Raw genomic sequence first — 60,144 nt, 5'->3', positions numbered from 1 at the left:
GCAATGGCAATAGTGGAGGAGGCCCTCTGTCCTAAACTATTACAGCAGTGCCGTGAGGAGGGCAAGTTACAGCCCCATGTTACAGTTGAGAAAGCCTGGGCTCAGAGAGGCAGAGTGACCTGCCTGGAGCCACCCAGCAAGGAAGGGGCAACACAAAACATTTTATCCACGCCTCTTAAGTCTGTAGAGTTGGCCTTATTGCCCACTTCACAGATGAAGCAATAGTCTCAGAGAAGAGCTGCTCAGTCGGTAACAGGTGGATTTAAGTCTTGATTACACGATGATGGGAACACGGGGTTACCACTGCTTCCGGGAGCTCGACTCCTAGTCAGCCGCCGTCTTATAAATGACACGCCCCGAGAAGGTATGCCGAGAGGGAGCTGAGGGTCCCATGGTGGCGCCCGGCACTTTGCAAGCACTCATTAAACGTTGGCTTTTTTCATTTCTGACTCCTTCCGTAAAGTTTAAAAGTTGGACGGAAAACGCGAGGGATCAAAACCCAAGGAGTGAACTTACACAACGAAACACGAATCTCTATCCCTCTTCCCTGTCCTTCCTCCTGCACTAGTTGCCATTCTTTGTGATGAAATGTCCTAGGTCTGCAAGTAGTCTTCTACGACTTGGAGCCTGAGGGGACCTCTATGACGGGGACGGAGACGCTGTCCCGGCCGAGGCCTGGGCGGGATGTCTTCTACGGTGAAGACGCCTCCCGCAGACCCGGCCTTTGCTGTCCCGCCTCAGGGCCCCTCCTGGAACGTGCTACCACTATCTGGGCTTCTCTATCTTAGTGGCCATTCAAACCTCATTCCTCCCGGAAGTCTTATCTCCGTGCACAGAGCACTGGTCATCTTGGCCTCTCCCAAGCTGCAATTTATATTCCGGGAGCGGTTACTGGGTCCACCTCAATCTCATACACACACCCCTGCAACCGCCTATTTAACCTAACTCAGTCCTAGCACCGGACAGTTTGTCTCCTCATTTCCCCGTATCTCCAGCACTTCGCACATAGATCTTACTACTTTGGGACGGATGCATACACAGCCTGGGGCTGTGTCTTTTGGAGGGGGCAGGTGTTGTTTCCTCTCCAACACTAGCGTTCAGGACAGGACGGCTGCAGCATATCTTATCTGGCTCTATCCCCAGGGTCTAGGACACTGTCTTGGTAAATAGCGAATCAACATTCTTTAAAAGCCTGCATTTCCTGGGCCTGTTCACACGTTGAATCAAGTAACTCCCCAAATATTCTGACGTGGAGAAGGTTTTCCTGCTGGAGGATCAGGAGACCAAGCCCTTTAGTGCGCGGCAAATGAGGTGAGCCCACCTTCTCCCCGAATGGCCCCTGTGGGCCTGTTCCGGACCCTCTGCCAGAAGTCACTCTGGATGTGGGAGGCTCCCAGGTGCTTGAGAACGGGACCAACCTGCTGGTGACTTCCTGCAAACTGTCCTTTCAGGTGCCTTTAAAATCCTCGGGGACATCCGTGACCCCCCCCTTCCCTGCCCGTACTCGCCCCTCAGCACAGCCCGCTCCAGCCAGAGCCCCTACCTGTAGCACTGTATCCCCATCACTCTGGGATCACTGTGGTGTGTCTGTCAGGAAATGACCAGGGCAGGGCACTCACCACCGGACTCAGTTTTGTCGTGGATCTGACTCAGCTCCAGGGGCGGGCGGCACATGAGCGGAGCTTTGCTGTTGGAGCGGGGTGGCTGGGGCGACGCGAGAAGTCTCAGGCTGAATTCTGCGCCGTGGACCGTCACCTATCGGCAAGGAGGTCCTCAGCGGCTACGCAGCCTGCTCGGTGAGCACAGTGGACTCCATCCCTGTCCTTTTAGGTGTCATAACAGGCGCTGACTCGGTCCGAAGCAGAAGCGACGGTATTCAAGGGTCCGGATCCGTACAACCTTCGACTCGGGATCAGGTCACCGCGCCCTCGCCCAGCTGCCTGACCCCGAGGCCACGTGGTCCTTTAAGACCAGAGCCCATGGAGTCTCGTGCTCTGTCCGTGGGAGAGGAGAGGCCCGTGGGCGGCACCCAACACGCTTGGGGCACCGCTGTCTGAGCCAGGCCAGGCGCTTTGCCCATCCGTTTCGCTAATGAGCGGATCCTCCGCTGCTGGGATGGCTTCACACCGCGGAGGCATTGGAGGACGAGCCTCTGGAGTGTGGGCTTCTGGGGAAAGTCTGCCCGCCTCCAGGCAGCTGCCCTCCAAGCACGGTCCCCGGGATCTTTACAGAAGGTCTGTGAGGTCAGCATTATTTCCACGATGTAAAACATCGTTCGCTGTTTTCACTCTCATCTTCTCACAAGTGCACAGCGGAATTCTCCAGAAGTTTCATGCACGGTGCTGCGGCGGGCTGAACGAAGCAGCAGACACGAGAATCCAGCTGCCTTCCGCTAAATTAAGCCAGGCTTTAAAGACATTTGCAAACATGTGAAACAACGCCACTCTTCTCACTAAATGTTTACGTCTTTAAAAATAGTATTTTCCATAGAAATATGTGCACTAAGCTAGCACATAGCGGGTTTATTGTTATAATTGTTTAAAACATATTTTTAAAATAGCTATTGGGGGTCATGTGCAGCTTTAACTTCTAATACGATAAATATTAATAATCTGTATTACCAAAGTTTGGGTCCTCAAATTTTAAGAATAGTCTTGAGACCAAAATGTCTGAGCATCATTACTGTATGGTTCAGCGAGCCTTTTCTGTTTGGGCCGGATGGGAAAGAGTTCAGGCTTTGCTGGCCCCACAGCCACGGCCTCTGGTACATCTACTCCCCTCTACTGTGGATGCGGCCACCAAACACATGGGCTTGGCGGTGTTCCAGCAAGACATTACTTAGCGACACTGCGACTCCAATTTATATAATTGAAGTCTCACAAAGTGTTACCGATTTTTATGCACTTGTTGATTTTATACACTTTTAAAAGTGTAAGTGTGAAAGCAATTCCGTAACTCCTTAGCTTAGAGGAGGCCGTGGGCCAGAGCTCACCCGTGGCCTGTAGTTTTCCAGGCCCCGCTTTCCTGACACAGGGCCCCCGAAACCTTTGCAACTTCGTGAGGGATAGGAGCGTCCTTTGTTCTAATGAGCTGACCCCGGGTGGGCTCCTGGAGGGGTCTGGTCGAAAGAAAAGTCCAGCCATGATCAGAAGTTTCGAATTTCCACCCCCTGCCCATCCTCTTGAGAAGAGAGAGGCTGGAAGCAGTTAGTAATTGATCATGCCTACATGATGAAACCTCCGTAAGAGTCGCACACGCGTGAGGTTTGGGGAGCTTCCGGGTTGGTGAACACGCCCATGCGCCGGGGGGGGGGCGGGTGACACACCCCAAGTCCACAGGGACGGAAGCTCCTGTGCCCGGGACCCTCCCAGACCCCGCCCTCTGTATCTCTGCGCCTGGCTGTTCACCTGCGCCCTTCGGCGCACCCCTTAATACACCGGTGAAAAGAGTTTCCCTGAGCTCGGGGGCCACTCTGGCAAATGAACCGGACCCAAGGAGGGGAATGTGGGCAGGTCGTGTTGGCAGCTGACTGTCAGAGGCAGGAGGGACTACCTGCACCCAGTGCTGTCATGGGGACAGTCTTACAGGACTGAGCCCTTGGTCCTCGGGATGTGACAGCTCCGGAAAGATGGCGTCAGAATCGAGTTAAGCGGTAGGACACCCAGCTGGTGCTGCAGAGAGTTGCCTGTCGTGGGGAAAACCCCCCATCTGGGCCATGGGGGGCGGGAAGCAAGAGCAGACTACTTAGGGCCTGAGGCACCGTGGTCAGAGCGCTGGCTTTTACTCCAAGGGACAGGTGTCGCTGGCTGTTCTGAGCAGAGGACGGTGTATTTGTCTCCTGCTTTAACAGGACCCCTAAGGCAGGACGCGGACTGTGAGGGGCAGGGGGGAGGCAGGGAGACCAGCGTGCGCGCTATTGCCCTGGTTCTGCCCAGAGAGGACTCTGGCTTAGACCTGGGAAGGCGGGGAGTATCTGCCTGTAGCTCAACCTCAGAAAACAGAGTTGACCCTCAGGTCTTCTGACCTGGGCACCCGGGAGACTGGAGCTGCATTTCACGGAGAGGAAGGCTGAGTGAGGGAGCTGGTTCCCGCTCGTCATCGCTCACACGTAGAAAGAGGTGACAAGCACAGAAGACACGTTAAGTTTCGATGTATTTTTTCTGACTATTGAACTGTAAAGAATTACCAAGATGCCAAAGAGTCTTCCCAATGGTCACCTTTGAGGGCGGTGCAGCGCTCCATTTGATTCTTTACCCTGAATCACGACCATTCCCTCGTTAATCATTAAGACTGCTTTTCTTTCAATTAACGATATTATAGACAACCCTATAATGAGTATCTTTGCGCCGACGGATCTTTGTGGGGTTTTTCGAGGGACTGATTCTCAGGAACGGATTTACGTACGAGGTGAAAGAGTGAAGACACAGAAGTCTTGAGACACACTGAACTGTTTCCAGAAAGGTGGTGGCGGTACAGTATTTGGGAGCCAGCCAGAACTCAGAGTGTAGCCATTCCACCACCAATTAGAACATAGAGGACATGAGCATTTTATCCATACTTTCTAATAAAAGGGCCAAAGACGTTTCTAACTTTTAAAAATTTTGCATGTACTTGATTATGGTTAAGGTTGGTTAAAAGTTTCTTGGTTTCTTTGGCTGTGAAAGGATTGTTCGGGTCCCTTGCCCATTTATTTACTAAAGTTCTAATATTTAGGAAAACAAATTAGGGAAACTCTACTGAAAAAAATTTGCATTCCTTTTGTAAAAAAGCAAAAAGAAGCATTTAGCATTATGAATAAATATAATGTATTTTGCTGATTTATTAATTTAAAGGCCACCACCTTGATTAAAACCATTTTGTAGAGTACAGCACCCCTGGACGGGGTAGTGCTGTAGTCACAAACAAGGACACACCTTCCAGATCCTTCTCCTGAGTGGCAAGCATACCTTGGTCCCAACACGCCTTGCTGATGGCACGTCTGGGCGCTCCCAAGTGCCAGCACAGGACAAAGGGGCTTGTCCAGGGGACACTGGCCCGCATGTTGGAGGAATGCCAGAACGTCTATGAGCAGTCTGGAACCTGTGGCCCATTGAGGGAGGGGCTCCCAGATGACGTCTCTCCAGCTGCTCGGGAAGCAGGGAGCACCTTGCCATGGGGGCTGCACCGGGAGACCTCTGAGGGCTGTTTCAGTCTGAGAACCTAAGCTTGTGAGGATTCAACGCTTTCCTGCCTCCCAGTCTTTGCTGGCACCGGTCCGTCCGGACCCCATCTCAGGCTGCTGACATCTTACCTCCTCAAGGACTGCCTTAAACACCATCTCCAAGACGGGATCTTCCCCAGCCAGCCCCACCCTGTCCAAACCCCTTCAAGCACCTGTCACTGAATTTCTGTGTTTCTCCCTCACTAGACTTGGAGGGTAGGCCTGGGCGTATTCATTACTCGTCCTCACCCAGCACTTGATAGGACTTCTCTTGGGAAGCCGTTGTTGAACTGCATGGCCCCTCACAGAAACCTAGCAGTTAGGAGAACTGTCTCAGTAATCAGGCGTCCAGTGTAATGCCACCATCACTGCTACTCGCTGTGCCTCGGTTTCCTCACGGGGTTGATGTGAAGATTGGATATGGACTGGAGAAAGTCCTCCAATCTTTGTCTCAAAGTCACTGAGCAGCTGGATGTGCTGTTTTCTGTTCCAGAAGCAAAGCCATGAGAGATCCTCTCTGGGCTTGAGGAAGATCTTCTCAAAGACACGGAGCAGGAGAGAATGCCATAAGGTCCCCAGGAGCAGGGAGGTGGGAACCAAGTGCTGGCGCTGGGGTGGGGGGTGGGGGTCCTGAGTAGGGAGAGGGATAGGTGGGCAGGTAGTGGGTGCTTCCCAAAGGAACCAACATCCGAGCTGTCTTAACAAGTGGCTGGAATTTCAGCAGGTGGAAATGGGGGCAAAAGGGCAGTCGGACAGTCAGAATGACATGAGCGTGGGGCAAGTAAACCATGGGAAGCATTTGGGGGCTGGCCAGCAGTCCTACTTGGCTGGTGCTCCAGGACAGTGGGGCTGGAAGGAGTGGCGGGACACTATGGCTGAAAATAGCGGTGAGAGGTGACTGCGAGGGGGAGCCAGGGGTCGGGGAGCCAGGCTGGTCCCTGGATGCAGCTGTGCTTGAGGGCGGACTGTGGGGAGGAAGGGTGGTCAGGTCGCACCTGAGGGGCGGGGGGCAGGGCAGGGTGGGGACGGAGGCGAGGGTCTGTGAACTCTTCAGGGCAGGACTGCCAGGTCAGAGGACAGGAAGGGCCGGAGGGAGGTTGGCGAAATCCCTCTGCCCTGACCAGGCCACAGACGTAGCTGCAGATTATTTTATCCCCGAGGCCTTTGGCGTCATTCCCGCCCCCCCGCCCCGATTCATCAGCTCTCTGGGCGCGGGGGCGGCTCCCCTCCGGACTGAGCCCTGGCAGGGCAGGGAGGGGAGGTCTCGTGTAAGTCACCCCGGCCGCGGCCCCCCCGCAAAGTGAGGCGAGGGCGGCCAAGAGGGGCCGGTTCCGGCATGATGGGCTGGAGCCGGGTCCCCGGGTTCGCCTCGCGGACCTCCTGGCGCCGCCGCTTCCCGGCGCGTCCCCGCGAGGCCCGGAGCGCGCGGGCGGGCTGAGCGCAGGCCCGCAACACCCGCGCGTTGGACAGGACCGCGGCGGCGGCCGTGCAGCCGTCTGCGCTCACTACAGACCATCGGACCCCCGGGTCCGTGGATTACCCGTCGATGAAGCCGGCACACAATAAGCATTTGTGGAACGAGTGAGCCGTCCCATCTACCTGCACGAGACTGCAAACTCCGCGAGAGAAGCTGTAGCTTGAGCCTGCGAGTCTCGGGGAGGCGCGGGCGCCCGCAGCAGGGAGCCCACCGCCCACCCAGACCTGGACGCCGGCAGTCGGAGGCTCAGACCCCCAACGGATTCCGACACCGGCAGCCGCGAGGAGAGGGTGGGGCCTTCCTGGAGACGCGTGCTGGGTGGCTTCCGGGTCGCGCCTCCGCGCGTCACCGCGAGGTCAGCCAGGCGATTGGCCAGCGGAGCCGGCGGGGGGCGGGCCGGGGGCCGGGGGGCGTGGTCACTCGGGGGCGGGGCCCCGGGCCGTATTGCGCGGTTGCGCACTGCTGCCGCTGCTGTCGTCGCGGCGCGAGGAGGGTCGCGATGGCTGGTCCCGCGTGGATCTCCAAGGTGAGCGCCGGGCGGGCCGGTGTGCGGCGGCGGGCGGCGGGCCGGGCGGGAACGGTGCGGGCGCCGGGGCCGCGGACGGTGCGGGCAGCCTTGCGCCCGGACGGTCGCACCTGAGGCGGGGCCGGCCAAGGTCACGGCGGGGCCCGAGTGCCCCCACGAGCGCCGCGCCGGGGCCGGGCTGGGCCTGGCATCGAGCCCGGGGAGGCTCGAGCGCGGCCGGCGGGGCCGGGGTGTGGGCGCGGGGCTCGCGGGAGCACGCGGTGCTCCCTTCGGAGGGCACGGGGCCCCTGTACGCGGGAGTCCCCGTCCGAGCCCCCCGCCGCTGATGTTGGGGAGAAAGCCGCGACCTCGAGAGCTGTGGTGCCCTTGGCAGCTCGGGGCCGGGGCCGGGGCCGGGGCCGGGGCCGGGGCCGGGGCCGGGGCCGGAGCCGGAGCCGGAACCGGGAGGGGCTTCAGGGGCTCCCCGCAGTTCCCCGGTTCCCCGGCGGAGCCAGCCTGCGTCTGCGGATGCTGCCGCTCAAGGTCACGCGGGAGTCGGTGTCGGAGCTGCGGGCGGCCCCAGGGGCCTCGCTGCCTCGTTCCCCGCCGCCTACACCAGAGTCTTAGGTTCGAATTCGGGCCGTGCCACTGATTGGCTGTATGACCTTGAGCAGATGACTTAACGCCCCTGGTCGTGTGTGCACCCATCTGTGAAACACCTATGCTTGCTCCCCGAGTTGTGGAGGTTAAATGGTGTGAAAGCAGCAGCACACAGATCTGAAGCTTTCAGCTCGCCCTCCCGAGCAGACGGCGGTTCTGCTTGGTTAGCCTCTTCAGACCTGGGCTTGTGTGTGATGGTGACTGTTAGGCCACACTTGCTCCAGAAGGTGGAGTGGCTTTCGTGCCCCTGTCGCCCCACTTACCACCTGATTCCTGTTTGGTGGGTTCACCACGCCTTCAGACGGTAGACTGAGCAGCCCACCTGGTGAGGGATGTGCGGGTAAGTGCGCTTTGCCCAGAGTGTGGGGCCCAGCGTGATAGAAGATGTTCCCCTCTGACGTCGACTGGCTGTGAGGCCTTTGACCTCTGTGCGGCCAGGTTCTCCCCTTGGGGGTTGGACCGATGCCCCGGGATGTGGGAGACGCTGAGCTAGGGCAGCTTCAATCAGAGCAGTTCCTTTATTGGTTCCATTCAAGGTTTTATTTGAAAAAAGTGATTTCAACTTAAATTGTTTTTTTTTCCCTAAAACCTCAATTTTGAGAAAATACTAGGTTTCTAAAGACCTTTCTGGTTCTAACATGCTATGATTACAACAAGCCAGTTTCCTGCAGCAGACACTTACTGAGAGAGTACCAGCCATGCGCCCCGCACTGTATTTGTATGTCTGAGTTGGGCAGGAAGGTGACAGGAGGTGAGGGGCTGTGACAGGAGAAGGACCGGAGGTCCCGGCCTCAGCCTCCTTATCTGCAAAGGGCCACTGACACCTCTCTCTCCAGGTTCTGTAGAAACTAACATGTAGATTGTAAAGTACAAGCCAGCCTGTGCTCGAAAAAATCTTGCTTAGAGTTCTGGGTCATTTTAATGACTTGGACGAATCGTGCCTTATTGTAAGATCACATAGGACAGATGACAGACGCCGACCCGACTGGTTGCAAGTATTAGAGGCGTTTGCGGGGTGAGAACTTGGCCGACAGAGAGGTGATTGAAGCAGGCTTTTGTTTTTCCAAAAAATATTCATTGAGCACCTACTGTGAGCCCCCAGCTGCCCTGGGCCCTGGGGATCCCAAGGTGCTTGTGGATTCACATCTGAAGCTGGGTCTTGGTCACGGAGACGGGGGCCTGTTCCGGATGGATGTCCTTCCCCTCTTTCTGGGGTGGGGAGGGGGGGGGAGGGGAAGCACTCGGGCAGATCTGTCTTCCAGCAGCCATCTGTCCGCGGGTGAATCATGTTCCAGGATTAACATTTTTGCCAGTGGTTTTGGCATCGAGTGCTCTTTGGATCTGGCCCCATCTTGTATTTTCAGTGCAGACAGATGACCGTGGACGCCAGTTGGGAGAATACCGCTCGTTCATACCTTCTTGGCTGTTGGTTGGCATCTCGTTAGTAGATGCCAGTATCACAGCAAAGGTTCGGGCCTCCTGGGAAGTGACCCCAAAAGGAAACACTAAGACAGGACGTAACAGATGTGTCTTCGCTTATGTATCCAGCGTGAAAAAAAGTTAGCTTGAAAACTTCTAACGGCTTTTGGTAGCTTTGGTTGATGTACTCAATTTCTTTGATGGTATTCTGTTTATGCTAACGTAGTAGGACTTTGTCCCAGTGTTCAGTGACTGAGTTATTAAAGTTCAAAATCACCTTTTAAAGTTTCTGTTTCTGGTGTCTAAGAGTGTTACATGGAAAACAGTACACCAGTGGTACCATCTTGGGCTAGTGGGGTTGGTAGGTGACTTTTTTTTGTGTCCCTTTCCCGGCAATTAACAGTAATGACCATGTTACCTGTGTTGTGAGAAAAAATAAGTAACTTATTTAAAATCTTCATTCTGTATGACCCAAGTATCAAGTCAACTTTGTTAGATTTTTTTTGTTATTGTAAAGACTAAATACTAAATATTCATGGGAGAAGAATAGGAATAATGTGTAATTAAAGGAGCACTGGACTGGGAGTCAGGAGACCTGAATTCTGGTCTCTGGTCACTCTGTGGCCTTAGGCAAATCCTGACCCTTTAGACACCAATGTCTCCACCTGTGTGATGAGTGACTGGGCTCTGGAGTTTTTAAGGACTCCTCCAGCTCTAAAATTAGTGATAGATTATGTGGTACCCCCACCTTGAAGCAGTAGTTGAGAATGTTGACATAAAACCTTCCAGATCATCTGAAAAAAATCCAGTGTTTGAGTTAAAAAGGTATATAGTCTCATTCCACCTTGAACACTTTTTGACAACTCATATGCATCAAATCCACGTTGAAAGTATTCAGTACTTAAATTTTCAAAGCGAAGGTAAACTGAACAGTTAGGTTTTCAGATCTGAGGTGGCTTGTCACATTGAGCTAATACATGAGAAGACCACTCCTCAGAAGTTCCTGAATATATGCGTGCAAACTTGTAACATTGTCAGCCCTCGGAAATGGCCTGGTCTGTGCCTCTCGCTCCGAGTGGTTTAGTTCTGTGAGTGACGTTTCTTTGTTGATGTTGGCGTAGGTCTCTCGGCTGCTGGGGGCGCTGCACAACCAGAAACAGGTGACCCGAGGGTTCGCTGGTGGTGTGAGTACGATTACATCTTTCGTTTTTTCCTTTTAGAAGTTTCTCAAGAAAGATGCTCTAACATGTTTATCATACAGTCTCTTGTCTCTGTTTACTTCAAATTAAGGAAAATTCGCCATACTTCTCCTGGATATTTAAATCACTGGCTCACACGCACGAATGCATCAGGTCACTTGCACATTTAAAAGAATTACATCACAGCTGGCTTCGTAAGCCTGTCACGTTAGTATCTTAAAGGAGTCTTGTTAAAAATTGAAATGGCCCTTGAACCTGTTACTTTATTTCACAATCTCATTTTTGTAAGACACGTTTTTTTTCAAAACTAGTGCAAGTTGAGAGAAAATTGTTGAGAAGCTTCAAAACCTGCTTTGCGTCTTTATTTTGTGGGCTTCCCTGAACACGGTAGATGGCCCACTAACGAGGAGCAGCTCACACATCTGTGAGCCCCGTGGGCTCACGCTCCCCTCCTCGGCCTTCAGAGAGGATCGTGTTAGTGGATCATCTATTTCTCATTAAATCTGCCGCTTTTAGAATCCCCGGCGTTAGAACTCGGCGCTTTAAAGGCTGATACCGCGTTTTTAGAGCCTTCTAAGACTGTGGGTCAGTGAGTTCCTATTTGGTTTTATTTTGCCCCTTGCTACAGAATCTGATTTGGATTTCACAATTCCTGTACTCCCATATCACGTCTTACTCTGTGAGGGTGCATCGGGTCCTCGTACCTTTTCGCTCCGGTCGCTCTCTGGTCCGTGGAAGAGACGTGGATTTCTTCTGGTGGCCTGGTGACACTTATTATTACATGTTGGGAGAACAGGAACAAGAAGCCAGAAGGTTCTTTTGGCTCTGCATGTGCAAAAGACACAGAATGAGGCTTGCACTCCTAGCTCACGGACAGCCAAGCTGGCATTTCAAACGTTTTCTGAAAGCTAGTGAGAAGATCATTGCTCTCTGCTATTATTTATTTTCAGGCCGTCCACGTGTAAAAAATATTAGCCTGGTGGGGAGGGGTTTATATTTGAAAGAAACAAGAAGAGGAACTAAGTGTTTAGAAGATTTCTTCAGTAACACAGAAAAATTGAGAAACTGTCCACGCGCTCAGTGAGTTGCAGTGGAAGGGCAGAAGAGCAGGGAAACTCGAATCAATGATTTGAAACAAGGTAGCACAGACGACTAGACCTGGAACAGACCGGGGACCGTCGCCCGGGCCAGACCCCCAGGCAAGAGAAAGGCCCCACCTAATGACATGTAGGGTCTCCAAACAGGGAGAGAGGGTCTGAATATTACCTTAAGTCGTTGAAGCCCTGTCATCATTTCCCTTTACGCGTTTTTATTTCTGTGTTTGAAATGCCGGCTTGATTGTTTGAAGCCTTTGAAATAAACCACCGGTGTCACATTATAGACACTCGTGTCCTTCCGCGTCTAACTCAGACTTTGCCGGTATGAGCACGTGTACTGTTCTGACAGGTGACAGGCAAGCTGCGCTGAGCTCAGTTAGGTGACATTTGTCCTCGAGGAGCCGGCTTCACAGAGGAGCTCAGAGAAGCGGGGATCCCCTTGTGACTGGAGGTCTGATTTTCTCTGAGTTCCGAAACAGACCCCAGCAGTGTTCTGGAAATGTGTCTGAAGTGTTTTTAAGACTGAGCAAACTGTGTGAGAAACCTAACTTTCCAGGATCCCAGTGGAGAGGAGAGCGGTTGCCTTCCTGAGAAACTCTCTGAATTTCAGCGAGAGAACATGGTTGAAATTTTTGTTCTCTCTGCTTTCACAGACTTGAATTAATTGGGCTCTTTGTAGCTTGTCTGGAAAAAAAATACGAATTAGGAGGTCTACTCTGTGATTTATTTTTGTTTTCTGTAGAGCATCACCTCAGTTTTTTTAAAGCCTCCGAACTCAGGTAAAGAGTACAATCGAGTCTCTTGACTTTTGCCTCCATTCCGGTGAGCTCTTGGGAGGCACCCCTATTTTCTTGAAGGCCTTTGGGTCTTCTTGAGACACCCCCCCCCGGCCCCCGTAAGCCGATTTCTTTGTCGGGGATACTCTTTTCCAGACCGCCAAAAATTGATTCTTCCTGTCTTCTCTGGCGATCTCTTACGCTCAGGTTCAGACGGTAACTTTAATTCCCGGGGATGGCATCGGCCCAGAGATCTCGGCGGCCGTTATGAAGATTTTTGATGCTGCCAAGGTAAGCGCGCTTGAAAACGACCTTTGGTAATGCTCGCAGAAAACTTGTCTTAGCCGGCCGGAGTCCGTGGCCTCGGGATCAACCGTCCCATCTGGCGACGCGGGAAGGCGTGTGGCCATCGCCACGACACCGACGTCAGCAGCATTCGTGCTGGGGACGGCAAGCCCGTGCGCCGGCTCCGCCGTCCGCCAAGAGGCCGGTGTCGAGCGGCCGTGCGCGTGGGTCCCTGAGCCCTGCCAGGTCACCTGTCTCCTCAGTATGTGCCCTCCCGCCGAGAAGAATAGAACCGATTTTGCAAAACACTGTGTAGGAGATTTTCAGAGATGAAAACAAATTTCTGATGTGGTGTCACCATCCAGCATGAGGTCTGATTATTCTAGCAGCCCAGCCTTCCGCGCAGGTAGATATTTTAAAATGCTTTCGTTCGGGGGTAGGGGACGTTGGGCTTTATTTGACACGATGCTCAGTTAGGGCAGTTACAGCTGCCAGGTGCCGTCACGTGCAGGGGGAGGACGGGGGCAGGTCTGAACCGTCCATACCCTGCTCCCCGAAGCACGCCCCTCACAGAGGAGATGGAGCTCGCCTGGTGGCGGAGTCCCCAAGGAACTGCACGGTTCCCCCATTTGCTGTGTGCGGTCCAAGCCAGTGGCGAGGCGCACACGAGCCCAGGAACGTGTCTAACTTTAGAGCACCGTCACCACCCGAAAGAAACCCTGGGCTCATTAGCAGTCACTGCCCATCCCCCACCGTCCGCCCCCTCCCCTCCCACGGCCGGCCCCAGGTGGCTACCCGGCTGCTTTCTGTCCCTACATGTGCCTCTTCTGGACATTTCGCAGGAATAGAATCTCATGCCGTCTTCTGTTGGCTTCCTTCACTCAGCACAAGGACCGCTAGGTTCGTCCGCGTGTCGGGACCGTGTCGTGTTTCCGCGGACCATGTTTCTCAGCTCCTTGCGATATTCTAATTTTAGCCGCGTTAAGAGTAGTGAAAACACATAAGTGGGCAGGTGTCAGTGAGGTGTGGACCGGACAGGGCAGCGCGGAGAATGACCTCTCTTCCCGCGTGTCAGGAACTTTCCGGACCTTTATTGTACGTTTCCACCGGCTGCACCGGCAGGTGAAGCAGTTTGTAACCAGTGTCGTGTGAGTCCCACTCTGCAGCTTCCTGTGCTCTGTGCCACCTCTAGGCGCCCATTCAGTGGGAGGAGCGGAATGTCACCGCCATCCAGGGACCCGGAGGAAAGTGGATGATCCCTCCAGAAGCCAAAGAGTCCATGGATAAGAACAAGATGGGCTTGAAAGGTAGTGGATCCGATGGCGACTGTGGCTTTCTGCTACAGCGGTTACATTTTTGAAAGTTTATGCATGTAAGCGAAATACGGCCTGACCGTGTTCAAGTGAAGCCACCCTTTTTGAAGCAATTTACTTATTACTTCCTTTTCCAAATTTTTTTGCCGGAGTACAGCCGACACAACACGATACTGGTTTCAGGCGCGCATCGTAGTGACGCCTTCTCCACGTTATGTTGTCACCACACGAAGCAACTTACAGTGACATGCCGCGGTTTTCATCTGGGGACGTATTTCTCCCCAGTAAAAACACGAAGGTGTTACTGGCCAGTGTCAAATGAAAGTATGTGTTTATCTTCACCTGGATTTATCTTGTGCATACTTCTCATGTTTTCGGTGCTATTCTAATTAGCATGCGCTTCAGGTCATGGTTCAAAACACTGGCGTGTGCCAGACGCCCGTTCGGCCCAGGCTTTCAGTCCAGACAGATCCAAGTTGCGATCTCTTGTCTGCCACTGACCGCCGGGAGGCTCCGGCAGGTTTCTTTCTCTTGGTTGTGGTTTTCCTGCTCACTTTTAACTGACAGCAAGGGCGATGTCACCTCCCGGATGGTGGCGAGGGTCACACACTGGAGCCTGGTCCTCCACCAGCGGGTGCACAGTGATGTTCCCGAAAGCTTCCGTGCGGATCTTCCTCCTTCACCGGAGTAGAGGGTAAAGCTAGAGCCAGATGCCTTCTCCAGAGTAGCCCGGGGGAGTTAGCAGGTGACCCTTGCTCGTTGGGCCCTTTGTTGGGCCCTTGCTCGTTCGACCCTTTGTTCGTGGGCACGCACGTTAGACCGACCGCACGGCTACTTCCCCCCCCAAAGGAAGGACCCTAGCTGAGCTGCGACCGAAAAGTAAAACAAAGGAAAACTGGAATTTCCAGTAATCGTGAGGTACTTGTGTTTAGAAGGAAGAAGGTGTGCCTGCTGGCTCGGTTCGTGGAGCGTGCGACTCTTGATCTCAGGGTTGTGGGTCCGGGCCCCGTGTTCCGTGTGGAGATTACTTGGAAATAAATTCTTAAAAAAAAAAAAGAACAAAAAGAAGAAACACCCCCGAATGTACCCTGTTGTCATGTGGGTTCTCTTCTTTATCACAGGCCCTTTAAAGACCCCAATAGCAGCTGGTCACCCATCTATGAATTTGTTGCTGCGTAAGACCTTTGACCTTTATGCAAACGTGCGGCCGTGTGTGTCCATCGAGGGCTATAAAACCCCTTACACCGACGTAAACATTGTCACCATCCGAGAGAACACAGAAGGAGAATACAGTGGCATTGAGCATGTGGTATGTTCCTTCCACACTTAAATTCTTACTGGGGTTGCTCTCTGTGCTCTTGGGACAGTTGTTCAGACCCCCAGTTGTTGAGAACACCTGGCAGAGACGGCTCGCCTTGACCCCCAGGAGGCGAGGGCGGTTGCCTTGGCCCCGCCTTGCCTGGCAGCAGGAGGGGGGGCGGGGGGTGTCCTCTGTTTCAGGTTACAATCCTCAGCTTCACAGGCGGGTCCTGGGGCCCGGGGCCATCTCTGCACCTGTTTTCCTCATCCGTGCAGTGGGCCTTATTCTACCTACCTTGTAGGGCCGGGGTCGATGTTATTGGCCCCGGCGACACCCCACGTGCGCGACGCGAGCTGTGGCAGCTGGCGCTGTGTGAGCACACCCCCAGTGGTGGTGCCCCCTCGCTGCCAGCGGCCTGGTGCGGCCGTTCCGGTGAGGCAGGACCCCCTCTCCCTCAGATCGTGGATGGGGTTGTGCAGAGTATCAAGCTCATCACCGAGGAGGCCAGCCGGCGCATCGCCGAGTTCGCCTTTGCGTACGCCCGCAACAATCACCGCAGCAACGTCACGGCCGTGCACAAGGCCAACATCATGTGAGTCCTGGGCCGGGCAGAGCCCCGCTCGCTGTGTGCAGGGAGCGGAGACCCGGCTCTCCTTCCTTCTCCCGGTTATGGAGCAGATTGGGGGGCAGGAGCTCAGGATCCGGGGTATAAGGCGGGCCTGAGAACTGTCAGAGACGCTGGAGACGGGATCCCCAGACGCTGTGGCTGTTCCCCCGAGGCTGCGAGTCACAGGGCAGGGGCGCTGATGTCCGGGCAGAACCGGGAGCGTTTCTGCGGTGACCGAGTGCCGGGGGCTTCCCTCGGCTTCCCCTCACGGGCGAGCCCCTCCCCCACCCCGCTTAAGGCCAGGCGGGTGTGCGCAGAAGCAGTTTCCCCAGGGCGGACGGGGAGGTGTTGAGCATGTACGATAGTAAAACCAACTAAATGATCCGATGAGTTAGTCTTTTAAAGCAATTTTAACACTTTATTAATACACATTTCTTAATTCTTGGTAGACAAGACTATTAAAAAATAATAGTCTTTATTATGACCAAACTATTTTATATTTGTATCCTTTTGTGCTTCTGGAAACATCCCCAGACATTTTCAGTTTGTGTCTTATTAACTGCCTGAAAAACAATTTTACTATAATTGAAATCGGACATCTGGGCTTCTGGAACTAACGTTTGTTGACCTTCTTTGATCTGATCCTTTTCTTTCTGCAAGTCTTTCCTTCAACAGTTTTTATTTAATTAAATGCAGGCGGATGTCAGATGGGCTTTTTCTGCAAAAATGCAGGGAAGTTGCTGAAAACTGTAAAGATATTAAATTTAACGAGATGTACCTTGATACGGTGTGTCTGAACGTAAGTACACCCACTTCCTTCCCTGCTGCCTTCTGCGGAGCGTCCCGTGCGCGGGCTGTGGCTTTGATCGCTAAACACACCGACGCATTCCTCGTAGATGGTCCAAGACCCGTCCCAGTTTGACGTTCTCGTTATGCCGAATTTGTATGGAGACATCCTCAGGTGAGTCCGACTACACCTTTTCCGCCTGTAGTTTATTTATAAATGTCCTAAAGTAAACGTGGCTTACAGAGTTTCCATCAGGTGCCATGAACTACAGCGTGTGTTATACGGGTCCTCGTGATTCAGGCGGCCGTGTCAGCGATTACTCATTGGGTGGGTCATTCGTTTCTTTGCCAAATCGGCTCTGGGCCGTTGTTCCCTAATGATTAGTCCCTTTTCCCGTTTTGAGATGTTTTATTGGTTGAGTGATTTCAGTGTGTTGTCATGTATAGCCACCTAGCGAGTGGTCATTTGTTCAGAATTTTTGTGACACTTGACACAATTTCAGACTTACAGAAAGGTTGCCGGAAGGTACGGGGACTTCCTGTGTGCCGGCACCCACAGCCCCCAGGTGCTGACGTTTGACCACACCGACATTATGGTTCCCCGGCTGCCCTCGCTGCCCGCCCCCCCACAAAGTTGGCCGTCACTCCTACGTTTCTAGCTCCTTCACTTGGGCCTTAGGAGTTTCAACACATTGCTCACAGAAGTGCTAAACCTAGAGGGACAACAACTAACTTTTGACTAAAAGTCATTGCTAAGTTCTTTTATCCCATTATATCATTTAATCCTGACAATTCCATAGAATAGATTTTGCCTCCATTTTATAAATAAGGCAGCTGAGGCTCAGAGAACCTTAAGTAACTAGCTGGAAGTTTCGGGACGCCTCGATTTAGACCCCCAAAGTGTCCAGCCCCAACGACTGGGCCCCCCTCCTGCAGGAGGGGCTGGACGTACAGCAGCGATGGTCTGTCTTTGAAAAATACCACGTTTGTTTCCCCCTGAGTCTCGCTCATGATGTGAGTGGAGGATTTGGTGGAAGAGGGTAAGCAGGAGAAAGGGCCTTTTGGTTGGCGTTGTGTGCGCATAAGCTTGTTTCTTTGCGTACGTACTTCTCCGTTTGGACGCATGGACGTCACCGTGGTCGGGACCACCACAGCCATCATCGTATTGGTGCTCGGGTCACCCCATCCTGGCCGGTGCGGGTCCCTGTGAGCTGTGTTGTGTCCTCTGGACGCGGCCCACCATTTGCTTTCCGGTGCAGCGGGATGCCGCGGACTTATCCTGGATCTTCTCACTGTGGTCCGGGATTGGCCATTTCTCCAAGGAACCCCGTGCCCTTTGGTGGAGGGTGGTAGTTAAAAACCAAAGTCTGGGTGCTGGGTGAGAAGCTTCACTTTTCACAACACTCTCAAAATGCTTTTCCGCCCCCAGTGACCTGTGCGCGGGATTGATTGGCGGCCTTGGTGTGACACCAAGTGGCAACATTGGAGCCAACGGGGTCGCCATCTTCGAGTCGGTAAGACCCTGGTGAGGCCGGGAGCCCCTGACGGGTTGGCTGTTCCAAGTGATGTTCCAAGTGATGGGTTTTCCCTGTTGTCAAAAGAAACTGATGCTTTGTGTACGTTTGTCACGTGAGCCTGGTTTATTCATTCACTTCCCTCTTTATTTTGTGTCCGTGTTACTTATCGGGCGTCCTCCCTCAGAGCATCTTCCCGAAAGTTGGGCATGATGGTTAGTCCCTACGTTTGCACTTTCTCCCCCTTGCTTTGGCTCTTTGTCTCACACTTGCCTTCTCAGACCCGCGTCTGCTGAATGGGCACGGTAGCCATTCAGCGATGCCCCTCGTCGGTGAGGAAAGGTTGGCCGGGCCCCGCGTCCCCAGGGGAGCGCTGTCTGCGGGGGCCCCCCTGACTATGCTTCCATTCCCGTGGGCAGGTTCACGGCACCGCCCCGGACATCGCGGGCAAGGACATGGCCAACCCCACGGCCCTCCTGCTCAGCGCCGTGATGATGCTGCGCCACATGGGACTCTCCGACCACGCCGCCAGGGTCGAGGCTGCGTGTTTTGCCACAATTAAGGATGGGAAGGTATCGGCGGTCGTCCGTGCTCGGGCCGTGTCGGACGCGTCCCCCCGCGTTGTGTCCGCTGCCTGTGCGTTTTCCGTGGGGGGAGCCGCGTGTCAGGTCGGGGAAGGGTCGGAAGTGCTGACGCGGAGACGCACGGGCAGAAGAGCCATGGCCTGGGAGCCACAGTCGGTTAGGCCTCGGGTCCCGTGGTCAGTGTACGATCTGGGTCAAGTCAGCTCATTTTTCTAGACAGCGTTCCCTCCCCAACATAACCAGGTGTTTTCCCACATGTACTGTAGGGATAGAGGGGACACTTTGGAAAGCCTCCCTGCTTCTTTTGTCGTGACCCTGTTGTGTCCTCCTCAGGGTGCCCTGAGCGCTAACCTGGGCCTTGGCCCTCCGGGGTGGGGGCCTCCCTCTCCAGCGGGAGCCAGATTGGCTGGGCCCACATCTCCCTGGGGGCTTTCCGGAAAAGCATCCTGGCTTTGTTTAGGGTGTGGATCCATTTTATCTCGGCTGTTCTTCTTTTCTCAGAGCTTAACAAAAGATCTGGGAGGCAATGCCAAGTGCTCAGACTTCACGGAGGAAATCTGTCGTCGAGTTCGAGATTTGGATTGAAGCTCCTGCGCGTGGAGCCCGCGTCCGTCGCGCGCACCACGTCACGCACACATGCGGTTTGCTTCTTTCCTGACAGTACATTTCTGGATCCGGCCTTTTCTCAACCAGATCTCTGTGGAGGGTGCAGGGACGCGCTAGGCCTGCTCTCCGAGGACTTTTCCTGAGGGCCCGTTTTATTGATGACGTGTCTGTCCGGTGTGCGTCTTCTGTAAGCTCTCCGTGGACTGTATCATTGGCCATGTTAATCATTTTACGCTTCAGTTAAAACGGTTTTTCCTCAGCTGTAAATATGATACAGGATTAATAAGAGAAAACATCTAACTTTTTAAAGAAAACCCTGTTTTCCTTGGTTTATGAAAAACATAATAGGAATAAGGTGGAATATTGGCAGGATAGCGCAAGAGGACATTCTCATAAAGCTACACAGCCACAGGAGAGGGTTCCGGGAAGTTCAGGCCACCACCCCCCAGCGAATGCGGCATATCTCTTAGTGCTGTGGGAAGTAGACAGGTAGGTACATTCTCCCGTGAATTACTGAGTATGAATAAAGACCTCAAATCCAAGAAATCCATACGAGATGTAGACGTAGGTAGAGTGTGGGATAGGAAGACGCACGTGCGTCTGTGTGGATGATTCGGTCTCTCCAGATGTACTCTTCTTGGCGGGAGCTTTAATGGCGCGGAGGGGACTTCCTTTCAGTGGATGTGCGAGGCACTGGCTCGGCCCAGAGCCACCTGGAGGCCTGACCGCGAATATTTCGGCCCCCAGTTAACTGGGGATGCTGGCCGTTACTTTCCTGTCTCAGTGGCTGCCCCTCCCCTTCCCCAGAGCACCGAATCACTGCCACCCACCCCAGCGCTGGTAAGAGAGGAGCCCGCAGTGGGGGCTGGGCACAGCTGTGACCCTGCCCTCTCCCCCCCCCCCCCCCCCGCCCCCAGCATGTTGTCCTTTACGGCAGACACGCAGTTGCTATTTTCATGAACAGACTGCCCTTCGTGTGGCACTGCAGGCCCGGGGGCTTCGCACAGAGCACCCAGATCACAGGGGTGTCTTAGCAAACCTCACTGACTGGGTGCTTTTTTAGGCTTGTAACCAGACCCGAGTCTTAGGCGTCTTTTACTTTGTTTAAGCCGCAGCTTCCTCTTTTCTGTCGCATTGTGCTAATTACCAATGACCCTCGGGTTCGCCCTAATAAAGAATTCCAGAGCTGCCTGCAGTGTACCCTTTCTCCACCTGTTTCCTGGCGAGACGCCAGAGGCCGTTTCGGCTCCAGGTATTTGGGGTGAAGGGGTGGGATGGCGGTGACACCCCGGCACAAGCCGGCGCGTTCCCACAAAGCCCCCCCGGGTGCCGTCCTGCCCGATGGTCTCACGCCTGTGGCACGCTGTCCCCCGGGTTAAACACCCATGACTCTCGGGACTAGTCCCGCCCGCTCGACGGACAAGAAAAGTCAGGGGCTCGGTGGCAATTCTGTCGAATAGTTTAATATTCAAATTTCGCTCTCCGTACAATCACGTCGGCAGCCGCAGTTTTATCAAGCGTCAGATCAGCAGGTGCGAGTCACGGGACGGCCCGGTGCCCGAGCGGCAGCGTCCGCTAGATCCAGGGCGAGCCGGCCGTCAGGAGGCGCTGACCGGGCTTTCCTGCCCACGCGGAGCGACTGGGCCGCCCTCCCCCTGTGCACGGCCTGCGCCCCGACCCGGCTGCCGCAGCCCTTGAATCCTCCTGGCGCTCGGGCCGGGACGCGTCCCCCCCCCCCCCCTCCCCCCGTCAGCTCCGGGGGAGAGCCGAGCTCACGTGTCACCTGAACAAAAGGCAACGCTGAAAACGAAAAGTACCCACAGGCGAAGCTTCCTGGAATTGTCAGCTGCCGTCGGCAAAGCGTCACTGCCTCACCCTGACCCGGAGACCTCCCAGACCGAAGGGGACCTGGAGCGCAGGATGTCCCCGGGAGCCCTGCCGTCTTCGGCACAGGCTGGGAGGACGTCCCCCTGTCACTTTTTCTGCTCCTGGTAAAAGGAATCGATGACGTCTTTGTACTTGTCCAGGACTGTGAACCGTCTCAGTTTCAACGTGGGACCTGAGAGAGCAAGTGGAAGGAGGGGTGAGGCCCGGGCTCGGAGAAATCCGGGAAGATGTGTCGTGGGGATCCGCGCCTCTGACGGCAGCTCAGCGGTGCCGAGCGCTTACCCCCCACTTCGGCCTTGATGGCTCGGAGGGCACTTCCCGGGGGAAGCCGCTCCCACCCGCCCCGGGGCGGACACCCCAGCGTGCTACAGCGGAGAGCGGCCCCCGTGTCCAGCTGAGGCGGCACCAGAGGCCTGCTCTGGTCTGTGGGCTGTGCCGCAGGGGGGCTCCACCCCCGACTTCACAGGAGATGCCGGTGGTCTCGCCCCCGCCGGGAGCCAGCTGGCCCCAGCCCAGGCACCAGTAGGGCCTCGGTGTCAGTCTGGGGGGTCCCATTGTGATTTCAGGGGAAACGGTCCCACGGTCGAAGCAGAGTTAAGGGTCGTGTTGGAACCGATCTGTGGGTTCGCCAGGCTCACCCCGCCTGGCCAGCTGCGTCCTCCCGCACGGCCCCCGCAGTAGTGGGGACAAACGAGGGAACCCCTACCCAGCTCTCCCCCTGCCTCGGAGAAGTCCTTCTGGAGAATGGCCCACTTCTGGATGTGGTAGGGTTGGGCGGCTGCCTTCCTGTTGACTCTCTGAATCCCTTCTTCAATGGCCCGGTACACGGCCTCGTCCCTCCTCCCCACGATCTCAGACACGGTGGTGGCGCTGCTCCCCACCCGCCGGCAGAACTCCACGGCTTGTTCGGTCAGGTGGTCCGTTGGGTGACAGGCGTCTGGGTCCAGCGTGCACTGAAAAGCCAGAGGTCAGAGCCGGCGCGGGCCTCACCCCGTGAGACGCGAGCCCATCTTGAGGAGGGTTTGCTGGGGCCAACGATGTGGCTCACTGTGAGCTGTTCCCGAAAGCTGGCTCAATGGTGGGTGGGACGCCACCCCGGCTGCGTGGGGCCCATGGTGCGTGGAGCCCGTGGTGGGATGACACCAGACGGCCCTTGGCCAGCACACCATGGTCTAAAGCAGGGACCTTCTCCTGTACGTCCGGCACCCTGGGCTCTGAGCATGTGAGCGGGGCAGCGCTGGGACAGAGGGACGGTCACAGCAGTACATTATCAGTTGTGGGGGTTGGGGGCGGTGCGCAGGGCAGAGCGTGTTCCCACAAGCTACACCACCCCTTGTGCAGGTAGCCAACAGGTCGTCCCGGGATATAGTCACGAGACCCCACGCGTGCCCCAGCCGGGCATGCCTTCTGCTGGGGCCGGACCCCCAGTCCGGCCGCCCCTCCCGAGCCAGACGCCCAGACGCACCTTCAAGGTGAGCAGCATGGACAGGAACTTCCTCTGGTCCCCGATGAGCATGGCGTTGCTGACGATGGGCAGCTCCATCTTCACGGCATCCTCGATGGGCACAGGGGGCACGTTCTCCCCTCCGGCTGTGATGATTATCTCTGGGGAGGCAGGGCCAGGCCCCCGGCACAGGCTTTAGTCCAGCACCCCCGCGGAACCAGGACCCAAGCCTGGGCCACGGCCCCTGGAAGCCACACCGGCCACTTGGGGAGGTGCAGCCGGCGCGGGGGGGGGGGGGGGCGGCGCACACCCTCGGAAGCACCTCTGACTCGCCTACCCCCTTCCCAAACGCCCTCCCCTCCGCAGCAGTCCAGAGCGCACCGCCTGCTCTCAAGGGCCTCTCAGCTCAGGAGGCGCCCCGCCTCGTCCACGCTGGCCCTCCCTGGTCTAAGCTGCTCTCACAGCGTCTGCCCCTCGTCCTGCGGAGGGCCGTGCACGAGCAGGTGCTGGCACTCAGTGCTCTGGTCTCTTCCCGCCAGGCCAGGCGGGAGTAAGCGGACGTTTACTGAATACACCTGGACTGCCCTAGCTGGATTGTGGCCCGTTCTAGTTGGACACAGAGGAATCAGTCACACTGTGTGCGGGCCCCATGTTGACGTCGGGCAGAGGAGAAGAATGAGACAGCCCCTGGCTGCAGCGAGCTCACCGGGCCGTGGCACAGAGGACGGCCGGGGAGGAAGCCGTCAGACCGGGCGTGTCTAGGGCAGCGAGAGTGGGCGTCCCTCACCACCCCTGCCTTCCTGCGCTTTCCCTGACCACCCGCTCACCCCCACCTGTGTCTTACACCGTCAGTACCCGCTAGAAACCCTCGGCAAACGGCATGGAGACGAACACCCCCCAAGACCCCACGCGAAACACACTCCAGGATAAAATGTTGAAAGTGTCCCTCCCGAGATCAGGAACAACACAGGACGATCGCCGTCCCCACGTCCGTTCACCGCACGCGGCTCCGGGTGTCCTGCCGGCGCAGAGGCAAGAGAGATACAGGAATGGAACGAAGGAACGAAACCGTCCTTATTTGAAGAGGATCCGACCGTGTCCCTGAAGGTTTGGAAGGAACACACAAGCCAGCAGAGTCACATGACTCGTCGAGGCCCCGCCACCCCAGGAGGGCGCGGAAGCAGCCTGTGTGCCCTCGGCAGGCAAGCAGAACGCAGATTTTATGTGATGATATTTACGGCAGCACCCACGATAGAATACTCAGGGCAAATCTAAGGAGAGGCGTGCAAATACCTGCACGCTGTGAACGTTGCCGACAGACCTCAGTGTGAGCACACGGAGGGCGGGGGGCACCTGGGGGGCTCAGTCGGTTAAGCATCCTGACTTCGGCTCAGGTCACGATCTCATGGTTCACAGGTTCGAGCCCAGCGACGGGCTCTGTGCTGACGGCTCAGAGCCTGGAACTTGCTTCAGATTGTGTGTCTCCCTCTCTCTCTGCCCCTCCCCCACTCGTGCTGTCTCTTTCTCTCAAAAATAAGTAAACATTAAAAAAAAAATTTAAGGATGCCGAGGGATACACGGGGTCCTTGTTTAAACTGGACTGTGTGACCCCGACTGACACCACAGGGGCTGCGGACACTTTCCCAGCTTCGCCGCCCGCCTCTGCTCGTGGTGGTTTGACCACTGGTTTGTTCTGTCTGTAATGTACTAAAAGTTTGTTAGTCCCTTTTCACGGCTCCCATGGTTGGAGCCACAGACCTCCCGCCTTCCGACACGACACAGAATTTCTCTGTTTTTCTGTTTTCCTCCAGTAGTCACATGGGCTCCGTTCTTTGAGCGTAAATGTTTTATCCTCTCTGTTGTGATCGTAGATGGACTAGTTTCTTCCGCGGTCCTTCTAAATCGCCGTGCAAACGGAAGCCACGGTTCCCGGTGGCGGCCTTGGCTTTCCGTGTGCGCGGTGCTGTCACCCTCCTTAGGGAGCTGGCTCTCCGTCCCACGGCCGTGGCCGGCACCGTGAACACTGCGGGACGTGGATGGTGGGCATCCGGTCCTGCTCCTGGCTTCTGGCTTCATTATGCTAAGCAAGTGGTCATCCATTTCTGGTTTTATCCCGTGCTTTTTTCCACGAATGAAGACATTAACGATTCTTGTGAAATACCTTTTCAACATATGTGCAGATGATAAAACTTTTAAAGTTCTCTTAATACATATCCCTGCATTTCCAGAATAATCCCACTTAGTTATGATGGGTTATTTTTTTAATGTGCTGGCAGACATTGTTTGCGAGTAGTTTATGCAGGATTTTAGCATATATGCTCATGAACGTCATTGGTCCGCAGTTTTCTTTTTAAATACAACCTTTTCAAGATTTTGGTATCAATGTTATACTCACCTCACCAAAAATTTGGAATTTTTCCTTCTTTTCTGTGCCCAAAAAACAGTTGAATTGTCATTGGGATTCCTCAGGACACCTGCTGGTCTCCGTGTTTTGTCTTTTGTGTATGTGTGTGGCGGGGGGGGGGGGGGGGGTGGGGAGGGGCCAGTCACTATTGTTTCCATGGGAACCGGTCTGTTTAAATTTACTATCTTTTCTGCCAGTAGTTGCATTTTCCCACGAAATGATCTCATTCGTGTTTTCAAACGTGTTTGTCCAGTGTTGAGCGATTGGTACCGCGTTTATGGATCGGAACTCAGTGTGGCGAAGAGATACGTTCTCACCACATCAGTCAGTAGATCCGATGGAACCAAACTCGAAATCTTGGAGGGCTTTTGGAGGCAGCAGGCCTGTTGGTAGCCAGCACCGTCTCACAGAGGAAGGCCACGGCCTCACGTGGACGTCTGGCCGTGTCACAAAGATACTCGGGGAGCTGGTGCGAGTCCAGGCGGGCAGACCAGCCCCCGACGGTGACGCCGGGGGACAGGCGGGCTTCTCGGCGGTGATGCTGGGCGCTGACCTCCAACCACACTGCACCCTTCCCCCGCCATCACCAAGCTCAGCCCTAGAGGGCGCGGTCAGTCCACCCCTGCAGCAGGGAGCGCGCAGCCTGGGCGCCCAGACTCGGCCGAGAGCCCGGCCCGATGGCACCCCTGCCTTGGAGAGATCCACTCATGGAGCTGGTTTCCCCAGGAAACGGGTGGGGGTTCCCGCAGGGATGTGTTCGGGCATCACATCCCCTCGGGCCAAGTGGGCAAAGCACCTTTTCCGCGGAAGTCCCCAGCTCTCCTCCTTGGGAGGGCCCCGTTCGTCATGGGAAATTTGAGGTCTCGTGTTTTATTTTAAATTTTATATCCAATCTGTGTTCTCGATATCGTCCCCGTGTTTGCGTGTAAAAATACGTGATATTTACACCCCAGAATCTTCTGGAAAGACTTGCCTTGTTTCTTTAAGAAGTCTGAATCCCAGCTCCACCACTTACTAGCTGAGTGACCTTGGGCAAGTTCCTTAACCTCTCTGGGTGTCGTCATTGGGAAGTCGGGGTAAATAAAACGATGTCAGTCCAAGTGCAGGAACTTGACATGCGCTCCGTACTCGGGGTACAAACAGTGCAGGCAGTACACCCGCCCACCACGCCTGCAGCCACGAGGCCGGCCAGCGGAGCTCACCTTTGAGGCGTCCGGTGACGAAGAGGAAGCCGTCCTCGTCCAGCCGCCCGGTGTCACCTGTGTGCAGCCAGCCCTCGGCGTCGATGGCCTCAGTCGTTTTGTCCTCCATGTTAAGGTAGCCCATGAAGATGTTGCGGCCCCACAGACAGATCTCCCCGACGCCCTCCGCGTCCTCGTTCACCAGCTTCACCAGGCAGCCTGGGACCGCCTTGCCGGAGCTGGGGGCGGTCAGAGGGAGACGGCGCCTCAGGGCAGGGTCAGGCCTCACCTGGGAGCCCCCGGGCTCCCCAGCTCCTCATTCTTGGCCAACGGCCAGAAGGTGTCCCCTCCCAGGATTTGTGGATTGCAACAGGGGACTTAGAGCTGAGGGGGGCGCCAATAAGAAGCTTTAAGGCGAACGAACGAATGAGTGAACGAACGAATGAATGGAGTCCCAATGCACAACTTCAAGCCCTGTGATGGGCCGGCAGGGAGGGGAGGTCTCGAGGCATGGCAGGTGACCCTCCACTCACTCCCTACCGGGGGGGGGGGGCTGGCCCCGTCCCCCAACCCCCCCGCCCAGTGGAGCCCGGGCCATCAGCCTTGGGGGGACACCCTCCCACACACCCCACCCTACTGGAGGGAGGGAGGTCCCTCCGTCAGAACCTGTTCAAGGTCCCCCGGGCTATCAGCACGGGCACACGGGCACGCGTGTACCTGCCGGGGCGGTAGTTGGAGAGGCTGGATATGCAGTGGGGCCCTGAGGTCTCACTGAGGCCGTAGCCGCCATACAAGTGGATGTTGAGGGCCAGGAAGAACTGCTGCGTCTCTGTGGTCAAGGGGGCCGCTCCGTAGAAGTGCTTCTGACATCTGGCAAAGCCCAGCGCCTGGCGGACCTTGGCCAGCACCAGGTAATCTGCCAGCCTGGCCTTGAAGGACTTCAGGTCACTGGTGGGGGAAGGAGAACGGTCCACAGGAAGAACCACACACTCACATGAAAAAGGTGAGTATTTGGTGGGCGCACGGCGGCCTGGCCACCTGTGAACGTGCACGCACACACAGGTGTGATACGTCCTGAGCCCGGAGGTCAGACAGGTTCAGCTGTGTCCAAGGCGCACACGCACGTACGCGCAGAGACTCGAGGCACATGTGCGTGGACACACGAGCACACACACGTCTGACCCCGTCCGAAGCCCATGAATGAGTCGTTCATGCGTATTCACGCTCCGTGTCTGTGCAAATGAAGCTGTATTTGCACACAGGTACATGTCTCATGAGACGTGATACCGTTTCGCAGGCTCACTAGTAATGGAAACTGTTTCTAAATCGGCACAGGCCAGGTTTATGCCACTGACCCTCCCACAGCACCTGTGGGAACGTGATAAGTGGTCAGAGGCAGTGGGGTGACCTCCGAGTGGTCACTTGGAGGCTGGAAAAGCCCTCGTCAGTGTGACCCCTTCCCCAGACACCTACTGAAGTCAGGAAACCCCTCCGGAGACCCAGGAGCCGCTCCGGGGAGGTGAATGCCACCCCAGACGGAGCAAGTTGGTCCCTCCACTCAGAGCACAGAGATGCGGTGACGGAGGTCTCACGCCCAGCACCTGCCAGGGCCTCCGCACAGGGGTCCCCAGGATGAGCCCAGCGTGTCCCGTCCACGGTCGCGTGGCCCCCGCCCTGCCCCCGCCCGGCCTCCCGTCCCCTTGTCCCGGCCCTCGTGGTACCTGCTGGGGCACGTCACGTTCTGCTCCAGGGTCACCGACATGGCCCACAGCAGCATCTTGCGCCGGATGAAGCCGGACCCGGCCCCCACCTCCCGGATGCGTTCCATTATCTTCTCCCACACCCGAGGCACCCCCAGGTGGGACGTGGGCTCCACCTCCTGCAGCGTGTTCGCCAGGCTCCCCTGTCCACCGCCAGAGGGGGGGCCCGCGGTCAGTGCCAGGAGCCCCCACACCCGAGTCCGCGCGCACACCTCCGAGGCGTCCCGCACACAGGCCCCACACGGGCGCCCACACGTGGACACGTGCATCTGCACACGACCCACCTTGTGTGCTCATGCTGCCAACCCTCCTGGTCACGTGGCCAGAGGCCTCGAAGCTCCTGGGTCCCTCCCAGCCCCGGGGGCGGCTCTGTCCCCCAGACGTGACAGTCGAACCCCGCGAAGCAACGGACCAGTTTAGGAGCCGACAAGGGACACCGCTCAGGGCCAGTGAGGTGCGGGAGGCCGGGGGGGCCGGGGGGCAGCTCCTCGTGGTTAACGGGAGTTTTCACAGCATGGGTGTAGTTTACGGGACTGAGAAGCAGGGCTCTGGCCGTCTGTGGCCTGTCCTCAACGGCGCGTGGACCCGCCCATCCCCTCTGGCCCTCTCCTCTGTGTGACCTCGCGGTCAGTCCCTTCTTGTTGGCCGCGCGGGCCGCGCCGATGGCCACCGAAAGAAACGTGACAGACGCTCACAAGCACACGCGCTCGGGGCGGGGGTGCCGAGCGGACTGACCTGCAGGGCGTCAGGCTCGGCGAAGCAGATGTGCGCCCCCCACTGGAGGCCCATCCACAAGTCGTACATCTGCGCGGCGACGTGGCTGAGGGGCAGGTAGCTGACCGCCACCTCCTGCTGGACTTCGGCCGCCTGGATGCCGCCGGCCCGGCTGCAGTGCCGCGCCGTCCACGTGATCTGGAGGACGGGCAGACGGCCCCGGCAGGGTCCACAAGCCGGCCCTGGAAGACTCACCCCGGGGCTTCGGCTACTTCGGGGACCTCTCTGCGGGGCGCTCCCAGGACAGGCCTCCCCTGCCCCCCTCCCCGCCTTTGCTGGGCTCGGTGCGGGCGGGACGCAGACCCACGGGCTGTCCCAGGTCTCCCGGGCCCCTGAGCTGAGGGGCCAGAGCAACGTCCACCGGCAGCCGCGCCCACCCATCTGGGCCCCGTCCTACGTTGTCCTGACTCAGCATCACGCCCTTGGGGCTCCCGGTGGTGCCCGAGGTGTAGATCAGCACACAGCACTGGTTGGGCTGCTGGGCGCTGATGACAGCGTCCAGGCTCTCCTCCGGCAGCTCGTCCCCCAGCCCCATGACTTCATCCATCTGCAGCCAGGCGGGGAGAGCGGGCACTCGGTCAGCTGGGCCGCTGGCCGGGCGCCCCCGTCCCCAGGCCCTCCACCCATACCGTGTACACGCGGGCCATCTTCCTTGCAGGGGCCTCTCTGTATGTCACTACGGCCTTCAGATGTGGCAGGTTTTTCCAGATCTGTGTGGACGGGAAACACAATGGGGTCTCGTTAAAGAAAGTTAGCCGCTGACAAGAGCCCCGTCTCCAGGCACTGTGGTCGCTGCAGTCTGCCTGGCAGGCACTGTGGTCGCTGGGTCCCCTGGCTCTGACCTGTGACCCACTGGGATGCCGGCCACCCTTCGTGCACAGCTGTCCCCTCAGGAGGGAACCAAGCACCCCAGGGGCTGGCTGAACCCCAAGTATGGTTCATCCCACAACAGAGAGGGATAGGGAAGGAACAAAGGGGACAGAGGGGAGGGGACAGAGGGGAGGGGACAGACCGGGGCAGGAACAGAGAGAGGGATGAGGAGGGACAGAGGGGACAGAGAGGGAGGGGACAGACTGGGGGGCAGACGGGGGGGACAAAGTGGGGGACAGAGGGGATGGGGGGACAGAGAGAGGGACAGAGGGAGAACAGAACTTGGTCATCTTGCTGAGTGGAGGTTAACAGAGCCCAGAGTTCAGGAAGGCCATGGGACTGGACACCAGCAAGGAGACACTATGGAGACAGAGAGTTCTAGAAATCTGTAGTCAGGGGCCCTGTCCTCCCGAGTCCTTGGCTGAGCCAGTGTGCACGGCAGAGAGTGAACCACCAGGGAGCTGGAGGACCACGGGAGGCCACAGGGGCCAGAACCATCCACGTGTCTGTGAGCAGGACGCAGGGCCCCTGCCGTGCGGAGCGGAGGCCTGGAAAGGTCAGATCTGAGCGCTGGAGCTAACCTAGCCTGAGGGTGAAGACCATATAAACCGGCCCAGAAGGGCCAAACACGAGTCTCAAAGTAAAGTTCAGAGAGAAAAAAGAATCCTGGAAAAACACGACCTATGGGAGAATATCAAGACCCCTGACATACGTGTAACTGGAGTCCCAGGAAATTTTTTTCTGAAAATTGAAAAGCAGCCTGAGAAGTTTCACATTTTATTATAAACCCACCAGTTCAAGACTCACAACAAACCCCAAGCAGGATAAACAAAGCAAAACCACACCAAGATACAATGTAATCAAACGCTGATCACCAGCGATGAAGAAAAAATCTTAAAAGCAGCTAGAGAAGAAAGAGGAACCCTCGTGCACTGTCGGTGGCAATGCCAGCGGGCGCAGCCGCTCTGGAAAACAGCGTGGAGGTTCCTCCAAAAACTAACAGTAGAGTTACCCTACAACCCAGCTATTGCACTACTAGGCATTTATCCAAGGGATACAGGTGTGCTGTTTCGAAGGCACACATGCACCCCCGTGTTTATAGCAGCACTATTGACAATAGCCAAAGCATGGAAAGAGCCCAGATGTCCATCGATGGATGAACGGATAAAGATGTGGTATATATATACGTGTATATATATAAGGGAGTATTACTCGATGATCAAAAAGAATGAAATCGTGGGGCACCTGGTGGCTCAGTCATTTAAGCATCAAACTCTTGATCTCGGCTTAGGTCACGATCTCATGGTTAGTGAGTTCAAGCCCTGAGTCAGGCTCTGTGCTGACAGTGCAAAATCTGCTTGGGATTCCCCCTCTTTCTGCCCCTTCCCTGCTCTCTCTCTCTCTCTCTCTCTCTCTCTCTCTCTCTCTCTCTCAAAATAAATAAGTAAATTCAAAAAAAAAAAAAAAAAAGAATCGGGGCACCTGGGTGGCTCAGTCGGTTAAGCGTCCGACTTCCGCTCAGGTCATGATCTCACAGTCTGTGAGTTCGAGCCCCGCGTCGGGCTCTGTGCTGACAGCTCGGAGCCTGGAGCCTGCTTCGGATTCTGTGTCTCCCTCTTTCTCTGCCCCTCCCCTGCTCAGGCTCTGTTTCTATCTCAAAAATAAATAAAAATATTTTTAAAACAAAGAACGAAATCTTGCCATTTGCAACAACATGGATGGAGCTAGACAGTATTATTCTAAGTAAAATAAATCAAGAAAGACAAATACCGTATGGTTTCACTCACACGTGGAATTTAAGAAACCAAACAAGCAAAGGGAAGTAAGAGAGGAGCAAACCAATGAACAGACTCTCAACTACAGAGAGCTCACTGACAGCTCAATGAACAGACTCTCAACTACAGAGAGCTCACTGAAGGGGCAGGGGTGGGGGACAGGGAAACGGGATGGGGGAGGAGGACACTTGTCCCGATGAGCACCGGGTGACGTAGGGAAGTGCTGAGTCATTATCTGTACACCTGAAACTACCCTAACACTGAATGTTAGCTGTGCTGGAATTAAAATAAAAACAGGAGGGGGCGCCTGGGTGGCGCAGTCGGTTGAGCGTGCGACTTCAGCCAGGTCACGATCTCGCGGTCCGGGAGTTCGAGCCCCGCGTCGGGCTCTGGGCTGATGGCTCGGAGCCTGGAGCCTGTTTCCGATTCTGTGTCTCCCTCTCTCTCTGCCCCTCCCCCGTTCAGGCTCTGTCTCTCTCTGTCCCAAAAATAAATAAACGTTGAAAAAAAAAATTTTTAAATAAAAACAGGAGGCCAAAAAACATCAATAAATAGAAGCACCAAAGAATCAAGATATCCAAATATACGGAGAGGAACAAACATATGAAATAATAGACTTCTCACCAGAAACAATGTAAGTTAAAAACATTGAAATGGACTCTTTAAAAGGCTAAAAGAATGAAAGAAACCCTGTCATCACAGAATTTTAAACTACATGAAAATATCTTTTGAAGAAATGGAAATAAACATGTTTGCAGACAAAGAGAGGCTGAGAGAATGTGTTACCATCAGATCTGTGTTACAAGAAAAAAAACATTGTATTTAAGCACGCTTCACGCCCAGCATAGAGCCCAGAACGGGGCCTGAACTCACAACCCTGAGATCATGACCTGAGCTGAGATCAAGAGTCAGATGCTCACTGCCTGAGCCACCCAGGCGCCCAGAAGAAAACTCCTAAGGCAGGAGATGACACCAGATGCAAACATGTATCCGCGTAAAGGAATGAGGACTGTAGGTGGCAAACGTGGGTAAATATGAAAGACATTTTTCCTTCTTTCAAAATGTCTGTGGGGCACCCGGGTGGCTCAGTCGGTTAAGCATCCGACTTCGGCTCAGGTCACGATCTCACAGCTCGTGGGTTCGAGCCCCACGTCGGGCTCTGTGCTGACAGCTCGGAGCCTGGAGCCTGCTTCCTGCTTCAGATTCTGTGTCTCCCTCTCTCTGCCTCTCCCCTGCTTGCGCTCTGTCTCTGTCTCTCAAAAATAAACAATTAAAACAATTTTAATTGTGTTCAAAACAGTGTACTATAGGGTTTATAACCTTATAGAAGTACGTTGCAAACAGCGCCAAGGACGGGGGGAGGAGGAAGTATGTTGTTGCAAGATTCCTGCATTACATGTGAAGCAATGCAGTCGTGTAATGGTAAGTAGTACGGCCTGACACTAGATGGCAGTATAGATCGTGTCATAAGGTGGACTGTGCGTAGTTAAAAAGGCAAAGGCAAACCCTAGCGTAATAGCAAAGAGGGGGAGCTAATTAGCCACTGGAGAGAAAACGGAATACCAAAAAACAAGATAAAGTAAAAATAAAAAACTCAATCCAAAAGAACTCCGGGAAGGGGAGAAAAGGGACAAAGCACAGGACACATAGGAGCAGCAAACTGGTCGATTTACAGTTTGTCCGGTGGGACAGAAAGGCAGGACCCAAGTCTGTGCAGTCTACGGGGGACTTGCTCTAAACCTAAGGACCCGATAGGTTCCAGGCAAAATAAAGCAGAAATACACGCCGTGCAAACACTAATCACAAGAATTCTGGGGTGGCTCTTGCAGCGTAAGACAGAGTAGCTCTGGGACAAGAATGTTCCTCTTTAGGGACGTTTCTTAGCGACAAAGCGGTTACTGAATTGAGGGGACACACAACTCCATGCAGGTATATATGTAACAGAACTGCAAAACCCCCGAAGCCAACACTGATGGAACTGACAGCAGAAACGGACAAATCCACAATCACAACGGGGGGTTCAGCTCTCGGCCCTGGTCTTCGGTGGAACAAAGAGAAAATCGACAAGGACACACACGATGAAGCCATCAGCCACGCCCACGTTCACGTCGCCGACGCGTGTCCTTTCAGACGTGCACAGAGGGAGCAGTCGCCGAGACACCGCGTCATCCTGCCCACCACACGTGTGTACAAACAGGGGCTTCTGGTGGCAAAGTGCCCCAGGCAGTGAGACACAGCTCTCTCTCTGGAGAAAAGTCCCAGCCGGTGAATTAGAAAACCGACATTCTGCCTCCACTCAGTGGTGACCATCAGTGGAGAAAGGCTGGTGGGGACCGTCACGGTGGAGGAGCAGTGCCCGCCCCCGCCCCCAGAAGTTGAGGGAGAGGAGGAGAGCAGATAAATCCGGATCTCGGGACACTGCCCGGGACCGTTGACCCGGCTTCTGCAACAGCCCCCACGTGTGGTCCCGTGCCGCACCCCCCCACCCCCCACCCGGCAGGCGTGTTCAGGACAGCGTGCGAGGGCCCCACGCCCCCGGTGTCAGACGCAGCAGGTCTGGGGTGGGGCCTCGGGGTTTGCATTTTCAAGCAGGTTCCCAGGTAAGGACGCTGTTGGCCGGCCGGCCTGGGCTTTGTTCTGAATTAAAGACAGGGACATGGCCACACACGGCCTGTGGCCGCTTCGTGTCCTGATTCAAAGGCACCTATGTCAAAACGGCCCTGCGGTGGGTGGCTGATGAGACCACCGGGATCGTATGAGAGACATTTCGTGTGCTCGTGGAGAATGCATGCCTACTGAAATACTCAGGGGGGACATGAGTTCACGTCAGAGATTTGCTTCAAAAACTTCAGCGAAAGAGGCAGACCGGCGCACTGCACGACAGAACAGGACATGTGGGACCAGCACACGAGGGCCGGCCACACTCTCGCAGCCTGGTCTGCTCGGAAGCTTGCATGATGCAAATTTTACCTGGGGTGGACATTTCCTAACTCTGGGCCTCAGCGGCCCGACCAGGCGAGTGGGTGGGTACCCGTTGCCCTGTCTTGTTGTACGTGTGTGTGTGTGTGTGTGTGATGTGGGGTTGCTGTGGAGGATGAGGGGGAGGGGCCCGGGAGGGAGGGATGGAAAAGCCCTTTGTAAGCTGGAGGTCTACAAGGACACCCGGCCCCGGGGCCCCCAAGCCCACTTCCGCACTCCCCCAGACCTTCAAGATCTTTTCCAGCTGCTTCTGTGTGTCGACCACGATGATGTTGGCGCGGCAGTCGTGGGCGATGTACTGACAGGCCTCCGGGGAGCTGGTGGTGTAGATGCCGGTGACGATGCCCCTGCGCGAGACCCAGGAGGGGTCCTGTCTGAGCCAGTGCAGAGGCCCAGCCCCTGCCCTGGAGGGCCCAGACAGGCAGAGGGGGCCCCCGGGAGGAAGGGGAAGTTGGGGAAAGAGGAAACAACCCTCCTTCCACTTTCGGCCCACCCCCGACCCACCAGAGACCCTGCCCCACCACAGCCACTCACCCTGCAAACACCGTGCCCACCGCCGAGAAGAACCACTCCGGGGAGTTGAAGCCAAGGATGGCCACGCTGTGGGCCCGCTCCAGGCCGAGCTCCAGGACCAAGGCAGACAGGCCCGGTCAGCCGGCTCCGAAGGGGGCCTCTCACGCCCAGCGGGGCCCCTTCCAGAGTGCAGGGACCAGCCTCCCAGGCACCCAGTCAGAGGGCACCCCGGGCCCTTCCCGCCCAGCACACCAGGCGGCCCCACTCATCCGAATGCGAGCACAAACGAAAAGTAAGTGCTGAGTGCCCGGCGGGTGACGAGGGCTCAGTAAAGGTAAAACCCTCAGAACGGGGCCCGGCCCACCGCACCCACCCAGAAAGTGTCGGAGGCTCCACAGGCATCATTTCTAAAGGCCTGTCAGGCGGGGGTCGGGGAGCAGGCCTCCGAGGGCCCAGAGCTGGAGGGCAGGTCTGGGGAGGGGCCCTCACCTTCAAGAAGCCCTTGGCGGTTCTCCGGGCCAGCAGGTAGTACTGGGAGTAAGAGAGGTGCTCCCACACGCCCTGGCGCTTGAAGCCCAGGGCGCGGAGGTCCCTGTACTTGTCCAGGGCCTCGTGGAACATCTGGTGTACGGTGTAGGGCGGCTGTGGGCAGGTGGTGTGGACACGCAGGTGAACGCGGCCGTCGGCCCGGGTGGTCCACAGCGGCTCCTCTGCATGGGGAGACCACGGCTGGGACCACGCCGGCCTAGGGTCACCGCCTCCCGGGGCCCCTGGGCCTTCCTCGGGCCGGGACTTTGGTCCCGAAAGTGCTTTGGCTGCCGGCAGACAGGCGAGGGATTGGGGTAGGCGGGAGGCTGCCCGGAGGAGGAGGTCTGATGGCCCCGAAGCACGGTCAAGGCTTCGGGATGCAGCAAGGAGGCGGAGGCCTTGGAGACGCGGAGGCCCCTGTGTCTGCTCCCGCCGTCAGGCCAGCTGGAACTTGTCCCAAGGCAGGGCTCCCTCAGACCCCGAGGTCCTGCCTCTGCCTCCTGAGAACGGGCCGGGGACAGACCGGCCGGACAGAAGGTCAAAGCAACAAGAGCGGCAGCCCCCCGAGGGGCTGATCTGAGCCTCCTGTTTCTTTGTTTCCGGTCGAGACCAGGACGGTGCCCGACCTCACCCCAGCCTCTGTGTCAGGGAGGAACAGGGGTGGCGGGGACTGGGGGGCACGGCCCCGCTGAAGGGGAGGCCGCCCTCGGCCTAGGCGCTGCCGCCTGGCGGGAATGGATACCAAGGCTCACCCGACGTCTGGGAGTTGTAAATGTCGGCTCACACTTCTAGAAAACACTGTGTGGACCAGGTCACCCATCCTCAGTTCTGTGACCCCAGTAAGTCCCTGGTGGAGCACATCTCAGCCCCCCCCCCCGCCCCCCCCGACACTCAGACGGCTCCCAGCTTTCACCCTCGTTCTAGGCTCCCCGAAGGAGAGAGTTCTAGAAGTGTTCACTGGATCAGAAGGGAAAAGCTTTTGGACTTTTGGGGGACATTTTAGAGCTCCTTCATCTAACTTCTGCTCTCCTGCGCCCGGCACGGACCCCCCTCCCTGTCAGCGGCCTCACCTCACGGCACCCGCGCTCCCGCTCGAGTGAGGACAGAGGGGAAGGAGGAGAGAAGGGCCCTCTGTCTCTGTGCAGGGGCGGGGCCCGGGGCTCCACCTCCAGCCCCTCTCGATACCCAGTCCTCACCCCCCGGAGTCACTCCCCTGTGGTCAGAGGTCCTGCTTCCCGAGCACCTGCCTCGTGCCCGGTGGAGGTGTGTGTCTTGTGTCACAACCTCTGTTCCGTCCCCGCAGACCCCATGAGAAGCAGGCCGGGGAACAGCTTCCGGCTGGGGGCAAAGCTGGGTTTCTGACCCACAGGCCCATGCTGACCGCAGCTCCTTTGGGAAAGGACTGTCCTGCCTCCTGCCCAAGTCCTAGAAGCCTCAGGAGCCGTGATCCTGGACAGCTGTCACCTTAGGCCATTGCCTCTTCCCATGTTCTGGGGCTCCCGGAGTGACCTTTCTGAACCCAGATCTGACCTGTTCGAGGGCCTCCCATGACTGCCCTTGACCACAGGGTTGTGTCCACACTGTGGCTTCTAGGAAGGCCCTCCCCAAAGGGCTCCTGGCCCCTGTGACCTCGGCCCGCCCCCTTCCTCACAGCCAGCCTGAGCGGTGCTCGGCCCCCCTGCCCCCACCACGCTGCTGGGCCCCCTCCCCACCACACACGGGGGCCTCCCGTCCCGCAGGCCTGGGAGGCCCTGACCTGTTCAGGATCCTTCTGGTGCACCTGCCACAGCTCGGGGCCTCAGCCTCCGGTGCCGGCTGCCCAGAAGGAAGACAGAGCATCTCCGAGCCTGGGGTGTCTCACGCTCCCCTCTGTCCCCTCACCTCCACGTGCTCCCACCGCTCAGCCTTATCTCTGTCCAAATAGAAGTCTCTGGACCTTGAGTCAGAAGCCCCGTCCTTAGCAAGGTGGACGGAGCACTCGGAAGGACGCACACGCCCACAAGCCTGAGCCGTGGACCCCAGCCGTGTCCCCCGACCGCAGGACTGGGCACAGAGCCCAGGCCCTGAACCAGGCCCGCGAGGCCACTGCGCCACAGAGGCCGCTGTCTGGGGCCGGCGCGCTGACCTACAGGGTGACGGAGGCCACGGCGGGCGGGGAGCGGAGCCCCTGGCCACCTCCTGGGCTCTTTCCTTCCCTGCCTGTCCTCATGATCGCCTGCTGGGACTGAAGCCGCCGGACCCACCGCCAGCCTGCTGACCTGGGTCTCTCCCAAAGTGGAAAGCGTGAAGCAGCAGAGATGTCCCCAGGCACCCAGACGACACTCACTGCTGGCCAGGGTGCTGTGCAGGGTGGGAGTGTGAGCTGGCGCAACCTTCCTGGGGGCAAGCGGGTGACACACGTCACGGGCTCCAAGACGGAGTCACCTTTGAGCCAGAAATCACGCTTCCAGGACGCGCCCACAGGAACCAAGCAGAGATACAGAGACAGTACTGTGGTCACCGATGTCCAACAGGGGCTGGGGACCCACCAGGGTGCGGCCACGCCCTGGGCTCTCGGTGGCCATTAAAACGAAGTGTTTAAGGACGTTTAACGACCAGGAAACGTCCACAGGACATCGGGTGGACAGTGTGCGTCACAAGTGCAGACATGTGCGTGAGCATCACAAAGCTCCCACGCTCGGCCTCGGGAACCTCTCCCTTCCTCCCCTAGACTCCGCGCCCCTGCAAGCGCCCCCTGGTGGGAACACGTGTGCCACCCATTAGGGATACCGACAGACAGAACTTTAGCTGGGGGCTAGAGGGCCAGTCGCAAATTCCCACACAGCACGTCAGAGTGAGAAGGCTTGAGTCCCGGAGAGGCAGGGATAGCCACGGTCACAGCAGGGTAGGGGCAGAAGTGGGACAAGACCTCAGTCCGTCCTGGGGGCTGCCTTGCACCCAGAGGCGGGTCAGTGAACGGGTGTAGGCCTGGGAGGGCCACAGTCCGTTCCCTTGGGGATGCTGTTGGGGGAGGAGAAAGTGGTGGCCGAGTCCCCTGACCCTCTGCCACGGGGTGGGCCGCCCGGAACCAAGCAGCAGGGAGGGACACAAGCCATGCGGTCCCCAGGCTGATGGTAGAGACATACGAAGTCAGGGTGACCTGCCAGTCCTTTATTCTTTTCGTTTTTTTCTTCTTTTAGGGTAGGCTCCACCCCAACGTGTGGCCCGAACTCACGACTCTGAGATCGAGAGTCACATGCTCTACCGACCGAGCTGTCCACACCCCACCTTGAAGTTCACAGGGACACAGATCTACCAGACCCAACCAAGCTCACTGCTACAGTAACAGCCAAGGGCACGGCCAGGACCCAGTCACGGTCCCTGTCACCCAGGAAGGCGCCCTAGATCCCGGCTGGACCCAGCTCCAAAAGGCAACCAGCCATTCAAGTGACAGAGAACCCAGCCGGCAAACAATGCAGCCCACAGCCCAGAGCACGAGGCAGAGGGTGACGGCTGAGTGCTGCGGGTGGGCTTTCCCAGGGCCCGCCTGCCCTTCTCCCTCCTCCTCCCCCTCCTCCTCCCCCTTTCACCTCTTCTTCCCCCCTCCCCCTCCTCCTCCCTCCCCCTCCTCCTCCCCCCTCCTCCACCCCCTCCCTTCTCCCTCCACCTCCTTCTCCTCCCTCTTCCACATCCTCCTCCCCCCCCTCCTCCTCCCCCCCCCTCCTCCTCCGCTCCCTCCTCCTCCTATCTCTCTCCCTCGCCCAGGTCACGGCCTGACCTTATCAATCACCCATTATTCAGGGGGTGGCTGGGCAGGCAGGGAGCTATTTTCTTCGGGGCTCTGGAATAACAGCATCTGAATAGCAGAGGAAATCACTCTCAGTTGTCTAGGGAGGAGAACTCAGAGAGGAGAGGCCCCAGGGATGTTTTCTGTGGGAAGTGGCCTGTTGTACACATGGAGGGGTACGCTGGCCCTAGGAGAAAGGTGGTTCTCGGCCAGGGACAGATCTCTCTCCAAGAACGCTCCTTCTGACTGGACCCTGGTGTCCCTGCCACAGAGGCCAGTCACGGACTAGAGCCGGCACGCTCCCACTCCACACGGGCCCTTGGAAACCGCCCACCCCATGCCAGGCACTCTAGGGGACGGGTAAGAGAAAGAGAAGGACGTGACTCCAGATAAGGACAAGGCCGGCCTGGGACAGAACGGTTTGTCTAGCCCTTGTACGGAACGCACTAGAATGGAGTGTTGGCTGCACGGTGTCTGAGGTTTCTCAGTGGTTCAGGGGAGACACCCATTCCACCTGGTAGCCAGCCTTCTTGCCCGAGGGCCAGGGGCTGTGGACTTGTGGCCACTAAGCGGAGAAACCCTGGGCTCCCTGGGCCTCCGTTTCCCCATCTGAATTGCAATCTGGATATGCAGGGCGGGGCTGGGGCGGGCTGACATGGGCTCTGGGGACACGGCGGCGGACGTGCTCCGGAAATGCACAGGGGACCCTGAGCTGGTCTCCACCGGCTGGAGAGAAGAGAGGTCTGGGCCCGGGGTGGGAGCAGCTCAGCCCAGAGCCCGAGGACACGGGTGCCCCCAACCTGACACGCACGGGCAGGGCGGGGCAGGGAATAGCCAGGTAAGGAACATCCAGGTGGGGTCCGGACAATGTCCAGGCAGGGGCTGCATGGGCGCCTTGGTCCCCGGGTCCCTGCCTGATGCCCAGTGACACCTGCAGGCACCCCCAACCTTGACAGAGGTGCCCTCCCTCTGGAAGCCCCAGAGACTTCTCAGCCCCACAGAGACCACCTTCAGGGGCACCCCGGGGGCCGGACCCCAGTTGCCCAAGGCTGCATTTGTGTCATTTTGGGTTTGAGCCCAGCCTCCTGGCCCCTCCTTTGTGCACACGCCCTGTCAGCACCTCGGGGAGAGCCACGAGCAGCTCTGGGCCTGGACATGGCCTCTGACCCACACTTGACCTTGACAGAACTGGACATATGATTAGGAAAAGTCTCTGCAAGGATCCCCAGAGGCTCCACTGTTTTGTGGTTGAGGAGGCTCGGGTTCCCACTGTTCCCGCTTCTCAGGTGAGGATCTACCTGCTCGAGTGTCCTCTGTTCTCTGGGAAGCCTTCCCTCCCATCCCCTCCCCACCCCCACCCCACCTCCACCCCAGGCTCAGCTGAGCTGTCTTCTGCCTCCCACTGTCCCCAGCCTCAGGCTGTGGGCTCCCCAGGACAAGGGTGGTATCTGTCTCCTTGCAGCCAAAGAGAAGCCATGACCTTGAGCATCTGGGGAGGGCAAGACTGAGAGACTGAGCGGGGCCCTGTGTACCCCCTGACCCACCAGGGGCTTCACGGGGCTAGAAACCCCCAGCACCAGAGCTCCCCAGTGGGTGTGGGGGGTTCCTAGGAAGCACAGGTACGGGGAAGAAGCCCCGTCCCCAGCAGCTGCTCTCCCCTGCCCTCCTCCCCTTCCCTGGGGTCTTGGCCTTGCCCTGCTCCGGCTGGGGGTTTGTGCTCAGCTGGAAAGAACTAGAAAGCAATGTGTCCCCAGGCCCTGGCACAAGGCTGCCTTTGTGTAGGGGTCAGATTCTGGCAGTTCTGTGGCCCTATTCAGGGGCTCCCGCCCCCCACCCCCACCACCAGCTCAGAGCCTAGCCTGGACAGGGGCCTGGGGACCTCCAAGCTTCTGGGAACTCAAGGAGACCCAGGTGGACGCTCACTCCTGAAGGCAAGACGCCCAGGGGGGGCTGCTAGCCCAGTAGTTAGCTGGAGGGGAGGCAGGGGCTGGCCAGGCCTGGAGGGGACTGTACTGTCACCAAGGCCCAAAGAGGCAGCGTGGCCAGTTGAGAGTTCTACTTCTCACTCACTAGCTGTGTGACTCTGAGAAACTCACGGGGCCTCTCTGAGATGGTTTCCTCCATCAAATGGGAATGCGGAAGTGCCCGCCCCAGGGCTGCTTTGAAGATGAGGTGAAGAGTGCAGGCGGCACAAAGCCCGGCCCAGGGGACAAGTCCAACAGGAGTCCGCCCTCCTCTCAGGGCTCAATCCCGGTGGTAGCCTCCAAGCCCCGCCCCTTAGTCTCCCACGCAGCCAGCGCCTTCCCCCAACCTTCGAGAGAAGCACAGGCTCCCGCCCCCTCCCCGGGGAGAGCCGGGCTCCTCAAGTTGCCTGGGAGTCTGGAGAGAAGCCCCCCGCCCCCGCCCCCGCCCCGCCCCTGGCAGCAGGCTGGCACCTGGCCGGGCGCGTCTCCGTAGCTGCTCCCCAGAGACACGGGGGCAGCACAGGGGAGGCTGGGCCGAGCACAAGCCGCACGCCAGGCCCGTGGGGGCTCAGGAGGCCTGCCAGGCAGTGCCCTGGGCAGTGCAGGGTCCCGTGGGGCGGCTCCTCCCGGTGCCCGCTGACAGAAACGGTGCCAGGAGACCCCTCTGGCCGGGGATGCTCGGCCTGGGAGAGGAGCAGCTTGTCTGATGGCAGCAGGCGGCCCACGGCGGAGGCGACCGGCATTTGCTCCGCAGGGAGCCAGGCGGCCCTGGGCGCCCAAGGAACCCGCCCTCCTTATGCCTCTTCGCGTCTCTTCCAACGGGCATGGCGACCTCCGCCTTGACCCTGCTTCTGTCCTCCCACCAGGCCCGTCCCCCGCCCAGGAAAGCCAGGCCAGAGGAAATCTGGGGGAGGGGGCCCCGGGCCGCCCCTTCCACCTCTTGCCTGGTTCCGCCCTCACCCGTCCAGGGGTCCAAACACCACCTCACACACTACCGCTTGCTCCCCGAAACCCACGCCTCGGCTGACCACGGGGAGGACGCCAGGTGGGCCCGGACTGAAGATCATTCTACAGAGATACGCCGGCCACAAAGGCTTCCACCAAAGCCCCGGGCCGGGGGTTGGGGTGCTCTGGGGACCGGGGCTGCTCTGAGGAGCCCGGGGGACTCAAGCCCGGGAAGACCCGCCCCTCCGCGCGCCGCTCTTTGCCCCCCAGAGGTGACACCGGACAGGGACAAACGACAACAGTGGACCACGCCACGGACAGCGCAGAACTCAGGGGACGGCGGCCCTCCGTGCCAGGCACTCGCTGTGTCCGTGTTCGTTCGGCTCGTGCCGTGCCACAGTGTTGTCATGAGCCATTAAAAACGAGCACGCCCTGTGTTACTACCGTTTTGATGACTCTTCGGGGTAAATGGTAACTCTGCCTCCCTCAAAGTGCAATTATCTGAGGGTCAAAGTCTTTAAAAGGGCACGTGACTCTCCAGGCCTCCGCACGGACTCTGCTGGCTGCCACCCACCGGCCTCGCCGCAGGCCACAGGGGCTCCACCGGGTCCCCGCGGCCCGGCAGCCCGGCCCCAGGGGAGGCCCTCCCAACCACCCGCTGCCTTCCCTCGCGCTCGGCCCGACGCGGCCACGAGGGAAGGGTGTGCCGGGCCCCCGCTCGCCTCTGCCTCTGCCCGCAGCCCACAGCCTCCCAGCCGCTCACCTGAGCCAGCCAGCTGGGCACCCCTCGCCTTCTCCAGGGACGAGAGCGGGACAGCATGGCCGAGGGACTCTTTGGAGAGCGCCTGCCCATCACTCGGAGAGCTAGAGGGGAGGGGCGAAACAGCGTGAGACGCCCGGGGCCTGGCCCGGCCCTCCGGTGCCAGCCCCGCACCCACGTCGGCACCTGGGGGCGCCGCCGGCCTCTCTCCGCCTCGCGGGCTGCTCTGCGTCCTCGTGGGGGTCAGGGAACAGGACCTCAGTAGCTGTAGGGCCACCCTCAGCCCACCCAGCCTGTCCCACAGCCTCCGAGGGCTGCTGCACACTCCTCTGTTGCGTGGCTCTCTCTGGACTCGGTGTCCCCGTCCGGACAGGACCCCGAGCACGACTCCAGCGGGGGCCCCCCTCCTCACCCCACACCCACCAGGCCTCAGGCATTGAAAACAGTCACGCTTAGAAGCTCAGGGCGGAGCTGAGGACGGTGCCAGGGCTCCCACGGGCCTCTCCTCCCCGGGAGGGCGTGCGGGGTGCCCTATGCCTTCCCCAGTGGAGAGGACAGGCGTGGGCTAGAGAGCTCCGGCCCACATCCTCCTCGCTTCCCAGGCACGGTGGCCCTGGACAATGATCTCCCTTCCAGCCAGAGAGCCCAAGGGGTTGTAGGGCCCCCGTTGTCAACCTATTGATCCACACAGCAGCATTCTTCCTCAGGGTTCAACCGGCCAGACCTCAACCGCCTGGGTGATGAGCAGACGGAGGTCAGTGCACACCTCAGCCAGGCAGGAATGTAACCCCACACAACTCCAGGGGCACATTTCACAGTCATCGGCTATGCAAACAGTGCCTACTGGAGTTGTGCAGCCTGCAGCCTGCACAACTGGTCACCGCAGCCCTGAGGACAGGACCCTGGCTCCCGTCAGGGTGGGGCTAGTCCCACCCCCACCCGGTTCCCAGGCTGTCGGGCCAGTTACCTGTTTGTCACACTCGGTCTTACTTCTTGCTGGTACTGCAGGTTCAAACTAAGTTTGCGAACACACCCAGGCCCACCTGGAGGCAGTCTGCTTAAGAACCTGATAGGTTTTAAATCGAAAGACATCAGGAGGTTGTGAAGGGAGGGGCGTAGGGACAAGGGGGCTGAGTGGGGGCTAAGTTGGTCCCCTTCTTGTGTGTGAGCAAGGTGGCCTGTCCCAGGGGAGCCACCGGAGGGGTGAAAGGATACAATTTCTGGGGTGGGGCTTCCGCACCAGGCGGAGGGTTCTGAGCTTGGAGCTTGTCCAGCCGACTGTGGGTCATTGGTCACCACCATTACGTTGGGGTCGCAGAGGGGCCCCCCCACATTATACTGATACAAACAGCCCTGAGCTCTGGGCGCAGACACGAATGAGGGTCCCCCACCGGGAGCCCCAACGCGGGTGCCACGAACTTGGTGCAGTGTCCATGCTGTCCCGGCCACGTCCCGAAGACGAGCGAGTCTTCCAGAGGGTTGGCCTTTCACAGCACCCGCTGGGCAGCTCACCCTCGGACGGGCCAGGGCCGCCACTGGCTGTGATCGCTCGCCATCCGAGCCACCTCCTCACAGACAAGTCTGGAAACCCTCGCCATCAAAAGGCACAGACATTTCCCCCGCTAATGAAATCTGTATAAACTGGTTCTGGATTTAAAACAGCGAAACCCAGACTACAGGAAAAGACGGCCGCCTAAGGAAGCCGCGAGCCAAACGTACTCATCATGACTAGAGCCTTCTGTTTGCTGGGGACCTTGGCCTGTCTCTCGTGACTCAGATGTGCTGACGTCCACTCCCCCATCCTGCTCTGTCCTTCCCTCGGTGACAGGGTGGAGTGGGTCCCCTGCCTCTGCCTGCCGTGACAGGGGACAGCTTGCTCACGGCCCACGTCGGGCAAGAGGTTCCTACTCAACCCCTAAGCCCTGTGCCCGAAGGATACCGGATGCCTAATTAAGAGAAGGCCAAATTCCAATTTTCCAAGTGAGGAAAGCTTGCTCTTCCCCTCACCAGAGCCCTTGAGATCCCATCTCTTTCCGGGGATGTCACCCTCGCCCACCGACTGAGCCCGACCTCCCCATAACGTTCCTGCTCACTCGGGGCCATAACTAGTAACCGGTGTCCTTTCCACTCAGAACACGCCCGGGAAGGGAGCCACGCCCTGTCGCGCTGGGGTCTGCGCCCTCCCACGTGGCCGCAGCCCCCATATCGGCGTTGGGGACGCCGCTGCTGTATCATCGCTCACCCTCCCTGCGTTCCTGTGGGGGCAGCCGCTCACCTGGGGCACCCTGGGGTGCATGATGGCGAAGCCGGACCACCCAGCCTGCTGTCCCCAGACTGTAAGCCAGAGGCACAGCTTCCAGAGTGGGATTTGTCATCCTCAAAAGAGGGCACGTGACATGCGAAGCGTCCCCACTGCTCTGACCCCTCACACGCACCTGGGCCCTTCTGACTCCTGTGCTCTGGACAGCGTGGCACCGGGATCCACTCAGGGACCCTCAGGTGAGGTGGGGCCGCCGTGATTAGCGCCCCGGCCCGACGCAGGTGGTTAGCACAGTGTTCCCGGCCTTCTGGAACACCACACTCCTGCCCTCACACACCCCATAAGCACCTAGCCCTCTTCTTACACAGAAACCAAATGTCTTTAGCACCTGCCCAGTGGCTCTGGAAGCAAGGAAGCCCTCGAAGGGAGCGTGGCGTGCATACACTGTGTGGTGGGGGCTGGGCGGGGGCCTGGGGGAGCCTGCACTCCCTCTCCTGACCATCTCTGGTCAGGTGGTCTCTCTCTTCTCTTCCTGTCTTGCCAGAGGTGCTGATGGGAGAGCCCACTGAGCCTCACTCAGCAACTCCTCCAGGGTGCCCTCAGGGATTATCTGCAACACTCTCACTCTCACAGCCTGTGAACACTCAGGTTTAGGCTCTGAAGGCCACACATAGCTTGGTAAGCTCTGTGGGCCGTGTGTCCTTGGGCCCTGGGGCACACTGACGTGCAGAGCAGGAGTCAGCAGACACACAAGCCCATGGGCTTTCCCATGGGAGCCCCTCCTGGACGGGGGTGCATCGCCTGGCTATTTCTGTGGTCTTTCTTCCCTTTCAGCCTTTAGCAGCCAGGTCACTGTCCTGTACACAACAGGGGCTCAATGAATGCCTTCTTGGACAACATAGCATTGAGGTTCGCCAGAACCGGCCCGCCTGGGTTCAGCTCGCTTCACTAGCTGGGTGACTGTGGGCAAGGCACTGCACCTTCTCTGAGCCCCTCACGGTGCTCCGTGTCAACCCTGTGGCGTCATGAGCACATGTGAGCCCTGCAAAGTGCATGTGCATGTCTGCTCTCCTCCTACTTCCGGGGCCGTCACGGATCTTTCTGGGAGTAAGGAGGAGACAGTGCTTTGGCACGACTGGGAGGGTGATTAAGTGCAGTGACCGGGGGTCCAGCGCCGGGGGAGGAGGCGGGGCCTGCTTCCTTACACGGTCCTCAGGACGGAGCCGGCAGACCTGAGCAGGAGCATTTCTGGCATGGTCCCCGCGGGGCCGCGGCCTCTGGCTCACCCAGGACAGCGCCAGGACCGCAGGGAACTCATCAGCCCGGGGGAGGCCCCGCTCCACCAGACCGCCCTGCAACAGAGACACGGCGAGTGTCAAGGCCGGGGCCGCTTGGGCCCCAGGCAGGGCTCACCCACTCTGGGCCTGGCACCGGTCTCTAATCTGCTGCTTCCTGAGTCCACAGGCCCCTAGCTTGAGAAACCGACCCGCCGTAGGCCTCTGTCTCTACTCTCAGGCAGGCCCGCTCACTAGGATGAGGCAAGAGACTGGACCCCCAGGCCTCCTGCTACGCAGAGTCCTCACCGCCCCTGGCGGTCCTCCCCAACCCTGCTCCCGATGTCCCTCTGCCCAGGGCGCTCAGAGAGCCCAGCTCCCGGACGCCCAGTGTCTTCTGTGCAGGGCGTGGCCCAAACATTTCCCCAACCCTGAGAGGCCCAGGCTGGAAGCCGGGCCAGATCACCTCCAGGTGCCCCGCTCCGTGTCACACGGTGGGTCGCAGCCTGCCCCGGCAGCAGCTTCCTCACCGGCTCCTGGACCCCCGCCACAGTGGCCCACGCCCCTGGTGGCCCGTCTCACCTCGAAGATCAGTCCCGGCAGCTCTCTAGGGACGCGGCTTCCAGGCAGAGGGCCGCGCCGAGGACTCTGGGCCGCGTGGGCCCAGCGGGCCTTCCCCCTCTATGTTGGCTGGTCCGGAGCGTGTGCCCGCGCCGTCGGCCAAGCCAGCCGTCGAGAGCTGGGGGCCCGCGCTGCGCTGCTCCCGGTAATGAGGCGGCCGAGGCTGGGCGTGCTTGCGGGGACCCGCCCCGGACCGCCCAAGGCACCGGGGAAGGCGTGGCCGACACCTCCGACCCACCTGGCTCCGGCCCAGCGGCCCACCTGCAGGCCTTACATAAGCAGGTGGGAAGGCCCGGAGGGGCCTGCGGGGGCGGGCGGGCGGCCTGTTGGCAGCGGTCCTCGGTCCTCGGCAGGGCGACATCGCTCTGCCACTGGGCCCTGCACCTGGGCCGGCCTGGGCCCCCGCGGCTGCCGGAAGCGTAACTTTTCGTCCTGTTTTGTTTTGCCTTTTTAACCGTTCCGGAATGCACGACCGTGCCCAGGCTCTGGGTGCGTCGGCTCCCGGCGCCCTGCCCGCAGCCCCGTGCCGGGGACTCGGGGACAGGCTCCACGGCCCGAGGAGGCACCTACACAGGCCCAGGGGCGCGGCGTCCGTGCGCAGAGGGAGGCAGAGCCGGACGGACGCCACGCCTCCCGGACCCCGCGCTGGAACCAGGACGCCACTGCACCGCGTGCACCCCATCTGCGCACCGGGAAGCCCCGCCCCCTGCCCCAGGATGACCTCGCGCCTGCGCCTTGCCCTCTGGTGCTCCTCCAGGGCTTGTCTCGGTCCAGGGACTTGAACCTGAACCTTCTAACACCAGGGCCCCTGCTCCTTGGAGTTTTCGCCCCCCACCCAGGCACCCCTGCAGGCCCGGGATCCCTCACCCCTACTGCAGACAGCCCTACCGGGTGTTAAGGGGAAATTTTAAATCCTATGTGAAGGCCCAGGAGCAGGGCACAGCGGCCGCGACGGGGCTGGGCCGTTCCAAGGCCCTGAACCCAGTCGGAGGGCAGAAGACCCGCAGACCACTCCGCGGAGGGGGTGGGTCGGTGCCAGCGTGCTCACTTCAAGAAAATTCTGCCCGTCACCAAATCCCAACTCTTCAAGTTCTCTGTTCCTTGCAATACGTGACCAGAGCCACCCACGGATGCCCGGCAGCTTGGGTCCGCGGTACTAGCCCCCAGCCTCCCACGGCTTCTCCCCGTCCTCCGCCCTGGGGTCCCCAGTGGACTTTGGAAACCTGTGCTCTGACCCAACCCCTGAGGACATGTCTCTGTCTCAGAGGATGCGCCTGCCTCTTGGCCTCCCTTCCTGCTCTCCCGCAGAGGGCCAGGAGGCGATGTTAATCATTGGACTTGGTGCTGGGCATGCAAGTGGCTGGGAGCCGGCGGCAGAAAGTTCAAGGGCTGGCAAGAACCCCAGGCTTGGCTCTCTCAGCCCCCTGGGCAGCCTCATGTGCCCTCCCCTCTGGAGGTACAGTTTCTAAACTGATGAGGAGGCCAGGCAAATAGGCTTAACTCCAGGTCCGGGATGGCTGGGGACACGTGTCATCTTGGCTTTCCATCTCCTTGCAGTGCCCACAAGCTGGCCTGCCCACTGTTCTTCAGATCCCTCCTCTTCCAAGAAGCCCTCTGGGAGGGACCCTCCGGAGCTGCCCTGGCTGAGCCCTCCCAGAGCACTTAGCATAGAGGCTGGGTGTTATTTTAGTAAACATAGTTGTCTACCACGAAATAAAAATCTTAACTAAGCCCACATTCTCAGAGCTGATGTCTCCCTTCCGCGCGGCCAACGGCTCCAGGAGGGTCCTTTTCCCATGGTGACGACCGGCTTAGCAGCAATCTATGCAGACACTGCGGGGGCATGGGGCAGAGGGACCAAGATCCTGGCTTTCGCCTTGGAGGCTGAGAGATGGTGGCATTGACAGTCAGCAAACAGAGAAGCATTCAAGGTCACTGGGGTCACCAGACCCAGGCTGGGGCTGGGGTTAGAAAGTTGGCAAGGAGCGAAGGTTCGACTATTTTACAAGTGTCCCAAGGCAATGGCGCAGTGGGGGAGGCTGGCCCCGAGGGGGAAGTGCCAAGGCCCTGGTGACAGGTCAGCTCACGGGGGACCTCGGTCAAGCAGAGGTCTTCTGGGGACCCACAGTCTCTCCGAAAGGTGGGGACAGGGCAGGATGGTGTAAGACACGTTCCCCGGACCTGGTGTCTGGGGCAAACGCCCTGCGGCCTGAGCCCCTCCGGCAGTGGGAGCGGGTGTGGGATGAGGCTTCAGCCTCCCAGGCTGGTCCCGGTCTCTTGGGTTGGCTCCTGCCGTGTTGGGTGGGGTCAGCGCCACCGGCCAGTTCACTTCTAACCCAGTTGGCGAGAGCAGCATGAAGAGCGCTGTCAGGACAGATCACAAAGCTGCTTAGAAATAAGTGCATCCATCCTCAGGCTCTGTTGCAAAACCCAGAAGGAGCTGGCAGGTAACCCGGTTGTGCCCGAGACAAAGTTCTCTGGGCCTGGGACATGTGGGTTCTAGCCTGGGATCTGCCTCGGCTGGCTGAACGTGGTGAGTCCCTGGTCCTCTCTGGGACTCAGCTTCCTCAGATATGTCCCGGATGCCGGGCCTTCCGATTTTCCATCTGTGACCGGATTTGGGTGCCTCACTGGAATTCTGCTGCCCTAGGCAGGGTCAAGGCCACAAGCCTCCGTGCTGCCAGGCCCCTCGGCCTGAGGGGCAGAGGGAAGGGGGTGACGTAATAAACTTACGTAATAGCTGGTACCGGGCGTCGTGCAGCACCTGTCGCCCGCCGGGCCACTCCGTCTGCACCTCATGCACATCAGCACGTCCGACCCGCAGGCAGCCCGATGAAGTGGCTCTCACTACCATTCTCCCTTTACAGACAAGGAAACTGAGGTACACAGAGATTTTTGTCACTTGCTCAGGGTCTCTTGGTTCGCAGAGTCAGGCAACAGATGCAGGCAGGTAGGTTTCAGAGTTTATACTCTTTTTTGTTTGTTTTGTTTTTGAGAGAGAGAGGGAGGGACAGAGAGCGCCAGCAGGGGAGGGGCAGAGAGAGGGACACCCAGGATTCGGAGCAGGCTCCACGCTCATCACGGACCCTGCCGTGGGGCTTGATCCCACGACCTCAAGGTCATGACCTGAGCCCAAACCAAGAGCCGGAGGCCTCACCGACGGAGTCACCCAGGTGCCCCCATTTCACTTTTTTTTTTTTTTTAAGTGCAAACTAACATGTACGGAGGACTTAGCGTATGCCAGGGACCCTTCCGATTGCTTTCCATGTATTAAGTCATTTAATTATATCAAGAATCCTATAAAGTAGGTACCGGATTACGATATAACCCCCATTATATGGGGCTGAGCAAGCGCAGAGACAAAGTAATTTGCTGAGGGCGATACAGCTAGTCATCAGAATAGTCGGGATTCAAAGCCAGATGGCCTGACTCCAGATTTTGAGCTCTGAGGCACCACACGAGCTGCCTAACCTGGGGCTCCGGACATCTCTGTACACAGCTTGGCAACAGCGACAAGGGATTTCTCAGGGCCAACTGACTCAGAAAGGCAGAGCACTGTGGCCGAGACACTAGTTAAAGTCTTTGAATCGACGTACTCCTAACAGATCATCGCAATCTCCAACATATGACAAAAAATGACCAGACCTCTGACAAAGCAAGAAACGTGAGCCAAAATCAAGACAAAAGGCAGTCAATAGAAACGAAGTCAGATGTAATGCAGACGGTGCAGTAAACATGCAGGGACTTTCAAGCAGTTATCAACACGTTTGATAACTTAAAGGAAAAAATGTAGACATAATCGATGAGCAGTGGAGGACTGCCCCATGAGAATAGGAAGGGTAAGAAGAGTACAATCTCCGAAATGAAGAACTTACCAGATGAGTCTAACAGATTGGAAGCTGTTAAAAAATTTTTGTGAACTTAAAGATAGAATAATAGAAACTTCTCAATCAAAAGAATAGAGGGGAAAAAAGAGTTTTAAAGTTAAACATGACAAACGGTTGTTGAAAAAAAAAGAATTAAGATCTGAACAAATGTTAAGGCATCTGGAGATGAAGAGCCGTAACATTGTAAGTGTGACAATACCCCCCTAAACTGATCTACAGGTCAACATAATCCCCATCAGACCCCAGCTGACGTTTTTGCAGAAATTAACAAGCTGGTCTAAAGTTTATATGAAAATTCAAAAGACCCAGAATGTCCAAAACAATGTTGGGTAAGAACAAAGTTGGATTGATTTCAAAACATACCACACACCTACAGTAATTAGAACAATGCCGTGCTGGCATAAGAATAAACACATTAGATACATGGGGCAGAGTGAAAGCTCCAGAACCCAACCTCACAGTCATTTGGTTTTCACAAGGGTGCCAAGGCCACTCATGGGGCAAAGAATAGTCTTTGCAACAAATCATTCTGGGACAACCGAACATCCACACGCAAAAGAATGAGATCGGACCACGTCATACACACAGAAACTTAACTCAAAACATATCAAAGGCTTAAATGTAAGAGCTAAAACTTCAAAACTGTTAAAAGAAAATATAAGTCTATGCGGCCTCGAGTTAGGCACAGCGTTCTGAGATATGATGTCAAGGGTACAGGCAAAAGAGGAAAACAGGTGAGTTGCACTCCATCAAAATTAAGCCTTTTGCGCTTCAAAGGACCTCACAAAAAGCAAAAAGATAACGCACAGTGTGGGAGAAAATATTGGCAAATTATGTATCTGATAAGGGAATTACACATAGAATATACAAAGAACATCGACAACTCGGTGATAAAATGACAAATCACTTGATGAAAACAAAGCAGAGGATTTCGACGGACATTTCTGCAAGGAAGACGCACAAATGGACCTCGGGCACGTTAACTGGTGCTCCTCCAGGTCAGCCATCAGGAAGCGCAAACCCAAACCCCCGAGACACCACGCCACCCCCGGGGACGGCCGTAATCAAAACGGCAGGTAATAACAAGTGTCGCGAGGACGTGAGGAGTCAGAGCCCTCACACACGGCTGCAGGGAACAGTCTGGTAGGTCCTCAAAGGTTACACGATGACCCAGCGATTCCCTCCCTGCGCGGAGACCCAAGAGAAAGGAAAACATGGCCAGATAAAAACTTATACATAGGCGCGCACGGCAGCATCGTTCACGAACGCCCGGAAGGGAAACCACACCCAGATGTCATCCAGTGGGCAAGCAGGTGAGCAGAATGAGGCGCGTCCGCGCTCTGGAACCCATGGCCACTCGAGGAAGGAGCGCCGGCCCACGGCACAATGTGGCCGAACCGTGGAAACATGCTCGGTGGACAAGCCATTCACGGCGGATGAGAAGTCACACGAGTTCACGGAAGCGAAATGCCCAGAAGAAGAAATCGATAGAGACAAAAAGGAGGTTCGTGGTCTCCTGGGGTCGGGGGCTGGAGGGGAAAGGGAACTGCTGACAGGCTTAACCCCTGCTAACAGGGTTTCTTGGGGGAGGACAGGAATGTCCTAACAGTGACTGTGGTGACGGCCGCACTGAAGACCGTTGAATTTTACAGCTTAAACAGGTGAATTGTATGACAGATGAATTCTGCCTCCATAAAGCTGTTACGTTCAAAGAAAGAGCAAAGCCTCAGTGACCTGAGAGACAGTATCAAATGGTCTGGCACACATTTAATCGGAGCCCCTGAGAAGAGAAAGAGAATGGGGCCCAAAAAATTGGAAAACATAATGTCTAATTTTCCCCCAAATTTGGGGAAAACACCAGCCTACAAATTATAGGCAAAATCTAGAAATCATACGTGTCGACTGAGCCTAATCTGCATTAAATGAAGTAAACGCACACTTAAATCCATCACAGTGAAGCTGCTGAAAATCAGACCCTGTTTTAAATTTTTTTTATTAACGTTTATTTATTCTTGAGAGACAGGCAGAGCACGAGTGGGGGAGGGGCAGAGAGAGAGGGAGACACAGAATCCGAAGCAGGCGCCAGGCTCCGAGCCGGCAGCACAGAGCCCGACGCGGGGCTGGAACCCGCGAACCCTGAGATCGTGACCTGAGCCGAAGTCGGACGCTCGACCGACTGAGCCACCCAGGTGCCCCCCACTTCTTTTTATTAACGTTCATTTATTTTTGAGAGACAGAAAATCAGACAACGTTTGAAAAGCAACCAAGGCGGGTGGAGGGGAAGTGTGCCACCTAACAGGACACCAAGGTGGACACGACGACTGACTTTCCATGAGGACAAAGGGGCCTGAAAGACGATGGAACCCTATGCGCTCAAGTGCTACAGTAAGTGGTCACCCTGGCACTCTTCCCCGTACATTGGCTTTCAAAACAAAGATGAAGTGCTGACATTTCATCTGAATGGCAGGTGGGAGGGCTTCCCACCCCCTGCCCCCGCACGTGTGTGCAGATCCTCTCACGCCCTCCGACTGGGGTTGTGTCCTCAGAGACGGCTGGCCTTAAACGACGGGCTTCCATCAAATACAACGTAGTGGCAGTGACGCTCTGGTCTCCAGGGCTAAATCCTAAAAGGTGATATGGTTTCGCCTGGCTCTCGGGACACAGCATTTTGGGTCCCTGACCCACCACATCAGAGGTCTGGCTGCCTTGAAGCCACCAGGAAGGAGGCCACGTGAAGGCCCCACGTAGAAATACAGGGGGATAATGGGGAGCCCAGCTTCCAAATCCCAGATCCCGAGCCTTTCCACCCCAGGCAGCTGCCGGATGCACAAGTAGAACAGACTTTGGGATGACCCCAGCTCAGCCGCCCGCTGGCAGGTCAAGACGTCAAGTAGCCTACAGAGAGTCCACTGGCAAAACTAAGGTGTCTGGCCAGCAGCCAGGGTGGTAAGTGGAGAACTGCCCCCCCAAAATATCCACATCTTAATCTCTGGAACCTGCGAACATTACCCTTTACTACCCCACCCCACCCCACCCCACCCCTAACCGAAAAAGGACTTTTGCTTATGTGGTTAAGTTAACGGTCTGAAGACAGGGAGAGGGACCAGTCCCTGCAATCCCACGTAACGCTTACAAGAGGCGGACGGGGGCCCTCACGGGAGGGGAGAGCGACCACAGAGACAGGGATGGGAGTGGTGCGGCCACTGGTCCGGGGCGAATGCCGGAAATGGGACAGAGGGACGGACTCTCCCCGAGGGCCTTGCTGACGCCTGGAGAGCCCAGGGAGAGCATGGCCTCCAGAACCGCGGAAGAATAAGTACCTGCTGTCTTAGGCCACCAGGTTTGCGGTGATGCGTCACAGTGGCCACGGGAAACTAATACAGCTGTAAGGGAGCTCAAAAGCTCCAGTACTGGATGAGGGCCACCTGGCTGACACCTTGACTGCCGCCTCAAGAGACCCTGAGCCAGAATTACTCAGCTAAGGTGCCCGTAGATTATTGACCCATGAGAAATAATCAACGATCGTTACCGGTTTGAGGCACCACACTTTTGAGTGATTTTTTTTTTGTTTATTTTTTTTAACGTTGATTTATTTTTGAGACAGAGAGAGACAGAGCATGAATGGGGGAGGGGCAGAGAGAGAAGGAGACACAGAATCGGAAGGAGGCTCCAGGCTCCCAGCCATCAGCCCACAGCCCGACGCGGGGCTCGAACTCACGGACCGCGAGATCGTGACCTGAGCTGAAGTCGGACGCTCAACCGACTGAGCCACCCAGGTGCCCCTTGAGTGATTTCTTAAGGCACAGGATAATTAGGACACTTTCACTGCAAGAAATACTACAGGAATTTTCTGATTCCTGACAGGATTGCATCAGAAGGAAACATGAATCTACAGAAAGGAATGCAGATCACTGGAAATGCCAACTATATCAGGAACAGGTAAGGATGTTCCTTCTTACTCAGCGTGATATTGGAGGTGCTAGCCAGTGCCATAAGGCAAGAAGAATTTAGGGGCGCCTGGGTGGCGCAGTTGGTTAAGTGTCCAACTTCAGCCAGGTCACGATCTCGCGGTCCGTGGGTTTGAGCCCCGCATCAGGCTCTGGGCTGATGGCTCAGAGCCTGGAGCCTGTTTCCGATTCTGTGTCTCCCTCTCTCTCTGCCCCTCCCCTGTTCATGCTCTGTCTCTCTCTGTCCCAAAAATAAATAAACGTTGAAAAAAAAAATTTAAAGGCAAAATGACTGGGAACAAAGAAGTAGATGTATCCTTATTGATAGATAATAAAACTGTGCAAATATGAAAGCTTGGGGGGGGGTCTCCAAAAAAAGTTACTAGAACTAATAAAAGACTTTATTAAGATCACAGGATACAAGGTCGGTCATTTAAAAAATCAGTTGTATTACTATATACCAAACAACAAATGTTAGAAAATTAAGTGCAAAATACATTTACGTAGCATCAAAACCCATACAATTCCTAGAAACAAATTTAAGAAAAGACGTGTAAGGCGTCTGCGATGACAACTATAAATCACAGATGAGAGAAATCAAATATCTCAATAAATGAAAATACGACTATGTTCGTGGACCAGAAGATTCTCCCTGACTTGAAATATAGAGTCTGTTCATTCCCAGTCAAGATTCCAACAGTCTCTTTTGTAGAAACTGACAAGATGATTCTAAATGCTGCACGGAAACACAAAGGAGTGAGTGTATCAGTCACTCGTTGTTGCGTAACAAGTGTCCCACGATGCAGTTGCTGTGGGTTGGGACTCCAGGTGGGGCTTAGCTGGTGCCTGTGGCTCAGAGTCTCCCACGGGGCCGCAAACCGTCAGCCAGGCCGCATTCCACCTGCAGCCGCAACCCGGGGAGGACCTGCCTCCAAGCTTACTCGTGTGGCTGCCGGTGGTTGTTGGACTGAATTCTCCAGAAGTGAATTGTTGGACTGAATTTCTCTGGCTGTTGGCTGGAGGTCTCCCTCGGCCCTTGCCCCATGGGCCTCTCACTTGGAGCCGGCAGGAAAGTGAGGGACAGCAATCAAAGAATAAGTAAGAATAAGAATAAGAATAAATAAACATTAAAAAAAATTTTAAGTATCTTTCTGACCTTGGTGTAGGCAGATTTCTTAGAGAGGACACGTGTCAGTAACCATTAAAGAAAAAAGCAGATAAATTGGATTTTATCAAATAAAAGATGTTTGTTCATCAAGACACGAGTAAGAAAGTGAAGATAATTTACACACTGGAAGAAAATATTTGCAATATATATATATATTTTTAAAGGTTTTATGTATTTATTTTTTTAATGTTAATTTATTTTTTTATTTTTTTTTAACTTTTTTTTTTAATTTATTTTTGAGACAGGGAGAGACCGAGCATGAACAGGGGAGGGTCAGGGAGAGGGAGACACAGAATCTGAAACAGGCTCCAGGCTCTGAGCTGTCAGCACAGAGCCCGACGCGGGGCTTGAACTCACGGACCGCGAGATCGTGACCTGAGCCAAAGTCGGCTGCTTAACCGACTGAGCCACCCAGGCGCCCCAATGTTAATTTATTTTTGAGAGAGAGATAGAGCATGAGCAGGGGAGAGGCAGAGAAAGAGGGAGATACAGAATCCGAAGCAGGCTCCAGGCTCTGAGCTGTTAGCACAAAGCGTGATGCGGGGCTCAAACTCATGAGCTGTGAAATCATGACCTGAGCCAAAGTCAGACGCTGAACCTACTGAGCCACCCAGATGCCCCTTGACTAATTCTATTTTAATGATTAAGTCCATTCTGTTAAATAAATGCACATGGGAAATATCCCACCTATGGCTCCAATTCAGATCCTGGAGCCTCCATTTGTCTGGTTAGATTGTTGGTCTGAAGGCTTTCGAGATTCTCTGCAGAAGAAGAAAATGGTCCTGCTTCCTTCTTAGCATTTAGTGTCGATCCTTCTTCCCTAATTCGGAAAAATCTGACGCCTTGCAGAAATGATTGATTCAGTGTATGGCCCCAGAAGATCAAGAAGCTAAATTGAGAATTGCAGGGTCATTTCTAAAGGAAAAGGAATATCTCATTATGGGTTTAGAGAAATCCACACTCTCCTCTGGACATCCTGAAAATTAATGCCACTTTTTAGACCCCTCTGGCTTTGTTTTTTTTTTTTTTCTTATTTAATGTTTATATTTATTTTTGAGAGAGACAGAGCATGAGTGGGGCAGGGGCAGAGAGAGAGAGAGAGAGAGAGAGAGCGAGAGAGACAGAATCCGAAGCAGGCTCCAGGCTCTGAGCTGTCAGCACAGAGCCTGATGCGGGGCTCGAACCCACAGACCAGGAGATTATGACCTGAGCCAAAGTCAGACGCTCAACTGACTGAGCCACCCAGGTGCCCCTGCAATACATATATTTAATGGGGGACAGATGTCCAGAATGTATGAGGAATCTCTACAAACAATAACAAAATGACTAAGAACCCAGTTACAAAATGGGCTAAAGGCTTGAATAGACACTTCACAAAAGAATATAAGAAATGGCCAGTAAGCACCTGAAGATACAGACAACATCGTTATCAGGGAAATTAAAATTGAAGCCACCATGAGATCCCACCATTCACCCACTGGAATGGCTAAAGTTAAAAAGAATAACAATACCAGCACTGACGAGGATGCGGGGCTCCCCAAAATGCTAGTGAGGACAGTACAACCATGTGGGAGAACTTCTGGTGACTTCTTCAAACGCATTGATGCAGCAATGGTAACCCCAGGGATTTATCCAAGAAAGTGAAATATGCACGTATGCAAAAAACCTCACACAAGAATATTCATCAAGTCCCCAAACTGGAAGCGACCCAAAGGCCCTCAACAGAAGACCGGATAATGGGATCGTGGGCCAGCCTCACAGCAGCATCCATCAGCGGCACACGGGGACGAGCTGCTAAAACACTTAACACGGACGTAACGAGTGAAGGAAGCCAGACGTTACCAGGTATCGCTGCGCGATCCCCATTACAAGGTGTTCAGGAACAGCCGCAACAGTGTCTGTCAAAACGGGCTGCTTACACAAGAGGGGGCGAGGGTTGCCTCTAAGGGAGCAAAGAAGGCTCCGGGCTGATGAAACGTCTGTATTTCTACAGCGTTGTTGATTACAGAAGTGCGTGCTTTTTGTCAAAAGTCACCACATTCCACTCATCTTTGTACATTGCACCGTACGAAAAATGTGTTTCCATTGATAAAAAACAAAACACACAACTATTAGATTCCGCAAGAATCTAGTCGTAGGCTTCCTGCGGCTAGGGTCCAAGCCAGGTCCTACGTGTCCTTCACGTGGTCACGACCTTGTTTCCGAAGCACCTTCCCAGATCTTAGGTGTCCCCCACAAGTGCCCCTGCAAGGAGGCGGTGCTGCTGGGAGGAGGGACTAGAGCCAGGACCCAGGGTGACGTGGAGCTTTCTCCCAGCACTGTCTCCCTAGACGAAGCCATGTCTTTGCAGAGACAAAGAGGTAAGTAGTGAGTTCCTCATCCCTGTAGGTATTCAAGCGGAGGGTAGGTCGATCATATGTGAATGTTGTGACAGAGTGGGTTAGTGACCTAAAAAACCCCACTGGCCTGAGAGTGTCATTCAGGGGCTTGCCTGGGGACAGAGTGAGTCAGCTTTGGGCCCAGCGTCCTGACTCCAGGCCAGCTTAGGCTGTATGGTCCCCAGGCAACAACTGGGCATCCCCTGCAAGGAACCAGGGCTGGCCTGGGCTGACCTGCATCCTGAGGGCGTCCTGATCTGTATTTGGATGTCTGGGACCAGGGACTGTGACATCCGAGATGTGCCCTGCCCTTTGTCTGGGCACTCCTGACACTGGCACCTTGCCTTCCTCTGGCACTTATACTCCCAAGTTCTCTGCCCTGTGCCCACTGGCCTTTCAGAGTCTCAAACATGATGAGTTCCTTCCTACCCCAGGGCCTTTGCACGTGTTGTGCCCTTTTCCTAGAAAGCTCTTCCCCTAATCACCTACTCATCTATTAGGTCTCAGCTTAAATGTTGCTTCCCCTAAAGAAGCCTTCCTCAATCCCCAAGACTAGGGTGGGACATCTGTTACATTCTGTCCATTATTTAAAAAAAAAAAAATTTACCGACATTCTAAAGATTAAAAAAAACATTTTTTAAAAATCTTTATTGATTGATTGATTGATTTTTATTTTTTTTAATTTAATGTTTATATTTATTTTTGAGAGAGACAGAGCGTGAGCAGGGGAGGGGCAGAGAGAGAGAGAGGGAGACACAGAATCCGAAGCAGGCTCCAGGCTCCGAGCCATCAGCACAGAGCCCGACGTGGGGCTCGAACTAACGAACCGTGAGATCACGACCTGAGCCAAAGTTGGAAGCTTCACCGACTGAGCCACCCAAGTGCCCCTAAAGAAAGTTGCAATTTGGTGGCATTGATCACACTCCATCCTTCTTTTTCTTAATTCCTTCGTGGCACCGGTCACACCCGATTTAATAGGTTACCATACACTTAATGTTCACTGTCAGTCTTCCCTGAAAGTATGCGGACTCCTTAGGTCAGAAGCTTGCCTTGTTTTCCATATTTTCCAGTGCTTAGCGCAGTGCTGGGCAGATTCAACAATAAATAATTCTGAATAAACGGGTGTATATTTATGAAAACAGAGAAAGACAATAAAGATACCCCAGTATAAAAAACGAACTGCCACAGCTGAGTTTCAGACGATGGGGAAGTGGGGAGGAGGCTGGCAAGAACCAGAAGGCCCTGGACATTCCATTTTCTTGCCAGAGCATTGACACTCTTGCTCCTCCCAGGCTTGCATACCCCCGAGATGGGGAGCTTCCCCCTTGTCGCCCTTGGAAAGCTGAGGGAGCAGCTTCCCCCTGGGCTCCCAGCAGCTGCTAAACTTGCTCCACGTCCCTGGCCCCGAGGGGCCTCCTCTCTGCACCCGGTCTTTGGGTGGGCGGCGCTGGGAGAGGCAGCTGCGAGCCCAGGGGAAGGGTGGTCCCTTCACCACCCTTCGCTGGGCCGGACTCCACCCTCCAGGCTCCAGTCTCCTGCCTCCAGGCCCCCCTTCCGGCTTCATCTCCCCAAAAACTAGGCTCTCCTCTGCCGCTGCTGCTCCTATGCCCCCAGGGGCTCCTTGTTTCTTCCTCTGGCCCTGGCCGCCCCCAGTCTGGCCACACCGGCCTGTCCAGACCTAGAAGTTAGCCTGGTCCCTGCCTGACCGGTCTGATGGCACCTGTAACCCCT

General features: G+C 56.6%; 2 protein-coding genes across 3 annotated transcripts; one reads left to right on the top strand and one right to left on the bottom strand.

Annotated features, from left to right (window-relative positions):
* The first annotated feature begins 7,141 nt into the window (after positions 1 to 7,141).
* Positions 7,142 to 20,528, top strand: IDH3A (isocitrate dehydrogenase (NAD(+)) 3 catalytic subunit alpha). Of its 2 annotated transcripts, none has more exons than XM_047101118.1 (11): positions 7,142 to 7,203; positions 10,383 to 10,445; positions 12,541 to 12,624; positions 13,811 to 13,925; positions 15,053 to 15,240; positions 15,690 to 15,823; positions 16,535 to 16,637; positions 16,735 to 16,799; positions 18,054 to 18,138; positions 18,558 to 18,710; positions 19,224 to 20,528. In XM_047101118.1, the coding sequence occupies exons 1-11, from the start codon at positions 7,177 to 7,179 to the stop codon at positions 19,305 to 19,307; spliced, it is 1,101 nt and encodes a 366-aa protein (XP_046957074.1). In that variant the 5' UTR covers positions 7,142 to 7,176; the 3' UTR covers positions 19,308 to 20,528. The 2 variants fall into 2 exon arrangements, with proteins under 2 accessions (XP_046957074.1, XP_046957075.1); XM_047101119.1 differs by having other exon boundaries at positions 7,162 to 7,203; positions 10,383 to 10,421.
* A 770-nt stretch (positions 20,529 to 21,298) lies between these two features.
* ACSBG1 (acyl-CoA synthetase bubblegum family member 1) lies at positions 21,299 to 46,393 on the bottom strand. The gene is made up of 15 exons (XM_047101124.1): positions 46,344 to 46,393; positions 43,846 to 43,944; positions 42,882 to 42,982; positions 35,405 to 35,625; positions 34,937 to 35,025; positions 34,629 to 34,749; positions 29,408 to 29,488; positions 29,176 to 29,325; positions 28,740 to 28,916; positions 27,966 to 28,147; positions 26,962 to 27,282; positions 26,266 to 26,483; positions 22,681 to 22,820; positions 21,922 to 22,168; positions 21,299 to 21,387 (listed from the first exon to the last, which is right to left on the bottom strand). Exons 1-15 carry the CDS (start codon positions 46,391 to 46,393, stop codon positions 21,302 to 21,304), a joined length of 2,283 nt encoding a protein of 760 aa, XP_046957080.1. The 3' UTR covers positions 21,299 to 21,301.
* Between the last annotated feature and the right edge of the window lie 13,751 nt (positions 46,394 to 60,144).

This window comes from Lynx rufus, unplaced genomic scaffold (assembly GCF_022079265.1).
Source record: "Lynx rufus isolate CCGP_SWC_20201006 ecotype Redwood Valley unplaced genomic scaffold, mLynRuf1.p SCAF_57, whole genome shotgun sequence".
NCBI classification, from domain to species: domain Eukaryota; kingdom Metazoa; phylum Chordata; class Mammalia; order Carnivora; family Felidae; genus Lynx; species Lynx rufus.
The sequence above is the reverse complement of the archived record's forward strand: the minus strand, read 5'-3'. Positions and strand labels throughout refer to the sequence as shown.

Excerpts from the sequence above, each read along its gene's own strand:
- IDH3A (XM_047101118.1), top strand. The coding sequence starts at position 7,177 with ATGGCTGGTCCCGCGTGGATCTCCAAG. Across the intron at positions 16,800-18,053 it reads TTGTATGGAGACATCCTCAG|TGACCTGTGCGCGGGATTGA; the intron begins GTGAGTCCGACT and ends TTCCGCCCCCAG. Across the intron at positions 18,139-18,557 it reads GGGTCGCCATCTTCGAGTCG|GTTCACGGCACCGCCCCGGA; the intron begins GTAAGACCCTGG and ends TCCCGTGGGCAG.
- ACSBG1 (XM_047101124.1), bottom strand. The coding sequence starts at position 46,393 with ATGCCAGAAATGCTCCTGCTCAGGTCTGCCGGCTCCGTCCTGAGGACC. Across the intron at positions 34,750-34,936 it reads GTGGGCACGGTGTTTGCAGG|GGGCATCGTCACCGGCATCT; the intron begins GTGAGTGGCTGT and ends GGTCTCGCGCAG. Across the intron at positions 28,917-29,175 it reads TGATGCTGAGTCAGGACAAC|ATCACGTGGACGGCGCGGCA; the intron begins GTAGGACGGGGC and ends CCCGTCCTCCAG.